Raw genomic sequence first — 72,089 nt, forward strand, 5'->3', positions numbered from 1 at the left:
TTTATTATTAGTAAAGATTGTTCTTTTTTTATCGTACAGACACTTTTTCTTCACTGATGTTAAGTTCTGTTGTGAAAAAATACAAAAAAGTTTCTCTGTACTGTATATGGAGGTCTCTATATGGAGGATACTGTATATGGTATTCACTGTTTGAAAAAAAAGTATTATGCATTAATGCAGTTTAAGTTTTTGAGGAAGGACAATTTTTACCTTATTTGACCCTCATTTTAGCCTTTTTGCGGTTTATTCGCGATTGTTATTATCCGCAGCACTTGTGCCATCCAATTCAGCAGATATCTGGGAGTTTACTATATTAAACATCACATTTTATCCGAGGTGTATTTTTTTTAATTCATTATTTTTTTTTTTACACAAAGTACTGTAAACACAAGTTTTTTTTTTTTCTTCTCATTTCTACTAGGGCAATTCCATGTCAGATCAATCACCTTCTTGACCACACCATCTCCGATATTAACGACATTTGATGTGAGGGACAAATATGACAAGATAAGTAATCCTGCCAATTTTTAGAATTCTACTTCAAAAAATTTACGAAATACAGGACTGTTAAAAAAACTAAAAAAGTACGAAAAAACGAAAAGGTATGACATTTAAAAGACCGTAACTTATCTCCTAATTATAGTAGAATAAAAAATTAAAAACTATTGTAAAGCTAAGGAATAGAACTTTCTATTGATATAAAACATAACTTTCTTACGACAGATTTACGTTCCAACAGGTTACGTTTGACCTTGAATATTTCAAAACATGCCCCCTTAGAATTTCTTCAAAAAATATATTTTATAGCTGTAACACTATTCTTCCACTACACCAAAACTTAGACTGGGATGTCAATGGCAAACTACTGAAAGAAAATCAAGACTGTTCACATGTTTCACACTTTGGAATTCCGTATGTCAGGTCAGTCACCTTCTTGACCTCCTCATCATTTTCGATTTTACTGAAATTTCGTGTGAAGGACACATATGACAAGATAAGTAATCCTGCCAATTTTCAGAATTCTACTTCAAAAATTTTACGAAATACAGGGTTGTTAAATACTTAAAAAGTGTGAAATAAAAGGAAAGTTGTTACTTGCAAATGACTGTATCTACTCTCCTCATTACAGTAGAATAAAATTTTAAAACCATTGAAAAGTTAAACAATATAACTTTTTATTGGTTTAAAGCATGACTTTCTCATGACAGGTTCAAGTTTTAAGGTCATTCACCGTGACTTTTGACCATGAATATCTCAAAACATGACCCTTTTAGTTTTCCCCCCAAAAAAAATTTATAGCTTCAAGACTGTTCTTCTATTGCACAAAACTTGGGCTAGGATCGCAATGGCAAGGAATGCAAAAAAATCAGGAACGTTTATATATTTTTGTTACATGTTTTATATTAACTCTGTCCTAATATTGTTGTTTTAGTTTTTATTCGTATTCTTCAAAAGTATTTATATTTTGACAAATCGACAGGTTTCTTAAATAAGAGCTAGAATATGACATAATATTTATTTAATAACAATATTTTTTATCCGTAATTAACAACAAATTTTGGAAGTAAAAAACAGCAAGTTATAGCCTATGACACAGCTTCCACATAATGTCAGAGTTTTGTTTAACAACCAATGTTAGAAATTCTATCCCAAAATTAATAAAAATATTTCTTTGTGTCCTAATAGCTTCGAGTTACGGGAAGTTGTATGTAAACAATCTTTAGGTTTTTTTTTTTTTTTTTTTTTTTTTTTTTGCATTGTGGTCCCAGCCTAAGTTTTAGAAGACAATTTTTAGAGCTATAATATATATATATATATATATATATATATATATATTAGCAAAAATACCCGGCGTTGCCTGGGTTAGCAATAATTGTGAGAAACAATCGTTACTTGCATTTGTGTTTTCTGTTTTAAGTGAAAGAACTTAAAACACACCTTTTTGACGTGATTTAAAATCTAACTTCTTCCTTACTCATTACACTAAAGTAGCAGTAAGTAAAAAGAGCAAAAGAGTATTCATTTAGAAATGAAAACACGAAATTTAAGCGTTTACAAATTTGAAGAATTTCCGAAATATGAAATTAAACTTCACATGTTTAAATAGATTTATCAGTTAATACTTATTTTTTTTTACATGGAGTCTTATCTTCTCTGTATGTCTATTGAAGAACGAACTGTTTAAAAAAATGTAGCCGCGCGCCCGTGATCCCCTTTAACTTGCTTTAGTTATTTTGGAAAATTTCAATTATTGTGGGTTGTTGGTGCGATTTAAAATGTTACCGAATTTGAGGGAAACGTTTTGGGATACCTTGGATAATGCTTCCCCTCCTTACTTTGTAAAACAATATGATACTAATTTTTGCTGAGGTACTTTTGGTCACCATAAAATGGCGCTAAGCAATTTCATCCGAAATGTTTCCAAAATGAGTAATGAAATTTGGCGATGGTTTGAATTTATTTGTGCACAAAGTCACATTAATGGAAGTTTTTGTGCTGTTTATGGATTTGCCTATTTTAGTTGCTGGATTATTTTACAGCAAAAAAAAGTTTTTTTAAAGATTCTTTGATTGACGATATTTTGTTTACATGGTGAAAGCTGACAAACATTAATACGTAGTCTTTGACTTCAAAAACCGCGACAGTTGAAAAAAACTGCCAAATGCATCCGCTACTGAAATCTTTCTGCATAAATTTTGGCGAGGTTTCTGCTGTTAGATTGGATAATGATTAAAAAATCTAATCAGCATAAATAATTTTAAAAAACCATTAATTACACTAAAGTTTCGTTTAAATGAAAAATAATCAATCAAATCTAGTTATTATTAGCCAATCTTGCGGAAAAAACGTTACTTTAAGATTTGACTTGAGAAAAGCCTCAAACAGTCAAACGAAACACAAAAACGTTCAACAATTCTAACTATGAACTGGGAGTTGAGATGATACACTAAATAATGAATTGGGTTGAGGAAAGCCTTCGAACATGGAACAAAAAAAACTCATAACTCGTTTTTCATACAACTTAGAACTTTCTAACAGATGCCATCTTCAGCAGAAAAATAAGCGCTTTCGATGGACACATAATTTTAATATGTGCACGTATTTTTTCACCGTCATATTGGGGCATTTATGCGAAAATTTGGACAAATTAGAATAAAAGAGGAACTATCAATCGGATTTTTTTCGAACTGGTCTACAAACCTCCCCAGTACCAAAAAGAACAAACGGTGAAAGTTTCAGCCAAATCTGCCGGATAGTTTCTGAGATCTTAGGGAACAAATTTACCAACATCCACTTTTATATATATAAATAGATATATTTAAAGAAATTGTAATATGGCGTGTTTTGAAACATTCAAGGTCAAAATTCACGGTGAATTGAGCATGGTGAAAACTTGAAAACGTTTACACCGTTGACGCACGGTGAACCTTGAAACTTAAACCTGTCATGAGAAAGGTTTTAAACCCACCTCTACTCTTTAACTTTACAATGTTTTTTAAACTTTTATTCTACTGTAACTAGGATAGAAGTTAGGGTCATTTGCATGTCACAACTTTCCGTTTTTTTTTTTGTTTTTTTTTTGTACTTATAAAGTTTTTAAATGCCCTGTATTTCGTAAAATTTTGAAGTAGAATTACGAAAATTGGCAGGATTACTTATCTTGTCGTATATGTCCTTCACGCGAAATTTCATTAAAAATGGAAATGGTGAGGAGGTCAAGAAGGTGACTGAACTGACATATGGAGTTCCACAATGTAAAACATGTGAACATTCTTGATTTTTTTCATTACCTTGCCATTGCGATCCCAGTTTAAGTTTTAGTGTATTGAAAGAGCTATAAAACATATTTTTTGAAGAAATTCTAAGGGGGCATGTTTTCAGATATTCAAGGTCAAAAGTCACGGTGAATGACCTTGAAACTTAACCATGTCGTAAGAAAGTCATGTTTTATATCAATACAAAGCTCTGTTCTTTAGATTTACAATGTTTTTTCAGTTTTTATTCTATTATAATTAGGAGAGATACTGCAGTCACTTGAATGTCACAACTTTTCGTTTTTTTAGTACTTTTTTCAGTTTTTAAACAGTTCTGTATTTCGTAAAATTTTTAAAGTAGAACTCCAAAAATTGGGAAGATTATTTATTTTGTCATATGTGTCCCTCACACAAGTTGTCGTTAAAATCTGAAATGGTGAGGTCAAAAACTTATTATTATTATTTTTTTTTTTTATTGATTTGACGTGGAATTACCAACTAACTACTGCATTTAACAATAAGTTATTTTAATTAAATTTGCCGTGCAAATTTGTTTTTTTTTTTAAATAATCTCCAATTTAATTGAAAAAACTGTCAATGGTGTACCTACATTATTAGACGTATTGTCATAAGTCATTTGCACTACTACACTTGAGTCTGTAATTTGAGTGCTGGACTAAATAAGTATGTGAGTACGTGTGCAGTGAAAACTGTCAGAACCCGCAAAATATTCAGCTGTCAATTAGCCAAAAATCAGTATGAAAATATATCCACTAAGAATCCTTATATATATAATAGTGAATTCAATGATCGAGAAACACTCCTGACGTCACTAACAACGAAACTCGCGCAACATCGTGATAATTTGATAATATTTTTTGGTACTGTTTGACCTGCTGGGAAATACTTTATTTTGTCAAGGCTGAACTGGATCTGGTAACCCAATAGTTTTTACTGGTAAGACTAATTTAAATAGAATGAAGAAAGGAAAATGTGGTCAGCAAAGAACGCTGTTTACTGGAGTTGAGGGTTAATCCACTGAAGTTAGAGTTAAAATTTCAACTATCAAAATGTCACCAAATAGGCAACTGCTTCGTTCAAATATAGAATCGTGTTTTAAAAATCGTGATACCTTGATTTTCTAGTAATCTAATAAAAGAAGTAAAACTATACTCCTGCATTAGAAAATCAACGAACTCCACTGATAGTTTGTAGTATGAATTGAATAATTTTTCAGCTTGTATTAAAAAGTTCAAACTGACGGAGCATAGAAAGTAAGCACGTTTATTGTACATTTAATGAGCGCATTTGATTTAAATATTTATGAATTTAATATGGGCTCCTGTGTCAAAGATAACATTACAAAAAAAAGTTTTCTTTCCTCAGATAAAATCAACAATATAATCAACTAATAACAGCTTTAATCCAAATTATAAACAAACGAGTGTTAACTGTGCGGAAATTATGTTTATTTTCATCTCTAATAAATAGGAGGAAAATACTTTTTTTTCTTACAATAAAAAAAATCTATACGTTAAAATTTTTGTTCCATTTTCCACACTATATTTTGGTATCTATTTTACACATAAAAAATGAAATTTAAAAATTCTTTATTGAAAGGGTTTTATGTCGAAAATTCTACATTCTGGATAAAATATTTTAGAAAATTCCTCAAGTTTTACATTCAGTACATTCATTATTTATCAAATAATTTGCTTTAAATATATGTAAAGTTAATGTCGAAATGTCTGGCTTATATTTTTCGCTATGGTTATTTTCTAGCATAATGCTTTTCTCCTCAATTTCATTTTTAATGCGTTTTACTTATTTTCATCCTATTTGAGAGAATTTCGCTGATAAAAAAATATCAAATGAATTTAAGAGAAAATATCTCAAAGAAATTTTTTAACTTTATGACTGTAATATGATTTTTTTTTTTTTTTTTGAAGTTTTTAAAGGAGACAGTTGGTACAGTTTTCTTCGAAAGAAATATTTAAATCAAAAGTATATCTGCACTTTCTTTGTAGTTCACCAGGGGACTCATAAGACCTTTGTCGAAAAAAGTCTTACAAAAACTACCCTGGAGATTTGATAAATTGCACCCCCAAATTTGTTTGGAGGTGCAATTTATGGAGATAATTTATTTATTTATTTTTTTAATTTATTTTATTTTATTTATTTTTATTTTTTTTGTGCCGAAGTTAAATTTTCATATAAATTGTCTAGTAAGAATCAAGAAATTATTTAATTCTGCAAAATTTTCCCGCGCTTGAAATTTATTACGCAAAACTAGAACGAGATATAGTGCTACTTATCGCATACACGATTTCGAGGTCTTTCCTTCAATTTATCTGGTGATCTATTTTAGTGAAGTAAGATGTGAAATGTTTTCTATTCACAGTGTTAAAATAGCGTAAAACGTACTCTTAAGAACAATATTCAAAGAAACATTAAAATCGACCAAAAATGCACGAATACAAAATTTCACATTGAGAGGACTATAAATTAAATAGGGTTTTAGTACAATACATTTTCCTCGAGAGCTTTAAAAAAGCAACTATGTTTCAGAGACAGATAGTATTTACAGGAAATACACCGCCAGCTCAGTCATTTCCAGCCGAGGACTGCAGTTTCGTGCTTATTAGCACTCATCAGCCCGGCATAGGAAAGTGACTGAGCTGGAGATGGAAAACCTCTTAAGGAAGCCAAGAATGCCAAACAAAATGGTAGCTAATATAGAATTAGCACAGACCAGATGAGTGACCGAAACAATGGTTCGGTTCAATTCGAAGATTGAAGACAAGGCATGGTATATTCAGTAAATTACCGCCCATTAGCCAGGGCTAAAGCAGAAATACATGAAATACACCGCCAGCTCAGTCATTTCCAGCCGAGGACTGCAGTTTCGTGCTTATTAGCACTCATCAGCCCGGCATAGGAAAGTGACTGAGCTGGAGATGGAAAACCTCTTAAGGAAGCCAAGAGTGCCAAACAAACTGAATATACCATGCCTTGCCTTCAATCTTCGAGTTGAACCGAACCATTGTTTCGGTCACTCGTCTGGTCTGTGCTAATTCTATATTAGTTACCAGTTTGTTTGGCACTCTTGGCTTCCTTAACAGGTTTTCCATCTTCAGCTCAGTCACTTTCCTATGCCGGGCTGATGAATGCTAATAAGCACGAAACTGCAGTCCTCGGCTGGAAATGACTGAGCTGGCGGTGTATTTTATGTATTTCTGCTTTAGCCCTGGCTAATTGGGCGGTAATTTACTGAATACAGATAGTATTGTTTTGCCTTTTAATCGTTTTCAATTCTTGGCAATATTTTTATCAAAAGTAAGATTTTTTTTATAGAGAATATTCTTGAATATTCTTCCATTTACTTAAATCTTTAAAACATGTTACTTTACATAAATCGATTATTCCTTAATTCTCTAACATGCATGGCATGTTTTTTTATCACATATGCTTTTCACATTTCGTTGTTAGCGTTTGGACTTTTGTGCTATGTTTTTTCTTTTTCTTTTTGATTTCTTAATACAAACGGAATAAATATAGCTGAGTGCTCTAAAAGTATTTCCTTTACAAAAAAAAAAAGAAAGAAAACAATATTCTGAAACAATTTTTCTCATGGATATTAAATCCATATTCAAACGACTCTATTCCAAATTAAACATTTAAAGCCGTAATGTATGATTTTTTACTTACATTTTCTTAGAAAATGAGCGCAAAATATGAATATTAATCACATTTTCTTTTACCATAAAATGCATTAAAGACCTATTTTTCATTAATTAAAATCAATGACTTCAGTCCATGCTTATTCATCTTATGCAAGAGATATCATTCCACCCTTTTCATTACTGGAAGAGACGGAAATATATTAATAGATTCATAAAACTTTCACGTGTGGTATCGTATTTCCATTAATTTAAGATCCGGATTTTTAAAGACGTACGGAAATCGATATTCACTTTCTTTGTAAGTGATAAAAATAATGTCGCCGCATGGATTTTCAATAAAGGTTGTGTACTTCACAGTTCGTAGTGATGATAGAATTGTTACTGTGAAATAGAGAATAAATGTTACTTTCCTTTTTACTAAGACAATAAAATCCTGCTGGGAATAAATATTGGGAAGGTGGAGATAGGTAGAATCAGTAAACTTAATTCATTTTTCCACTGTTAATAGTATTTTCTCAGAAAACTTGAACTTTTTTGTTGCAGACAACCTAAAATTGTTTATGGAATGTGGTTTTGGCGAAAATTCCGTCCAGTCATACCCTAAACTTCTCACTCAATTTTTTATATATTTTTATAACTCAATTTACATAATTTCAACTAGTGTCATTTTAGTTTCCAGTTCAGAATGTAGTTAAATTATTCTTAAATGTGCAAGCTAAGATTTCCAGCGTGATCGAGTGGATGCGTTTAAAGCGACTGTGGAGAAGTACTTTCGGGTCATTTCATGTCAAGTCATCCAGGCTTTTCCGAAAATGCCACCCACCATCTCCGATTTCATTGAAATTTGGTGCACTTGCAGTCTTTTTGATGCTGCTTAAGAAAATATAAATTATATTCGGATTAATGAAGAGAAGGAAAAGTGGTGAGCCTTTAAATAAATGCCAAAATGATATTTCTGCTGCCATTTTAAATGACACAAAGACGGGTATAAATGGCTGCACTGTTAAAAATTCAGGAAAATTTTCTGGTAATTGTTACTGCAAAATGGCGGACTTAACACATCGCTGATTTTTACGGTAATTTATACCCGAAAAATAAGCGATCCCAGCTCCAATTGGTTGCTGTGGCCTACCGAGGAAACCGTAAAATTTTACAGTAACATTTGATTTTTACGGTATAGTTACTGGCAACATGGATGCCAGTAACAATTACCGTAAATTTTCCGGAAAATTTTTAACAGTGTGTAACTCATTAACAAATTGTCACAGAGCTTTAAATTTTCTTTTATTTTTTTCAGTATCGTTTAAGCTTGAATTTAAAATTGGTTCAACTTCTGTACCTCTTTTACATTTTTTTTCCTGCGAGGGTTTGCTTCTATCTTTTTAACGCGAAAACGGACTAACTTTGACAAAAGTTTACTCACAATATGCCCCCTTCGATTTTAACCATATTTTTTGCACAAGTACCTGCAAGTATGTTTAATCATCTGGTAAAAAAATCTTGGTGAGTCATTCACAGGCAATCATTAAAAATGCACTTTTTTTATTTTCAGTCAAAAAATGACACTACTTTTAAAACTGATGTTTATTATAAAGTGTTTCCCACAAAATGAAAACTAACACATATAAAAGGGGCCACAGCGTCAGAGTTAAAATGTCTTGCAAAATAAATCCAAACACGAGTGTAAGTAGTTATGATTATCGATCGGCAAAGATATTTATAATGCATTTTTTCCTGCAAGTGGCTTACTTGGTTTAACGGAAGTTTCCTCACAATGCCCACTCTTCAACTGCAACAACTATATGTGGACAGGTGCCTAAGAGTGCATTTCAACATATAGTGATTAAGTTTTGATGGTCGATTCTACATTTTTTTTAATCGAGAATTTTTAATTTTTGAAAAAAAAATTTTTTTTACTTATTAGTAATGTGTAAGGCAATTTAAACGATAACAAATACCTTTAGACAGATACTTTTTTACATACAATTATTTTGAGATTATTCGATAGAAAACCTAGACCAACTGATGGCAGAGTGTTGTGCAGTTATAATTAAATTATTTGCTAGAAGACTAATATCTGCCCAGTCACATTCATTCCTCAATTTGACAGATAATATAACTTTATGTATTGCGAATAAAGGTAGATTTTACTTTCAGTTTAGCACAAAAAGTCCTTGTGAGTGACGAATGTTAGACCTCTACTAAAGAGGAAGAATAGTATTACAGAAATCTACATCGAGATAGTGATGGAACAACTTATCTGCATCTTCCATTACCTTCTTACTTTGGAACAGAATATGACAGCTTTCACTTACGCCTTATACAGCTGATATCAATAAAACAGCACGAAACATATAGTGACTGAAGTATGTGTAGATATATTGAATATATTTGATATAGTGACTTGGTGATAAGTCTGAAGTTTTAGTGCCCGCTGTGGGGATAAAATATGCTTTCAAAAGTGGAAAATTCTAATTTTGGAAACTAGTATATGTATGAGGAACAGTAGCGTAACTAGGGGTTGGCAAAAGTGGCTCACGCCAGGGGCGCTGCAGCCAAGGGGCGGCACTTCGACTGATTTAAAAAAAATGTTTTAAATAGCTTTTTTTTTTTGTCATAGAATTTTGAAAAAAATGTTTCAAACTAATTTGAAAAAAACTCGCAAGAAAAAGAGCTAGAGGGGGTGTACATATATATATATATATATATATATATATATATATATATATATATATATATATATATATATATATATATATATATATATATATATATATATTATTGTGGCAATTAATTGGGGAATGTTATTTTTTTCACTTTATCACACGTAAGCGAACGAATAAGCACTCAAATTCAGCTCAGAGTTCAAATAGCTGTTATTTTCAAACTAGTAGTTGTTTTGTACGTCTCAGGTAAGTAGCAGGCATATAAATTCTGCCGCCAAGTGACTAGAAGTGGGCAGTGGTAGTTGCTCGCTTATTGTGGGAGTAGTTAAAGTCATGGATATCAGCCCTGAAACACGTGCTAAAGTGATTGCACTTAGAGAACACACTTCTAAAACGTTAGAAGAAATTAGGCAAAATATGTGAAGTGAGTAAATCAAGTGTCGCGAGGATATGGCAGCGGTTTAAGACAACAGGAAATGCTGGTACCAACCGTATTAGAAAATACGGCAGAAAAAAATCAACTTCGGCTCGTGATGATAAAAGTTTATATCGAATGAGTGTTATGAATCCTCGGTTAACTATTTTTTATCTGTCCAAGTCCATGGTGGCAGCTGGTGTTGACATTGCACCTTCAACAGTGAGATACAGGCTTTTAGAACGTGGGCGGAAAGCACGCCGACGGTACAAAAAGTAGCTTCTCACGCCTCGTATGAAGAAAAAAAAAAGTTAGAAAGGGCACGGAAATATAAAACATGGACTGAAGAGGACTGGGAAAAGGTTTTATTTTGTGTGGTTCAGGGATATAGATCCAAGTTCGTGAGAAGGGGCAAAGGAGAACCTTTTCGTCCGCACCACATTAATCAAGCACCCAAGTATCCATCCAAAATGATGTTTTGGGGCTGTTTCTGCGTTTCAGGGACATAATCCCTTGTTCTCGTAGAAAGAATGATGATCTGTGCCAGCTAAGAATCGATATTGACCAAAAATGTGCTCTCAACCATGTCTAAACTTGGGCCGAACGGAGATTACGTTTTTCAACATGACGGCGTGATGTCACACATCTGAGCAAATTTTTAATTACTGCTCTAAAAACAAACTTACTGAACTGGATGGGCCCGGAAACTCACCGGACTTAAATCCGATTGAAAATTTGTGGGCTATCGTTAAAAAACGTCTTTATAAGTATGACAGTACAACGATGGAAAAGCTAATTTCGTCTGTTATTGACATATGGTATAATGACGTTGAAATTAAACCTGTATGTGCCAGTCTAGTACATTCCATGCCAAAACGTGTCTGTGTTGTTATTAAGACTCGAGGAGGTTATATTAATTATTAGTTTAAAATGTATTCATGAAAAACTTGAATAAAACTAATTTTTTGAAAAAAAAAAGCATTTCCCAAATAATTGCCACAATCCTGTAAATACACACATACATAACATTTACTGAGAATTAACATTGAGCATCATTGAAGGCAATTCTAAAAAAGAAAATAAGAAAAAAAATCACAATGCTGCCTCCTATTTGTCGAAATCAAAATGTTTCAAAAAAAAAAAATTTTTGTTCGGGGGGGGGGGGCGCTAGACCCCATAATTACGCTACTGATGAGGAACAAAAAAGTTATCAATTACTGTTGATTTTTATACAATAGATATAATCTGCGATCACTATTTTAAAATTTTGTAGCAATAAAATAACTCGAAAAAATACTGATCCCTTGATAAAATGCAGTGCAAGAAAATAATATTTGCGATTGTTATTATACTTAACACGAAACAGAATTTATGCAACACTCATCGATGTTTACTCTTATCTCACTGCAAATACACTAGCAGAGGTAAGTGCAATTACATAAAACATATATTTCATGTTATTAATCATTTGAAGCATATTTATTAAAATGATTATTCATGTATATTGTATAACATGATAGTTTTTGAGTCAAATTATATTTTTTTGTTTTGTTCTGTGTGTCGAAGTAGTGAATACCTTCACTGTTTTATAATTCTAACTACTTATTATGATGTTTGTATTTATTTTGTAGCAAACCTAAATTATCACGCTGTGTGTTCTTTTACATTTGTTGGCTTTCGTTTTGGGGGAAACACAGATTGATAAACATTATGTTGGAAAGGAGTTTCGATTTTTTGACTGAAAATAAAAAGTTGTGTTTTAACGATTGCCTGTGAATGGCCCACCGAGATTTCTTTACTAGATGTTTTAACATACTTGGAAGTACCAATGAAAAATATTTGGTCAAAATCGAAGGGGGCATATTGTGAGTAATTTTTTCTCAAAGTTAGTCCTTTTGGCGTCAAAAAATTAGAAGCAAAGCCTCGTAGGAAAAAATGTAAAAGAGTTATACAAGTTAAACTAAGTTTATTATTAAGCTCACATCACACTGAATAAATAAAAAAAATAAAGCTCCGTGGAAATTTGTTAATGAGTTGCAGCCATTTTGTCATTCAAAATGGCGAAAGAAAATTTATCTTGGCATTTGTTTAAGGCTCGTTAACTTTTCAACCCCTACAACAATCCCACTACAACTTATATTTTCATAATCAGTACCAAAAAGTCTATAAGTGTACCAAATTTGAAATAAATCCTTGACGGTGGAAGGCATGGCCTAGATGATTTGACATGGATTGATCCTTTCGCAAAAATTTAGCAGTTAAAATGAATACAATTGATAGTGAATTTTGAGGATTACTCGAAATTCTATAAAATTTATTAGTTTTTTTAGCAACAACGAGCACGGGTAAAAAATTCAAAACTTGCTATTTGCTGAAGTATGGCTCTTAAAATTTGACTCTTGACTCCGCCTTATTTCAGAAACGTCCATCCTAATTAAGATGAGATACGCAGAGGAAATTTCAAGAACGGAATTCACAAAGTGTTATTGGTTCTAGATCTTGAAATGTCATTTTTTAATTAAAAAAAAGCAGTCAAAGAGGTACAACATTTTAATTTTGTACGGTCAAGGCAGGTGTCTCATTGGACAGGTCATATTCTCAAGTAAGTGGGTGGGTCTTGGTTTTACTTCTTTCACCAGCCATTGGTCAGAGACAACAACACCTCTTATTATTAATTTGAATTGAAAATTGGCGAGAATAGGGTTCAAATAAAGAATACAAAACTTGCCATTTTTACTTTTTCGCTAATTCAGTGCAGTTTATTGTTGTAACTTAAACATTTCAGGTGTAAGTATTCACGTAACGAAAATATACTAGGAGTATTTTTTTTTTTTTTTTTCATATCGCCGAAATATCGCTAAACTCAAAAATATGGCGCGATCGTTCTTTTTTACTTCTCCCCCAATTTTCAGGAACGGACTCGTTTTCTCAAATGATTGACAAGTTGCATTTTTTCGTGGTCGGACTCTAGTTATTCTTTGCAAAACGCTTTCAGCTAAAACTTGTTTTGCTCTCTAAAAACGTCTTATATAAATATTAGCGTGTCAAGGTACATTCGTGAAAAATTTAGAGTCAAGTATGCAATTAGATTTGTATGAAACAAATACACATACTGTGTATATGCTTTATTTTTATAGGTTAACTACAATGATTCCAATTTAAGTGATAACAGGGCATATCTTGTAAAAGTGTTAGGATTTTTGAGCCCGTATAGTTTTTGTTTAATGACTATATGTTATCATAAACTGCATAAAGATAAAAAGTTCATTTTTCTGGATACAAGAACTTACCAATTGGATAAGCCTTAACTGTATCTAGATAAAAATGTTCATAATCCCATAGTAATTAAGTAAATGTAATCAAGGTAATGCTTTTTACTATTTCAGCCGGCTTCTTTTGCAAGGTGCTTAGCTTTCTTAGGTTAGGTTTTCAAATATTATATCATAACGGTTTTGATGATGATGGAAGAATTTAAATCACTTTGTTTTTCCTTCCTCTTACAAAAAAGGAAGTATTGAATTCGCGAAAAAATTTTCACTCAAAAATCGACCTTAGTTTTAATTTACTCGGCCCCGAATGAATGATGAGATTTTTTCGACTCGACCACACGTGGATAAGTGCCTAAGAACGTATAGACACGCGAAATATCCGTTTTGACGATTCCCGAGTTAATTACAACGAGTTTTCTCATGACGTCTGTATTTACGTATGTATGTGCGGATGTGTGTATGTGCGTATGTATGTCGCATAACTCAAGAACGGTATGTTCTAGAAAGTTGAAATTTGGTACGTAGACTCCTAGTGGGGTCTAGTTGTGCACCTTCTCTTTTTGGTTGCATTCGGGTGTTTCTAAGGGGGTCTTTTGCCTCTTTTTGGGGGAAATCATTGTTAATTTCGATGTAAACTCAAGAGGTGTTATAATTTGGCGGACACTTGGCGGTATATCACCAGTCATTTGGTCGCCAAGTTTTGTCGCCAACTTGGTGACAAATTTGGCGGATTTTTTATTTTTTTAAATCTGTTTTTAATTTAGCCACTGTTGGTGATATTTAGAGAGTAAACTATTGAATCACATCAAAATTGCCAGTAATGGGGAGATGACATTAAATTGGGGTAAAAGGAAGTCATGTGATGCACACATCAGCTCGTTTATTTTAATAAACGTCTTTACTTAAAACGTCCATGTTTCGAATGCAGTTTTTAAATTATGTAATGTCTTGAAACAAACTGTAATCTAAAAGATAGTTTACGTAATTTGAAGAAACAACTGTTTTTTCAGTAATTATTGGGGGACACATAATCTGGTCTCATTATTATTAAAAATTATTTTCTTGTTTCTGAATGTAAAGCAAAATTATTTTTGGCGAATAAATTTCTCCGAATTCTTTGAATTTAATTGGAATGAAGAGATTAACAGATTGTTTTTCTGTTTAAAAGTTGGAAGGACATAATCCTATTTTTACGTGATGATTCCTTTAGTGAACTGAAAAACAAGAATGAAACACGATTTGCTAAAAATATTTTTGTTTCACCTTTTTTCACATTTTATATTTATTATGTAAACTTTCTTGGTTAATAAAGATTTTGTTATTTAACGAGCAGCACTGATTGATATGAATATGACATAACTGATTGATATGAATATGACCAAGTATTCTTCTTGACTTGATCCTTACTTGAAAAATATTCAGAGTTCACGTAAGAAAATGTTCTGATGCATTGAATTCCGTTCTTTTGAAAAAAAATGGCGATGATGGGGTGGTAATAATCTACCAGCTATAAGTACCAGACAAGGTCCACGAGTTCAAAGATGTTCCATGTGCAAGAACAAGAGTAGGTTCTCAGAAACGTCCTCAAAGGAAAGGCTCAGGCATAGAATCAAGTGTTGGAGTGACATTTCACCTATAGCACATTGGGACATATAAAAATCTTTTGTACCATGTATATAGCAGGGTCCTCTGAAGTGTCCAGTTCTCGCAAAGTGATCTGCCTTTGCCTGTTCCCAAAGAATTAGAGGGCATTGCCAGGGTTTCTCTAAAGTACCCAGGGCTAGGGAGAGGTACTTTCCAGAAATGGTTAGCACTGTTTTGAGCATGGTAAAGATGTCTGTGGCGGTCAAGTACTTTGATAAGATGGCATCATTATTAATGGCACAGGCTGCTTTGGCAAGTTGGTCAGCCACCTTCTTACTACACCGAAATGGGAAATGATCCATCGCAAGTGTATGTTATGTGTGAGGGACATGGCCTGCAGAAAAGGTCTAAAGTATTTAGACCAGAGCTGTCGCCTATGTTCAGCCAGTTCGTAAGATATTGAAAAAATAGGATGTTATGCTGTTGAAGTGAAGAAAACACGAACAACTTACTCTTTCATCCTTAGAATTTTTTCGAACTTTTTTTTTTTTGTCAGTGCATTATTCGGATTTTTTGTAAATAAATGTAAAAAGATGTAAATTAAGATGAAATAAATGAATAGATAGTTAAACAACAAACGAATGAATAAATAAATAAATTATTTAACGTATGAGAAAATAAATAAATGAAAGAAATAGTGAATGAAAAAAAAAAAAACAAGTGAGTAATTAAATAATAAGTCATTAAATGAGGGGATGTAAAGGAACTGATTCATAAAAGAATACTTAAAAGATTTAGTAAATAATGTAACGGACTTGAGTTAATTGATGTAAATTAACTTAAAAAAGTAAACGAAATAAACTATTCCACTCTGCCAAAACATTTAAAATTTAAAAAAAAAAAGCTTACATTAAACAAATAAATACTGCACCGAATATAAGTTGGCCTAAATTAATATTTAACATGTTAATAACAAGAATTAATTCATTTTATAAGAGAAAAAATAAGTTCTTTACCACCACAAAATATTAAAATATGAGCACCAATTTTTGAAATTGCTTTTATTTTCATATGTTTGGATCTTCAAAGGTAACTTTTTTCTGATGGGAATTAACTTTATAGGTTACTACATAGTTTAATAGCTGGAGCTAACCACAGAATAATTATTTAACCAATTCACTTTGTCCCGCTAAACGAATTCCGAATTATTTTATTGACTTTCTTTTTTTTTTTTTTTTTTTTTTGATAGCTTACCTTACGTATTTTATTGTAAAAACATTTTACAGTAGTAACTTATGCTAAAGACTAAATAGTTTATAGTATTACATTTTTTCATTTATTTTTGAAGCGTGTATATCTGCACCGATTCAGTGGTGGATCCAGACGATCCTTTTGGGAGGGGCGAATGACTAATGCAATATACAGGGAGGGGTATATATATATATATATATATATATATATATATATATATATATATATATATATATATATATATATATATATATATATATATATATATATATATATATATATATATATATATACACCCCTCCCATATATATATATATATATATATATATATATATATATATAGATATTCAGTGGCGTCGCTACGGGAGAGGGACTGAGGGGCGGTGCACTCCGGGTGCCACCTGTCAGGGGGTAACACCCAAAGTGGAATTGCAAGTTTTTGAATAATTAAATATTCTCCTCTATTACCTCTTATTCAATAATTACCTCTATTCAGAAAATTTCCCTCAATATTTTTTAATTATATTTACTTTATCAAACTCATTTGCATCACCATAGGGAAGGGAGGGGGTGATACCAATTTGTATTTAAGAGTTTAAAAATATTTCTAATTTAGTTCAGAAATTTTTCTCCCAACATTTTAAATTAGTTTTAGTCTATCAAACAGAGTAGCATCACTATGGGAGGGGGATGCGTTGGCAGACATCCTCCTGGGGAGTGACACCATAGGGAGGTCAAACCATTAGATTCATTGTCAATACTTAGACCTTGCAATGACTTCTTGTTAAACCAAAAAACCGAACCCCATTATCATTCCCTGTATTTAAGATAAGTTTAAAATAATAAAGGGGCCATCAATTTAATAGACCCCGTTATTTTGTGACCTTGCGTCTGGTTTGCGCATATAAGTCTATGGCAAGTTATATAAAAAGCGTTCATGGTTTTATTTGTCTATTGTGCATTAGCCCACTTAAAATGTCGTTTGAAAATATTAAGAATTTCATTTTCTTATGTTTACACAGAACGTTATTTATTTTTTTTTAATTTTTATTTATCTTTTATTTATTTATTTATTTGCCTTTGTAAGAGGTGGGGGGTTACACCACAAATTACCGCCCCGGGTGTCACTTATGCTAGGTAAGCCACGGATATATTATTGAAGAGGTTTTCACATCAAAGAAGATATTAAACGAAAACAAAATTATTCTACACGGAAAAAAAATCCTCAGATGATTGTTATACTTGACTTTAGTTACATTGTACTGTAATCTTTAAATCAGGGTTTGCTACTTGATTTTTCCGTGGAAATTAAGAAATATTTCCTTTGATTTTTTTTCCTGATTCACTGAAAAACAACGATGCGATTAATGTGACATTAAAAAAGTCCAAAGCTAATTTAATTTAAATTAACGCGTGAATTTACAGCAGATCATTGATTCTTCCTGTATGGAAAAATTTTGAATATTAAAACAAATGTATAGAAACTTATAAAAACTTATTTAAGAATAAAAATTACGCTTATTTTTTAACTTGGTATATCTCCTCATTAAGTACCTTCAATTTCAGGCATTTCCTCCAAATCTTGATTACTTTTAATGACATTAACGATTATCACTTTAATACTATGTGAAAAACTGAAAGCAATTGCAAACATTTCTATTGTATCCCAAATTACAACACACAGAGTCAAACAGAGCCGAGTCTCCAAATAGGCAGAAAGGCTGCTGCCTAGAAAGGCAAATTTTTAGGGGCGGCAAAATTTTAATGAAATAACATTTTTTTCTTTTACTATTCATAAAAATAAAAATCCGTATTTTTTTTTTTTTTTCAAATAAAAAACATTTAACACTTTTTCAAGTTAAGAGTTGAGTACAGTAGTAGGTACTCCTTTAATTGTTTTACCTGCTCCAGTGAATGTTTAAAGGATGTTTTAAAATCTTCTTACGCATTTATCTTCTTAAAAAACTTTCATTTAAATTTGCTCTAATAAATTTTTATTAACCTAGAAGCATAAATAATTTGTATAAATACTTTAAATTTTCCTGTTATCTTATTTATGCTAATTTCATTCATTTCAACTGAAATATGAACAGTTCTAAAAACTTCCAAAATTAATCAAGAAGAAAAAATGTACACAATTTTTATGCATAGCAATTAAGAAATTCCGATATATTTTGGTACTATTTCTTCCAACAAAATGCAATGTCTCGCATGGTTTAACATTGGGTATGCAATCTAGTCGACTTCCTAAAATTTGAATTTCATTACTTTTACTGATAGATGTTTTAATTAATTAAAGAGCTGCTTTACTCAAAAACAACTTTAGCAAATCAACTTTTACGCAAATAGGTTCTTTCGAACTCCATTTTCCGAGAAGAAAATGTTTTATTGCTAATTAAACAAATGGCGTTCGCTCTTAAATATTTGGCACGAGAAGACTCAATATATTTTTTAAATCTTCATTAGAGACAGAATTATTCTGAATTTGCATTTTAAACGATAAGAGTAAAGTACTAAAGATTCTAGATTAATTGAAAAAGCTAAATTTGTTATTATTAAATTCATAAGAACTTTGAAATAATATTTATATTATTATTTTTCTGATTTTGATTTATTTTTCCTTTAAAATTGCAGAAATAAGGAATTTTTTCGCGTGTATGAGCTTAATGTTTTGAGAATATTTCGGAATATTTCGGGAAAAAGTAGGGGAACAGACAAATTTTCAATTACATGTCAGAAAATATAGCGTGAATCACTTAAGATGATTAAATGTAGTCAATCGAAAATTGTCACTTAACTGTAAATAAATGAAAATGTATAAAAATTTATGCAGATGGATAGTAACCTACCTCGATGATTACAGCTTTTGAAATCGAAAATTCGTCCGACAAATTGATAATTTTAATCAATTTTTGGGATTCAGATAAGATAATTGACTATAATTGTATCGAGCTTTTTCAGCCGTCAAAAGAAATTACATGAATGTTTCAGATAATCCTGGAGAGTTAGCAGGAAATAAGAATATTAAACCGAAACTACTACCTAAACTTCTCCCCTTCCTCCCCCTTCTTCAAGATAAAAGTAATAATGCATAATAATACACAAAATTTGCACAGTTTGCGTAGTTTTGCTAAAATTGCAGAAATCTCCAAAGCACTCATTTCGTTTCTGACTGACATCTTTTGAATCAACTTCCTACACCGGTTTAAAAAAAACAATTGCTGACAGTTGGAAGAAAAAATGCCTGTTTTGTACTGGACAATCACATAATATAAATAAAGATTCTAAATTGAAACAAAATGGGTCATCTTAACCATCCAGACGACCAATAGTTCCACACGAACATTGGGTTGCATTCCACGATGAGAGGCAGAAAAGAAATAGAATATTAGAACTCCAACCTGAACTTACAAGCGATACTAACGATACCAAAAGTTGTAAATATATTGTTTAGTGGAAAATGCAGAACAAGTACTCGAAATTCTGACCACTCGTGTCGTTCCATTGGTCACAGTGGCGAAGGAACGACTGCCCAACCCTCTCAAAGACTCCTGGTGTCGTGTAAATAACAGTAGCAAAATGCTGCTTTTTCTAATGGGAAATTTGCATGTGAAAAAAATCTTGATAGTCTTAGGACATATGCTACGTGGGCAGGTACAACATGACGTTAGAGGCGATTACTTGTATTGTTTCAACTTACAGGATTCGTTTTAACTTTCCTCTTTGTAATTATTGACCGTCTGGATGGGTATCATAACCCCTCCTAATTAGTAAAAGCAATAGTGTCACTATAGATAGTTGTGTTAAACAGCGATAAGCGAAGAAGCTACTCTTAGATCCTTATTAATTCTTAGAGATCTTGAAAATTAAAAACCAGTTTTCAAAAATTCGATTTACAGTTTTCATGTTAATTTCAGCTGTGACAATTACTATTATCATCTAAGAACTTAAAATCAATGAATTTTCAAAGGTAATATTCCTTTAAATTTGATTGCAGTAAACTTTTGATTAACCGTAGAACTGGGTGGCACAAGTACCGCGAATAATAAAAATCACGTATAAACCGCAAAAAGGCTAAAATGAGGGACAAATAAGGTAAAAATTGCCCTACCTCAAAAACTTAGCTGTATTGATGCATAATACTTTCTTCAAACAGTGAAAATATATACAGCTCAGTCAACATATTTTGCCTAAGTGTGTGTACGACGAAGAAAGCACAAAAAATAAATAAAACAAAAACAACTGAGTTTAAATTTACACTTTGTAGACAACAAACAGCCATTGATATTTGCTTTTCACTGCGAAAATACTTGTTTCAGATTGTTGATTGACTCGCGGATAATCATTAGTTTACTATACTAATTACAAATCGTTTTCAGAAACACTTTCTCACTACACAAATCAGTCAAAAAAAATAGATTTTACTTTTTTGAAATAAAAAAATCGCTCGAATATTCATTAAACTTTATAATAAGAAACAAAAGGTTTTAGTTTATTTCTTAAAGTGTTTCGCATCTAATCTCAAAGGAATGACTTTTGTGGGAACGAATAGAATGAACGAAATTAATCAGTTCTGATAAGAAAACCTTTGACAATGTTTTTTTTTTCTTTTCTTTTTTTTTTAAGCGAAAAAGAAAGTCATTTTTACTGAGTACAATTAATCTCAAAGAATTGCTTAAGATTTTAATAAAATGAAAGTAAAATCCCCTTAACATTGTTTAAAATATATGATGGAATGATTGCCTGAGAAAAATTGTATGTTGTAACAATAGCTCTCTTATAGCTCCATTATGCTTTCAACTGCCCAGTTTTTTGTTTTCAATTTCGAAATTCTGTCTCTGAACTCATGGTCTAAATTTTAATGAATGTGTTTAGAAAATAAGAAAAAATGATTTTTTTTCAATCAGCTATTGTTCAATCAGCAAGTAAGTTTGGAGTTCGGATCAATAAAGATTTTTAAAAAAATGCTTTTGAATTACAGAAAGTGTTTTAGATTTGCTTCCATGAATATCGATACGGTACGGCATCATCTAGCAAGGGAATTTTCATATCGGTATAAAAATGTTACCGAAATGTTTCAACAGCAGATGCTCCTGTGCTCAAAGAACTTTTTTTGTGACAAGTCGTCACCAGAGCCTGTTAAAATCTTGTTAGAAAAGTTCCGGGAATCGACATTTGGTAGAACGAATGAACTTGCCAGTTAAAGCGACTACTTCACCCCGTGCAACGAACACATCACGACCGTAACGTTGCTTTTAATTTTCAAACAGTCTGAATTTTCATCGTGTTCAAATAATAGGCCATTTTAAGCACAATGTTGGTATTACATTTTCAAACCATTTTCTTCATGCCATTTGTAGAACGTTGCAATACACCATTTCGATGACATGGGCCAAGTATAAGCCATTCTCTTAACATTTACCTTTGCTGTTGCTTCTAACGTGGCTGTACCGCCTTAGCCACTCACATTTTGAAGATCTAGTGCCTTTCTTAGTGACAACTCTTCCATGTGGCAACGATATCAATGGATGGCACGAGGATTTTGCATCCCAATTTCCCACTAGATGGAATCTTTTTTGCTTTCATGATCCGAATTTCAAGAGAAACTTAATTTAAGGGGGTCCGGGACACATTTTGAAATTTTTTGCACTGATTCACTTTTTATTTAATAAGAAATATCATAACATAAATATGAAAAAAGAAATTATTGAAATTTAATTAGTTTTTTTTAAAATGGGGTTGCTTTAAATTGCTGTAACTCAAATTATTCTTGATCAATTTTCAATTTTTTTTAAATAAATTGCGCACAAATATCTAAGCTTTAATTTTTATTCGGCGATTTTAAAAATTTTGATTCAAAAAAAAATAAATAAATAAATAAAAAATATTTGAAGAAAAATTTCGAAAAATTCGAAGATATTTTTTTTTAAATCATAATTTTTGCAGTAAACGATTTTTTTTTTTTTTTTCAAATTCGCCGAATAAAACTTAAAGTAAACAGTTTGAAAAAGTTTCATTACTTTATCTTTATCGGTTCCTGACTTATAAGAGTTTGAATGCAAGATATCGGGAAAAATTGCATCATGGAGAAAAACGCGTTTAAAGTTTTAATGTTAAGTACACATTAGTTAGGTGTGTGCAACAAAAATAATTATATCTTTCGTTCTATTTAAGATAGAAACAAGATTCAAACGCCCTTTTAAGCAGAAAAAAACGGAGTAATTTTTTTACATGATAAAAAAAATTGCAAAATTTGTCGATTTTTGTGTTCCGGACCTCCTTAATCATGATGATATGAGCTAAACAGATTCTTAGGTGATCTAGGACATGCAACCTAATTATTTGTTATTAAGCTGAGAATTTTCTGCATCTTGAAGATCAACTGACTTTGGCCTGACTGAGACCACAAGCATGACTAAAAGAGGCCTTTAGAACTCTTCAATTACACCTTTACACCTATGTAATGGGGCTCAGCATTTAATTATTCCCCACTAATACTTGTCATTTAAGACCTAAGAATGCTACACACAATTGCTTTTTTCTGTGCATTTTAGTCATCCAACCTATGAATTCAGGGGCAAGCAACAAGATAAATCACCCGTATTTTGTATAAGAATCTGTAGAAACGTAAACACACAAACAGTGCGATCATGCATGAAATTCGACAACCGTGTCATAAGTTTAATCATTACACATTCACTCATTGAAATGCTAGTCCTTTAATTATGATCATCAATCAAAGTCACTGATAACCATTTAGATGTAATGTACAGGTTAATTTAGAAATTAGGTCCATGTAGCAAATTATATTGCTGAATAATTCAATTTGTAAAGCAGCATGCATGATGTCAGAAACAAAATACCTATAACATTCAGAATTGTAACGTATAGGGGAGAGGCGGCGCCATATTTCGTGGCCCCCCCTTTGAATTTTTGCCTTTAAGTAACATCGATCAGTTAATCAAATATATATATATATATATATATATATATATATATATATATATATATATATATATATATATATATATATATATATATATATATATATATAACATCACCAAGCTTACACTTGGATTTAAGCTTAAATATGTGAAACACAATTTGGTTTCCGTTAAAAAAGAAAGTTTAAAAAAGATGCACTTATACCATAATTGTTCTCCCTCCAATGCACATGTTAAAAGAGCTAATAATGGATTAAAAATCAAGTATTAATAATAAATGCAGATTAAGAAATGCATTAAAGATAAATATAGGTTTGAATTATTTTACAAAATGTATAATACACAAATGTCTGGTTGACTTTTCATGCTTCCAAACAAGCGTCAGAAATGTTTTTTTTTCTCCCCGGAGCACTGGCAGCGACTCCGTGGGATTTGGGAGGATAACCCCCCTCGAGAATAATTTGTGTTTGTGAGTGTCATTTTTTAGAGGAAGATGCGACTGCTTTTGCTAGAGGAGTGCTTTATCTGAAGACAAATTTCTTTTCGCTTAACGAGTGTCTTTGAGAACTGTGACATTTGAGAAATTTGTAGGTCTTTGTGAAAGCTTTGTGGTGAATGGAGAGTTTGGAGGACTTCAAAAGTTGGTTTTAAATTTATAGCTTCAAGCAAGCAATGTATGTCCACTGAATGACTCTTGGGAAGTAGCGAGGTAGTAGCATCAGGGAGCAATGCCCTGCCCTTCAAATTCCGAGGGAAAGTCTCCAAAGCCCCATTCCTGTAACTTCAACAATGATACTCTAAAATTAAGTTTTAAGAACTTAAGTTTCTAAAAATATTGAGAGCAGAGTACCGGGTCATCAAACCTAAAGTCATCAAAGGTGGCCAAAAATTACATTTTTAAGACTTCCAATTTCAAATAAGTTCCTTAATAGGGTCCAAACCCCACCCCTTCCCTTAACGTGATGAAATAGAGTAGGATTTTGATTTTGAAACATTTTCAGGCGAAAACCTTTGAACCTCACCATTCTCCAACATTTATCAAAGACGGTCTAAAGTTGCATTTTAGAACGCATTTTCCCCCCACTGCCCACTGGTAAAAGAAACTTTTTTCGACCAAAATGCTAGCAGTGGAGTCGTCGGAGAAGCATGTCTATAAAACACTAAACTAGTCAAAATAAAAACATTATTTGCTAATAGCACTACTTAGAAATAATACCTACTTACACGACTTCAGTCCTCAACAGTCTTTTTTTTTTTTTTTTTTGAGCAGTCACGATTGCTTATTGTTCTCATTTGACCGTCCTTGGCGTTTGGTTCCTTTTTCAGCTTGGACCAGGGGCCTCTGAAGCACCACCGCCCACCGGCCTCTGATTCTGAGCACTGTCCCCCGGAATCCGCTGCTCCTGGTCGATGGTGTCCATGTCCTACACACATGCACGCTCATACACATGCACACTCACACACATACAAAATCACACACACGCTTACGTGCATACACACAGGTCTACGCATACACAAAAGCATACACATGCACGCACGCGCACCTACACACACCACTATACACTTATAACCGCCCAGGAGGAGGGGCAGGTTTGGGGGGACAGGAGCCGTTTCTAGAAACAACACCTCCAATGAGTAGGGTCATGTCGCAACTTGTGATTGCGAAAAACATAATTTGAATTCAAAATTTCAGAATTCAAATTAATGTTTTATTTTATTTATTTATTTATTTATTTATCTTTTTACTCTTCGACCAATCGCCTGCGGACAGTCCTGGTGAAGAGAAACTTCAATACCCTGTTCATTAATAAGTAAGACGGGCTACACCACTTTAACGATTTTTGAGGGAAATATCACCATCTGTGACCGATACGAGCATTGATGATGTGTTTTCTGTCACATTATCCTAAATGATCCACTTTCAGTGGCATGTTTTGGGCAACTTAAATTTTGATATATCCAACTATTGATCTAAAAACACCTGTTATACTTGCAATAACTCTCTGGGTATGTTTTGAGGGAACCAGCAATGCTTGTATATCCCTGCACTTCTTTGGAGACATGTTGGAAGCCTTGTCGCCATTCTTAAAAAAACAGTTTTGACAATATCAAGTAACAAAATAAATCAAATATTTAAATTTATACGCAAACTGTAGTAACATTGCTTTATTAATAAGTGTTAATTACGTGTTAACTGTAGCAGGCACCAAAATTTTCGAAGAAATAACTCTAGAATACTTAATATAACCTCACGACAACACACACACACACAGCAGATTTTTCTCATTGGAGACTAAAACTGGAATAACCTCAAATACTTGTAAAATGACGCTGACAGGTAGTGTTGCCATTTCTAAAAAACAATAATAAATATACCAGCAGCAGTTCAGAATTAAAGAAAAATGGTTGTGATTCGTGGTTTATTTCTGCAAAAAGTGAGCCTAAACTTGAAAATAAGAGAATTTGAAGAGTGTCCCTAATAATTTGGCCACCCACTGTATTTAAAATCTTGCATATGTAGGATAACGACAAGAACTATTTTTTTTTAACAATGATGTAATTTAAGGTGGTTTAAAGCAAACTGGTGATAATTTAGTAGTGCGGCTATCTTTCTTAAATAATAAGATTATTTCTTAAGAAGTAAAATAAATGTATCAACATTTTTAGCCTACTTTCCCAGAAAAAGAAGAAAAAAGCATGAAAAAAGGCATAATGGATCTTAAAAATATCGCGAAAAACAAAAAAAAGTCTAAAATAAATAAAATAATTAAATAAATATTGAAAAATTAAAAATTGGAAAGTAGGGTATTGAGATGGGGGAAAATGTCTGTCGGTCTGTCTGCCTCCCCCCCCCCCCAATAACTTTTGAATGAATAGTCCGATTCGAAAAACCTTCTTTTTGTTCGAAAGATCTCGGCGAACGCACCTCATTCCCATGTTTCACTTTTTGATTTGAACTATTTTTTGTTCAATTTTGAACAGTTCAAAAAAACTTAACATTAGCGCCTACAGAGAAATTCAAGGCAATTCCGAATTGTGAGGCGAATTTGCTTCAAACAAACTTTGTAGGAAAAAGCTTTTGATGAAAAACTTGTATATAAAATGTCTTTTTGATTTGAACAATTTTCCGTTCAATTTTGAACAGTTCAATTCCCTTAACATTAGCGCCTACGGGGAAACTGAAAGTCAATGTAGATTCCGTACTTGAAGACGGATTTACTTCAAACACATTTTGTTGGAAATAGCTCTTGACGCCAAACTCCAGACTTTGACTCAGAGAATTTAGGGGCACTTGACTCCGACTCCTGTGCCCGACAATTAATCGGACTCCGACTCCCCGACTTCGACTCTGACTTAGTAGCTTTGCCAAAAATTTATACAAGGAGGACAAATGACTGACTCCGATTCTTAGATATTCGACTCCGACTCCTTTACCCCAAAATGAGATTGACTCCGACTCCGCAGCTATGGTTTTGACTGTGAAATAATTATTGTTGATCTGACTTGTTTTTTTATTTTTACGCTAAAGTGTTAATTTAGGATTCAGTTTTCGGCGAATAAACTCGAAGTCATTTATGTTTCTACATAAAGATATGCGCAGACGATTTTTTTTTTTTTTTTTTTTTTTTTTGACAGTAAAAATTATTTTTTTAAGTTGATATTTTATTGTCTTTATTTATTTTGGTACGTGCATTAATTCATTTAAAAAACTGTTTTTGGCAACAGGGGAAAAAGAAACGATTTTTTTTTTTTTTTTTTGATATGATGTATTTATTTTAATGAGCTTATTAATTTTAATTATTATTTTTTCGTTTTGAAAGCTGTTAAAGATTTTTTTAATGGAAAAAAAGTGTATTAGCTGCTTTGTTTAAAAGTTGCTGCTTTTTTTTTTTTTGGATGAGTGAGGAATATTTTATTCCTAGAAATCAGCTTAAAATATTTTTAAAAATATGTTTGCAAATATTTGCGATTTGATCAGGTACTAGAAAGTAGTATGGGTATACGGGAAAGTAAGCTCGTCTAGTTCTAGACAGAACTTCTTGTTTAACATCATTATTAACTGTTTAAATATTCTTATAGTTCTCCACCATTTTCTAAGAAACAAATATTCACGTATTAAATCCCCAGTAAAAGACAATTTATACATTTAAAGCTATTGAGTGCTCTTAAACCAATTTCTAATGTGCCTTCTTTGTACTTTTGCAAATTTTCCACAAATGTTGCGCACAAGTTGAAAAGATGAAATATCAAACATTTAAACCATAAAATATAATAAATTATTTAAAAGTGCAGCGAACTGAAATTAAAGTTTTGTACTACTTTATCTTTTTATTCTGTCTTCACACACCGTATTGCCCACGCAAAATGTTACATTATTTTCACTTTTCCCTAGAATTATGGCTTCATCTTATACATTATTGAAAACAAAACTATTAAATAAATCGTGAAAAGAACTAAAATAAGTTTTTCTTTAAATGTTTGCATTGTAAAATGTAGCATAAGCATTAATGAAGCAGATACATATTTAAAGAATAAAAGGATCTAATTCGAAACATAATTCTGTTTCATATTTCCGGTGTTTTTTTTTTTTTTTTTTACTAATACAGAGCAAATGCACTTTTGCATAAAATAATAGTTCTTATACTTTGCACTAATTCTACGTCCCACATCATTTTTTAATATATAAAATTTTTTGTTAATTATTGCAATATTTTAATTGAATAAAACAAAAAAGCTGACATAATAAATTTCTCAGTTTTTCCTTTTAAGCTTCTTTAAAAAATATGTTTAAATTAAGATGTACTTAGAAATTAAAATCAAACTCATATTTATTTCATTGTGTTTACACGATCACTAATTCAGTCCCCACAAATGACCTTATAAAAACGTCTTACTGAACTGAATGCACGTATACATTGTTATGCAGCTACCATGGCATACGGTGCAAGCAAGTGATGATATAGGACTTAGGAATCATAATGTCCTCTGCTAATCCTTATTTCGAGACGAGAAACTAGTGGAAGCCATAAAGCGGGGATCATTCCCTTCATAATGAAAGCAATAAGGATTGACCTCTTTTCCCCAAGACTCATTTAGGCTTAGGGGTAGAGAGAAAAATGGTTGATTTTTCCTAACTTTTGTTCTTGAGCACCCAACGTGTGGTGTTTTGCTTGACTGCTTGAGAAGGAGTTAGTTCTCATTTCTTTTTCCTTCTTCGTGACATAGGCTTTTTCTATAAATTATTACATAATGGCATTTTAGTATAAATTAATAAGCTTAATAAATCAAATTAATTCCATTTTTTAAAGGCGCTATAATTTAAAAAAATCTTTCCAATTTTCAAATATTTTTGAAGTTTTTGCTCAAATGCATAAATAATTTAAATTCAAACTAAAGTGTGGTGAATAGCCTTAATTATTCACCACACTTAATTTTGAATCAAAATCGTTTCTTTAGAATATATTAAAGCAAATGTAATGCAGAATTCATAACATTTGTGACAAAATAAAGTTAATTGTTAACAGATTGTTGATTTTTCTTCATGAGCCTTTTTTTTACTGGAGGTTAAAAAAAAGAATTAACGTTTTATTATTGCAAATTTCTTTTTCAGTGGTTTATTTAGTACCTATTTTGAGTGGTTTACATCTATTAAAACTAGCTCTATGTACGTTCAAACGCAATAACGTTTACTATAACCACCCTGTCTGTACAAATATGTCTCGTTTGCATGTGATTCATTAGCTTAACTTCACAAAACTCGAACGTATATTGTATCTATTGGTAATATCAATGTAATTTAACAAAGGCAAATATCATTTTCAGTAATGAAATGAATTTGTTTGTGCTACTTCAAGAGTTATTCCTCTAACTGGAATTCATATTCAAACATAAAGTTTTGATATGAACCAAATTACTTCTTTCCAGTGCTTGAATTTTGTCAATATTAGCTTTAAAGGTACGTACTCAATTCTGGATATTTCCCTAAATTGTGGTTTGTTGCAACACTGGTCACGATTATTCCTCAAGCCATAATTAAAGTTTAGTAGGAAATTCAATTTAACGTTACGGTAAATCCAAAGGAAGGATTTCTAATTGTTTCGGACTGAAGGGTTACGTTGCTGTTAGTGTCCACGGAACCGTAGATATAGAAATGCTTTCTCAGAGAAAGCTTTTAATGATGCTTCGTTGTTCCGCTACTAAGTTTCTGTGATAAATATGATAAGGGCGTGTGGTCCAAAGCGGGGAGGTTTTCGAAGAAAGGTCGAAAATTGTAGTTTTTGGACTATCGCACCAGTTTCGGTTTCATTTCCTTGCAGGGTTCTTGAACATCAAAATAAAAAGTGATTTTTGTATTATTTCAAACCCAATTTTTATTTATTATCAAACATTACACATTTAAAATGCCCGCTTTGCCCTACCAGGGAGCCAAAAACGGGTAAGTTTAACTAATTGTGATTTGGTACATTTGCCAATCAAATATGAAGTTATAAGTGATTAAAAAAGTTGAGTATAACTACCTGCCATTATAAAAAATATATCTAAACCAGTTGTATTTATCCAATTTAAAGTCAACACATTTGTTTATAAAGCATAAAGAAAAAACTGATTGAATTAATAGACTAATTAATTGCCATCCTAAAAATAACTTTTTAAAGTTATACTTATCCTATTGAAATAGAAAATCTAAGTGAGCAAACGAATCAAAAAATTATAAATAAATGTATGATTAAATCCTATACCTACTTTGCCCGACCCGCTTTGCCCGAAGGCACGTTATTTATATTTCAGTAATTATAACCTTAAATTTAAAAAGAAAACAAACGAAATGACCACCGTAGTTTGTAGGTGGATGGATGGTGTCAGAATAACGTAATATTATTGACAATCAAAAAATAAGCTGGTCATCGACTTATCACAAGTTACACAAAACTCCTTTGAAAATTAAAACTCGTTACCTCTATTGTTACATTTTATCACAATTTAACACTCTTGAAGTTCAAAGCTTTTAAAAGTATTTCATTAAATGACATACCCACGGTATGGACTGCTCAATGTCTGTTTTTTTCAAGTTGGTTCAAAAATGTATGATATTGTTTATACGTATGCACTTTAAAACATTATATTGGAGCAGTGGTTACCGAGGTTTTCTATCTAAACGCTCAAGGGTCTACTCAGGACAGGAACGTTTGCAATTCAACGATGAGACGAATGAGATACATGTAGTGTATATGAATATGAATCTTTTTTTGAACAAATTACTATTTATACATAGGTATTTAATATGTGCTATAGTGCACTAAACAGTATTTTTACTTAAGAAAAATCAGCTGGAGTGAAAGTGAACACTAAAAAATATCCGAAACTTCACTGATTATTTCCGTGAAGCGCATCAGAAATTCACAGGTTTGCTCCTATTTTCCTTTAAAATTAAGTATATTTGCAAAAAGGTTTCCTGAATTGCTACAAGTTTCACAAACGCAGAATTTCACTGTTGTGAAAAATATTTTTAGCTACCAGTTTAAAGATTGACTGAGCGTGTTCAATACGTGTATCGACTTTTGTTCGCTTACGGCCTGTTCAGTCTGACTAAGTTTCCAATGAGAGCAAATAAGACTTTAGATAGATGTAGCCAGGCAAGATAAGTGACCTGAAATTCTGTCTTAGCTTTGACCATTGTAGCATTAACGCTTCTGGAGCTTTATGGTAAATCAGAAAGATTCCAATTAATTACATTAAACCTACCTATTTTTTCTTGAAGGTTCCCGTGACATGACTGGCCTGTCAAGATTTCCGAAGTTTTCAGAAAGTTTAGCGGATAACTTCAGAAAGTTTACTGACATTCAGCGGAAAACGCTCCTGTTTTTTTTTTTTTTCTTTTATTATTATTATTATTATTATTATTATTATTATTATTATTATTATTTCAACATGTACTAGCAGAAATTGGGCACATCAGCTGCCGATTATTTTCCAGGAACGTTTCTAAATTGTTTTTCAAGTGAGAATGGGGTAAGTGAAAAAAAACTCAATTACGGCTATTGTGGTAATTAAAAAATAAATAAATAAATAAACTGCTGATCAGTGTAAACTAGGTAACATATAGAAGTTATTGTGGGAGTTCCGCATGCTTGTGCTGGCGTCATAATTGTTTCAAGATGACAATTGTCAAAAAAGTTGATTTTTAAAGTTAAGTGATCTTACATTTTCTCTTGAAGCTGGTCTACAAATAAGAATTGGCTGGTTTCAACTAATTTTGTATCAGTAATGTACGGTTACTAAAAGCTGTAGGTCGTGAGTTTCACCTTGATGTTTCCATTTACCGCATACATAATGTACTCTGTTTTACATTCTTCACATTTTATGAGGACAAAATTTTTATGTAATTAGCACTTTTATAAATATTTTACTTATATTCAACGCATAGTTTAATTTTCTGAGAGATTTTTCTTTCAAAATGATTTCAAATTACATTTGAGGCAGTGAGAAGCAAATGGATGTAAGTGGACATTTTCAAGTTTTCAGTAAAACGCGTTTAAAGATAACATCATAGGTAGGCTTTTATTGATTTTTTTTCTAACTCACGCTGTATAGCAGTAACTACCAGGGCTACTAGTACCATCTCCTGCCCCAAAACAGAGGAGAGGGTCACCTACCACGTGTACTGGTTATCTCCAAATTTTAAATTTTGACACTTGCATCCCTTTGCTTCTCACTGCCTCATTTGGAGGTTTCAGAAGGTTGTATGTAAAATAAGGGTCACAGATTTAGTATTGTTCTGATGGAACTTTTCAATCTTTTAAACTTTTGCGTGTAATGTGATTGTCTACCTACATCAAACTCGTGAGGAAATAAGTGGGGTGTTTTCTTTTATCCCCTAGTTGCTAGAAGAAAAGGCCAACAAGGAATCATAATGGAAACTTTTCATACCCACACTGTTAAAAATTCAGGAAGATTTTCTGGTAATTGTTACTGTAAAATGGCGGACTTAACGCATCACTGATTTCTACGGTAATTTCTACCGGAGAAATAAGCGATCCCAGCGCCAACTGGTTGATGTGGGCTACCGAGGAAACCGTAAAATTTTACAGTAACATTTGATTTTTACGGTAATAGTTACTGGCAACATGGATGCCAGTAACAATTACCGTAAATTTTCCGGAAAATTTTTAACAGTGCAGTTATTATCAGAGAGTATAAGTCTTGAATACATCGTAAAATATTGTATATCTCTATTCATACAAAAGAATGGGAAGGATCTAAAGTTGAAGCATTGAAATTCTATTTATTTTACCCTAGTTACAGCACTTGCATAATATCTTTTTAGGTAGTAAGAATCGACAGAAAAACGAATGATAAAATTTTCTATTAAAATTGAGGAAAATAGAGCTGTTTTTTTTTTTTTTTTTACTTCTTCTTTTTCTCTCTTTTTGCTTTTGTTATCTTCTGTATTCAAATTCATTGGTGACATCATATAAAATTTCGCTACAAAATCTCTGCAATGACATCCGATAATCACGTTACTAAAGCAAAGTAACTTTTTTTCTCTCCTTATTTGATTGCCTCTAACTTTCAAACACAGGGAAAAAGCTTCGCCGCACTGCATCAATTATTTAAAAAGTTATGAGTGGTTTTTGGTTTTGCTCGCCAAGGTACCTAAAACAAAATCAAAAATATAAAAGGTTTTATCAGTTCTCATTATGTTGTGTTTTCATAGTCTTTATTAAGATTTTTGTATTAAAAAAAAACAACATTAAAGTAATACTTTTTACAGTTCGCGGAATTTATTTAACAAAACTGTGCGTTAGATAAGAATAATTTTTAGAGCAGGTTAAACACAATAATTTGGAAAAAAAACATCTTTTTTCAAGGTAGTTGACCGTATTTTTGCTTATAAGTCTATCAAAAATGCAAGCAAATGAATTCACACATTTGTAGAGACGATTATTGCAGTCATTTTCAAAAATTTATTTTGAAAATTTGTGGAAAATTAAAAAAAAAAAAAGTTAGGGTATTTTTAAAAACTTAAGTAAAGCTTTCCTAATTAAAAAAGGGGAAATAGTATTAATCTTTGAAAATAATAATTATTGATTGGTTTCGAAAAATTAGTTATTTTAAACATTTTTTTTTATCTACACAGAGAAATATGAATCTCTTGAAGCCTGATAAATTACAAGAAAAATACGAGTACTATAAATGATTCAAATGTCAAAGAATCAAATTCAACCTTTCTATTAATGACATTAGTTTTTGTGTTCTTATTTTATGTAATATTTTTGCCTTTTTTGCCGTTCTAATTAATTAAGTTATTTAGAAAACTACTGTTGTTGTTTTTTCTTTTGTTTTAAACTTCGCAGAAAATCCTATCAAACTGGAACTTTGCCTGTAATCAAAAATGTGTCTGAAGTAATTGATTGCTCTAGGATTTAGTATTAAGTGTACATTCTAAAATCCTTAGTATAAGCTTTCACTTTGGAAATTTTCTAATTTGTCCCGGTATATTTACATACACTCTCCATCAGGGGCGTGCACATAAATTTTGGGGCCCGTCACAAATGACTTTTCCGGGCCTTTCTCCATATTGTTTACCCCTTTATTTCACCCCTAAGCCCTCTGCGCACGCCTCTGCTTTGCATCCAGCTAATTATTTTAGAACGCATTGGTAATAAATTATACCTTCTAATATTCTCTCTGTTTTGAAAAGCTCGAATTGATACACTGTATAATTAGTTTTGGTACTAATTATAGCAAGAAGGTCCATGGAAAAAAAATGGCAAGGACTCCACTGAAAAAAAAAAGGTACAAAGTCACTGTATTGGAGGGTTTTTTTCTCGTAGTTTATCTTTACGTTTTGTTTTTCTCATGTTTACACGCATATATTGAATTCATCTATTTTAAAGTAAAATACTAGTTATTTTTTATAATTATAATATTATTTCATTCAAATAATAAAAAACAGAACATATTATTAGAGGCGTGATCTTTTTTTGAACAAATAAGTCAAATTGCTTTTATTCTGAGATTTTTGGCAAAGTTGAATGAAAATACATATAAATCCTTACCATTGCTATATAAAGTATATTTAAAATGCCAATAAAAACATGAAATTATTTCGAAATTTTATGCTGTCAGTAAATTAAATTAATTACTCCTTTTGACAGTTTACTTTCGATTGAAACACAAAAAGGTAAGTTTTTTTTACATAAAAATTGTTTTTGATGCATTTTTAAAAAACAAATATTCAGTTCGATCATTGTAATCAGTACGATATATTAAATTCTACAAAAATGTATGGAAACGATAAAGAAGGAATACATGTACATTACTTTCCGTAGACAACTTCTTTGTGCATTTCAAATTTCATCCTGGAAAATGTGCTTCAATTTTAGTGGAATTTTATAAAACATTTCCCTTGCACTAAACAAACTATTCTTGATACAAATTTCATGCATTTATTCAATTCTTTTCCTTCGACAGATTCGACCCTTTTATTGAAACATTCAAGTACGCTGAACATATTTACATTTTTATGGAAGTAATACAGGCGGAAATATTCTATTCTAGTCATTTTTACGAAATATATTTTTACTAGAATCTATTCCAAGAATCGTTCTTTTGTTGTAAAGATCTCATTCTCTATTATTTTACCACAATCACTTTGAAAATGTCTCATATTTCCGTTAATGAAAATCTTCCGCTAATGTGCCTTTTATAGATTTGTCTTCTCAGTTTCTTAAGAAAGTTTCGAAGAAGCTATTTCGATGTTAAAAATATCAATTTTCTCCGAAACATCGTTCGAAACTCCGAGATTAATCGTGATTGCATCTAAAAAAAAAACTTAAAAAAAATGTGCAGAAGGATATCGATAGAAAATACAGTCAAACCTTTCTTTTTCTACAGTCAAACCCTGTTTTTATCGGTCTTTTTTTTTTTTTTTTTTTTTTCTGTGTGTGTGCGGTAAATGAAAATTTCAATCAGATTGGGACTCAATTGATGAAATTATTCATAAAACGAGTGCAAAGTAGAGTTTTCAAGTGACGACAGGGAAACCCCGATGGAAGGTCACTGTGACCTCCCGAAAATTTCCTTTCTCAGGAAATTTTGTCTGACTTTTTGGAAAAATTATCATTACTTGGTTTATTTTGATTTCGTTTAGCAATTCTTAGTTATTTCGAAAGTTTTTGGGTTTTTTTCTACGTGAGACTTTTTTTATGCGGTCCCTACCTCCTTTTTAAACTGTATTGCGAAAACAACTCTTTTTATAGCTACTCGTGAAATTTTGAACGATTTTTTTTTTTTTTTTTTTTTTTTTTTTTTTTTTTTGCGGTCCGTATTCACCGAATAAAAACAGGTTTGGGTGTACAACTCTGTGTACTGACGGTAATTAACTGAAAGGGGGAAACAATATATCATATTTTAAAACTTTGTTAAATATCAATCATTTCCTTCATGCGCAAAAATAATATTTGAAAAAGATTAAAAAATAAAACGCTAGCAGATTTTTTTTTTTTTTTTTTTGTGGAAATTTTACAACACATTACACAGTAATTTTTATTAAAATAAAAATTTATTTTTCGTTTTATAATATAAACCTCATTCACCAGTTAACTTAAGCCCTGATTGCCTATCAAGAAGCATTTAACTTGAATTTAAAACAGGTTACGAAAGTTTTGAAACTTTTAATTAATTTTCTATGTAATTTGGCAAATATTTCAATCTGTTCTGAAATTTCAGTTAATTTCTCCCATATTGTTTGATTTTAATTTTCCGAAATAAACCTGTGTAAAGACAGAGATAGCGAGTGTAAATATTTTTCACCCACTTTTAGGTAGTGTGCGTATTACCGTAGATAATTCAATCATTCGTGGCAAGAAAAATAGTTTCAAATTTTCTAACTATGGTAGATTTTAGAAGATGTTCAATTAAAATCATAACAAGATCTTTCAGAAATCTTAGAGTTATTAATTTCAGATTGTTTTTAATTTCACATTTTATTTTTTTTTTAACTTCTTTAAAGAAATACTTTAAAATTTGCTTTGGGAAAAAATTTTATCCTTTTTTTTCACCTCTTTTATTTGTTTTTGTACACAAAAAAAAAAGCAATCAAAATGTTAAAAATTAATAGAAGGTGGAGGAAAAGCGATTGCTTACTATGAATATTATAAAATAGTATTGTACTGTTTTATGCTTGGAGGGAAAAGAATGTATGTTAAGTAGATTTCTGAAGTCAATAAAATACTTTTCTTTTTTTTTGGCAGTTAAATTTCATTTGAAAAGAAAAATGTTACTATTCTCTAATATCTGGGCTTATAATCGAGATTTCACTCGGGCATCGGAAGTATAAAATGTTTCCTTAATTTCTTTTCAAATCCTTATAGAAAATTTTAAGAAAAATTTTGTCTACTTCTTAACCTTATATAATTTAATATTTTATTCCGAGAATAAAATATAACGTTGAAGAATTTTAGATTCAATACAGACTCAAAGATCTTACTATTCTTCTTGTTTTTCCTAGAAAAATAAAACATTTTCCAATTCCATATCGAAACATTAGTTATTTAAAATATTTAAAGAACGGAGCTTTTCGTGGGATATTATTTATTTTTATACTGTTTAAAGAATCCTTAGAACATTTTGAAATTATTAAAAAATATATAGTCGAATGTATCTAGTTTTTTTTTTTTTTTTTTTTTTTTTTTTTTTTTTTCAAAGTTTTATTTCTAACCAAATTTGTAGTAAGAAAACTAGTTGTTAGCGCTGTTAAAACTTGCAAATTTTAATAAACACCGCTAAACTGACCCTTAACCGACCACGTTGTCTAGTGGGCAGAGAATTCTGACTGCGCTGGGGCTCGGGCATCAAACCCTGGCTCAGGCATGAATGTACTTTCTCTCTACTGTCCTTGTCCTTTCTCCGTCTTATTGTGCTGCAAATAGTTGCCTACCCTACAGACGGGTCTTAATGGCATGTGTTTACTGTGGAAATCGGACTTTACACCAAATTATGGTGCAGTTAGAAAAGTGAAGCAGCGCACGACCAAATTGTCAGCCTAACTGACACACGACAACAACAACAGTCACTAAACTGAAAAATAATGTTTTCTTAACCGAAGACAAGGTATGATTTCTCCCTTCTGAGAAATATTTCTGTGTATGATTTTGGGGTAATTTTGACATAAGGCATGTAGAAGCAAAAGAAGTGCCTGATAGGATTATTTTCCAATGCATTTTACTAAAGATTTTATCCCATCTTTACACAATTACTTGTACCTGAACAGACTGACCACGATATCAGTTTAACTTATGCGTTACGATTTCTTTTTTGTTTGGGAATGGTACTCAAAAATTAATACTCGAGAACATGTTCAGCCCATAGACGTTTCAAACACACAGAAGTGCATCTTTATCCGTAAGTCATTTATTGGATGTGAAAATGAGGATATAGTAGTGGTCAAATAAGAACAGTCGCAATATCTGTATGTCGCCTAGATTTCGCCACATCATGGCGAAGTTAAAATACCTATTTTACGAAGTTAGCATGCTTTGCTAAAAATAAGACCGTGCCATCGCGAAACGGCAGTGGTCAAAATTGCTCTCGTTCACATAGTTCTACTGTTACTTCATAGTTTTTTGCTATTGTGGTTCTGCTTACAAGGCAACTTTTTCCCAATTATGATTTAACTTCATTGTTTTTTTGTTTGTATTTTGCTTTTCTTGTTAATACGTTAAACACGTTGAAAAGAATACAGATCTTTCTTTGTCGTTATTGGTTGTAATTTTCTAAGACAAATGGTCTTTCTTTAAAACGAATTATTTTTTAATAGTTTTGAAACTTCTAAAATCATAGAAGTTTTTTTCTTGAGCAATCACGATTGCTTATTGTTCTCATTTGACAGTCCTTGAGGTTGTGGTTCCTTTTTCAGCTTGGACCAGCAGCACCACCGCCTAACGGCGCGGCGGCGGCACGGCTGCTCCGGTCCTGAGCATTGTCCCTCGGAATCCACTTCTGCTGGGTGGTGGCGACCATGTCCTACACACGCATGCTCATACATCCTCGCCTAGACGCGCGCGCCTTTACACACATACACAGGCCTACGTGCACACACTTAAGCCTGCACACACACAACTATATACACACATAGCCACCCAGGAGGAGGGACATGCTTGGGAGGGGGGGAGCCATTTCTAGAAACAATAATTCTAATGAGTAGGGTCTTGTCGCAACTCGTGATTGCGAAAAACATAATTTGAATTCAAAGTTTCAGAATTCAAATTAGAGTTGATTGGAGGAAGAGGGCCACAGGTTTTTTTAAATCTTTTCTCATAGCTTGCATGGAAAAAAAAAGATAACCATTTATAAATGTTTGCTCATAATTTCAAATTCTTTTATTTGCTGCTTAAATTAATAGCTAGTATATAGTTCAATAGCTCATACATTTGTTATGGTAAAATTACTAACAAAATTTACAGTGTCTTTATTCATAAAAAGCATAAATAAGTAGAACACCGACCCTTCCCATTTTTCCAAGTATCGGAATGTTTTTTTTTTTTTAATATTATGTAGGAGAGTCTGTAAACGTTTTTCTCCATACTGTACTTTTTACTCGAGTTTCTTTCGTAAAGAAACATTTTCTCAAACTGAAATGGAAAATAACTACCTACAGAACTTTTTCGAACCAGTCTCTAAAGCTTTCTTGTACCAAAAGCAACTTACTGTGGAATTGTCGACTAAGTCTGCTACGTAGTTCCAGAACTTTGCGCTTGCTAATTTGCGTGACCTTTATGTAGACTTTATTTTATACTATGATAGATGTCTTTTCTGATGTCAGACAACACATGGGAAAAAGCTGGCGAAGAAATCACCCATACATTCCAAAACGAAGTACGACAAATAAAAACCTTATTCTTTTTTACTTAAATAGTTAGTGTTCTATTTGCTATAACAAACATCTTTTCATTATTTTTTTTTATTTTATTTATTTATTTATTTAATTTTATTTTTGGCTTATTCGCAAAAATTTTTAAAAAATTTACGTTTTACTTACATTACTATTGTTTTCCATTTTTTACATTTACTTACTTTTCAATTTAAAAGAAAAACCAACTAATTTTCTCCTGCAGTCAAAATATATGAACTATCTAACGGTTATCATAGTTCAGAAGACGGGCCACCTGTTTCGGATGCATAGAAAAACGAAAGTACCGAGGCAGAGGTCTTCAGAGACATCTTCGGAGATTTTGTAGTAAGCTACCGCCCTAAGGTCAGGGCTACGGCAGAAATACTTAAAATACACCGCCAGCTCAGTTATTAGGGCGGGTACTTACTACAAAATACCTAAACTTTGCCATCAATCTTTGAGTTGAACAGCACCATTGCTGCGGTCGCTCATCTGGTTTGCTAATTCTGCTTTAGCTACCAGTTTGTTTGGCTCTCTTGGCTCCCTTGAGGTTTTTCGCCTCCAGCTCATGTGATTCCCATTCCGGGCTGATGAGTGCTAAAAAGCACGAAACTGCAGTCCTCGGATGGAATAACTGAGCTGGCGGTGTATTTTAAGTATCTTTGGAGAGTTTAAATTGATGACGTTTTCAGAAACAAAGAGACAAAATGACAAGAAAAATTGTAGAAAACAGGCTTTTCACTTTTAAGAAATTTCAACGATCGATCACTAGACAAACTGGTCCAAATATGACACTTATTACATCTCTTCTCTTACGTAGAATGACAACTATCGGCGAATCAGAACCTGAATCTACCGTTAGTGCTCAAGGCTTATTCGTTGCGCTTTGTATACATATCCATGTCTACACTGATTTCCAAATAGATAATACTATTTGTTGAAAAGTCCATTTAAAATCCATTTAAAATGTTTTTTTTTTTTTTTTTTTTGAGGGGGGTGATCTTGCCGCATCTGGCAAAAATTCCACTTTATTGGTGAATGATTTGTCGAGCATGCCCTCTTTCCCTACTGTTCGGAAATCTTCCCTATAAAAAATTTTCCTAGATACAGTTGTCCTTGCTGTTTCTGCTGACGTACCGTTTCCGGTTTCGGTCACTTTCAGTCTCATCCCTGTTTTATTTTTTCTGTTCGTTGTCGGACTTTGTGTTACATCGTTCTTTTTATGCACTGAAGAATCTGTTTGATGTTATAACCCCGAAACAGCTGTTTGCAGAGTTTTTAAGTTCTTTTTAAATGCTTGTATTTGTACATTAATAAGCATTGACATATTTTTCCTCATTTCATTGCACAAAGCTTTCGACTGCTTCTTCGAAAATATTTACACCGGAATAAAATTAATTTTATGCACATAAACACATTTCAGATTTACGCAATACATACGTACATTATATTTCATTTTTGAAACTTGATTCATTTTAGAATGCAATTTGGAATGCATTTTAGAATGCATTGCAAATTCATTAGCATAGAAAATCTGATCAATAAGCTGTAAGCAACTTTACTGTACCCTGCATAGTCATGCATCATTTAAACTATAAGTATCAAAATATAATCAGCAGCTATTGATAATTTAAAATAGCAACTATTAATCATACTAAATTGCTCAAGAGTATTTCTTTTTTTCTTTGATAACGGATACAAAAAATACTATTGATTGATAGTTTTTATTTCCGTTAAGATTTCTTTAAAGCGTTTTTCAATACATTCGATAATTCCTTTTTGCGAAAGGATCAATATTAAGGTTTTAAAAGATTACTTTATCTACATTTTTCGACTGGTGCGAAATAGTTTAAGGCAAGCAGTTGACTTTGAAATAAATCTTTCTGATGGATTTATTATATAGTAGAAAATTTTATTGTTTCTAAGATGGTGCATTAGTTTCAGTAAAATATGTTTGTATGACAGGAACGCTTTTGCTTTTTTTTATCACTTATAAAAATATATGAATGTTAAAACTAAAAAATCTAACTACGATGATATTTTATTGTGTCACATAATTTTTATTATACGATGTAAAAACATTAAAACGTATTAGCATTTTTAAAGTAAACAGTTTAAAATATTGCAGTACGTATTGCTTAGAGGTATTGTATAATCTTTTAACGCTGCTGATTTTTTTTTTTTTTTTTTTCAAAAATTTCTTATAATTACGGCTTATTTCATCTATGAGCGGGAATGGTTAAACAATAAATTCAGATTTTAACTTGAAACTTAAAAAAAAAAAACATGTGTTTGCAGTTTTATTTATCTATTTATTTCTGAAGCTTTTAAACCATTAATACATTTTAAAATTCCTAAGTTCAACACATTTGGGGCTATCTTTGAATTACTGCGTACACCTGATTACGCAGCAAAGTCGTCTTTAAAAACTAAACAGTTGAAAGCACATGTTTTTAATTTTGCAATTGAAACAGTGAACTAAAAGTAATTTCTTTATTTTCTTGAACAATATTTTAATTTTTCGTGAACAGTCTTCCCTTAAGACCTCGCAATTGAAATTTATTTTCGGAATATTTCTTTAGGCATTATGTATACTTTTTAATATGGAACGGAAGCGGATACGTTGTGAAATTAAAAATGAGGTCTTTTTTTAGCTATCAATTATCAAATTCGAGATGAACATTAGAAATCTGATTTGAAAAACAACTTTTCAGCAAGCGTATATTGAAAGTTGTCCCGCACTTACAACTTTTTAAAAGTTCAACTACTTTAAGTTGCAGCTAGCTGCTAGCTTGTCCACAGGGAAATTGATAAGCTTTAGTAATACTTATATGATTGTTTTTTTCAAAATTAGCAAGTATGTAAACTATTAAACATTTTTGATTATCATGAATTGATATATTAAACATATGTTTTTAAAAGCAACTATTAAATTATATGCAGTTTTAAGAATGTTTGTATGTGTAATAATATATATTTTACAAGAATTTTGCGTTTCTAAATTTTTGTGAAATTCGCTTATTGCAATAAAAATATTATGATTTACACCATGTCATATTACATATGCATTTAAAAATACTTTTAAATCATTTTTTACGAGCGAGACAATTAGAAAGTTACGAATTCAGTTCTATTAGTTAGGGAAATTAAAAATACTATTGCTTATAATATCGTCTAATTTTGCCCTTTCTATTCTTATAACAAACTTGAGCAGCAATTATTGGTTAAATATTAATGTGTTGCTACATTATAAGGCACATTTATAATAATTTAAATAAAAGTAAGTAATATGGCCTTTAAGCCGTACTAAGCACAAGTAATTTTAGTACTCACATCTTATTAGTGTTTTACTGCTTTTTACGCTATAATATCAAAATGCGATTTAATCTTTAACAAATGGACTTCTAATTTGGAAAACTGAGAGCTTTTGACGCTTCAAATTGAAAACATATCTTTTGACATCAGAATTGCTGCAATTTTTACAACACCTTGCACATTTTTAGTAAAACTTACTTTTGTTAAAACATTGTCTCATAACTCTGCAGCTTTTGTAGTTGTATAAAACTATTTTCTATAGTATACTGATCGCCAATTTTACTTCTTACAAGGAAACCTCACGCTAGTGTAGTGACGAAAAAGAATTTAATAAGTGGCAATTGAAAGCATCGTGACACATGCTTTTTTAAGAAAAAATCATATGACCTCGTCCACCGGTATCAAAATATAAAGTCCTAAAAATGACAACATTTGAAAAAAACTCACCAAATTTAACAAGAAATAAAAGCGTTAGCACTTGATGTAGCTTCATTAGCATAAAAAATAAATCGGTAATCTGATCGCCACTTCCAGAAATGTCGCCTGGCATTAAAACCTTACATTTTGATAAAAGAGGGGTTAGGAACGAGGAAAAATGACTTATGGGGCAAAACACATGCGCGTCTCTAAGATTTTTAACTTGCTTATTAACCTCTTCGTGTTGCTCTTTGGTTTTCAGCAAAAAAAAAATGCATTTATACATTTATTTTGCTTCAAAAGAATAATTTCTGACACTGGTTTTGATATTTTTTGAAATTTGAATAAGAATCATAGAGAAAACCACGTTGCTGTCACTAATATTTTTGCAATATTTTATAGCAAAATAAAGGTTTTATTATATTGGCTCCCATATGTACTTAAAGTGGCATACTCAGTTGCTTGCGATATATATAAAGTTCATGGAGGTATTTTACAATAAATATTTTCTTTTATTATATCTCTCTCACATTTCACTTTATTTCAAAAGTCGCAAACAATAGTTGAATCAAAAGAATAGATACAATAGAAGATCAATATGAAATGATCGGATAGTATGGTATAAATGGTTTAAATATTAAAAAACTTCAAACGCTCTGTTTCTGTTGCCTTTTTAGAGCTTTTAAGGTATTTCTATTTTTCCTTTACTCTCGTTTGATCCTGTAACTTTTAATTCAAGAACTTTGAAATTCTGATGCGCGCAACTTTTTTTGTGACAAAAGTGACGTAGTTGTTTTTTGCGCATTGAAATTTTGCGCATGGGCATTTCACTGAGTACAGCTCTTGGCTACCAAAAAAGCGTCCATTGAAACACGCGTGTGTAACCAACGCATTCCGCGTATTGTTTAGTGTACTCGTTGTTCATAATCTTCATTGTAATCTGCATTTTGTAAAAATATTGCCTAAGTCAGGAACAAAGAGAACAAGCGCGAGAGTTTGCATTTCTTATTTTAGTGATGAACTGATAACGCAACGAGGCAAAAAGAAAAAATATGTACCTTCAAAATGTTTCTGACATAATTTAGCTGATCCTTACGTAAAATGACCTCCTGATCCCAAATATGACCACCGTATTCCTCCTTCACGTCCCACTTTTTAAAAATAGGGTTATATATATATATATATATATATATATATATATATATATATATATATATAGTTTTTACTTGTTACAAAGCTTTTGTTTTTATCTGGAGGAAAAATGAAGCATTATATAAGCCATTAAAACTCTTATAAGAGGTGAGAAGTGCAAAGTTAAAAAGCATGAACATTCGAAACAGGTTGGGAGGCTCATGGGGATATTCTCCTCTAAAATATTTTTAAAATATCAAAACTGATTTTTATTAGAGGGCTTGTCTTGTAATTTTTTATTTTTAGGCTTTTTATTTATTTATTTATTTATTTATTTATTTATTTATTTATTTATTTGCATTAAGCGAGAGTATAGGATTCTTCATGTCGAGACAATATGAAAAATGTTCATATCGTTTAATTGAATTTTTTTCTCAACATTTAAAGCGTCGCATTTTGCATAGTCACAATCGCATCTCATATCTTCAGAAAGAACCTTCTCGTGTTATTCAACATACATTTCCAGATGTAATTGTGATTAAAAATGAAGTTGGGTATGCTTATAAAGTAACATTAATGTACCTGATATGTTTATAGTTCTGGCAATGCACCAGCTTCCTTTGTTATTCCTTGTTGATATTTTGAAAACCTATGGTGACAATGCATCGACAGAAACATAAATATTCATTAATGCTATAAAGTTGAAGAGCATCTAGTATGCATAAATAACAAACGTGACGTTTTATCAGAATATCCAAGTTGAGGAAAAATTCTTTCATCTCTGGTATTTTTTATGTAAACCAATGGGTCAGTAACTGTGCTTTTTCTTAATGAACAAGAAAGAACTATTTATTATGCAATGAAAGAACATTTTGATCATGTAAACCACTGTTGCCCAATGTCACATTTGTATTGCAATGTTTAGTTTAAATAAAGAGCTGTTTTGGGTCAGTATGATGGCTAAGACAAGGTTTTTCGAGCTTTCCCATTCAGGCATGAATGTGCTTTTATAGATATTTCAAGGAACAGTTTGAAAAAAAAAGACCATTTTTTGATATAGCAACTTATGTGAAAAACGCAGCATGCTTTTATGTTTAGAGTCGTTTATACAGGGTGTTCCATTTTAACCTGCAAGACCTTCATTTTCGCTACCGTTCGTCCTAGATGTATACTTCCAATTGAAAAAATGTTCAAAATCAGATGCTGAGTTAAGATATCAAAAGTTTGAAATGGAAATAAGTTAAAAAATACAAAATTTAACTTTTTATACGGGCCCCAGGTCCCCTAACTTATATTTAGGGAAAGAATCTTCATTGAAAAATAATTCCAACACTAAAAGTTTATATTGGTACGACCAATATTCACCGAGATATGAAACGTAGCGTTCAGTGACTTACACCACTTTTCACTCGCCGTCAACAACACCTTTTGGGGGGAAATATAGCGGTTTACAAGGGTTTAAAATTATATGTGTGCATAGAGTGTGGTTTTTCAAATTGTTCGAGATTTTGTAGTGTGTTTTTGGGTATCATGGCATAACTTTTGCATTTATTTTTGAATAGCAATGAAAAATATAAATACTTGGTTTTTTAACTTCGACTGCCAGTCAATCTTCTGAAAGGGCGATAAGTTCCAATCTCATCTTCTCTATGGCCCCTAGAAACTTTAAACTCGAATACCTCCTTGAGTTTTGGTCGCACAAATGCCAAGTTTTTTGTGTCATTAATAGTTTTCAATGGAGATTATTTCTCTAAATATTAGTTAGGAGACCTAGGGCCCGTATAAAAAGTTAAATTTTGTATTTTTTGACTCATTTTTATTTTCACTTCAAACTTTCAATATCTTAACTCAGCACCTGATTTTGAACATTTTTGCCATTGGAAGTACTCATCTTGGACTAACTGTTGCGAAAACAAGGTTTTGCAGGTTAAAACGGAACACCCTGTATCCATAGATATACCTTGTAATTCAGAGTTATTTCAATAAAAATTGCTTCCTTAAAGATAATTCTAAGAATTGAATTAGTAATCTATTCAACATAATAAAATTATTAAAGCTTTTCATTCAGAAAAAAAAAGGTGAACCCTTATTATTTTTTATCAATAAGAAAGAAAAGAAGCGTGTAAATAACAGACTCGTACAATGATAAAAAATGAACAAGTCACAAACATCTTGAATTAAGAAAAGTTGCTTACCTCTACCAAGATTTTTTTTTTTTCAAAAAAAGCAATTCTAAGAAATGTTTCTGAAGTATCTCCAGGTACTTTTACAAATGAGGTTCTTAAAATTTAGCATAGTTTTTCAGGACGAATGTCATTATTTTATGACAAATATAACGGAATGTAAAAAGAAGCGCAAAATGAATGAAAAGAAAAACGAATAAAGTAACTACGGCAAGCTCAAGCAGACAAAATCTAAGTGGAGTAGAAAAGAAAAAGATGGTTCTTTTATAGGGCATCCAAACAAATCATTGCCATTGATTTTTCGATGTTTCATCAAATAAGTATTGTAACGTTGAACAAATATGCGTTATTTATGCTTCATTAGCTTTTTCTTAAATATCTTTGAATAAATGGATTTGTCAACTATTATTTCATGCTAAAAATGTGTCTAAAAAAGTAATATGGTTTTCAAATCTTACGCCATATTTAGTCTCTTCTGCGATACCACAGCGATAATAATATTTTATTATGATTGTGATTATTATCAAGATAATAATTTCCATTACAATAATTATATATTGTTACAGTAACCAACATGCTGCGGGGATGAGGTCCACCAAGCCTTTATAGCAGAATTGATACTTCGCATTTAATCGGCTCAGTCGCGACCTAAATCGAACTCATAAAGCAAAGGTTCTCAAATTACCTTAGCTTGATTGCTGATTTTTAATTTGAACACTTCACATACTTCTCATCAGAACTCAATGATATTGTCAGAAAAACAATTAGCGAAAATTAAAATCAATGTATGACTCGTACCAATAAATTGTGACTTATGATTAGCGTTTAGATTAAAACAGTTAAATAGACAAGCATTTCAAAGTGTGTTCCAATTAAAAGAAAAAAAACATGTTTTTTTAAACCAACAATATTTTCTTACAATGCAAAATGTTTATTTTAAAGCATGCATTTATTATACGTGGTTAATTGTACAATAAAACTTTTCAAGCCTGGAAAGAAAAATATCAGACTTATTGCAAGCATGTTAAAGAAACAAACACCCTCTGCCCACGTTCAGCAAAAAAAAAAAAAAAAAGCAAGTAGCCAGCTATGATCTTTCTCAATGAGTCTTGTATGGGGAAAATAAAAAGATCGAGAGGAATTGATGCGTGTGTTTCGTTCACTTTGATGTAACATCCTGCAAACTCGAAAAACTGATTTTCCTGCCAAAAAAAAAAAAAAAAAATTTGAAAAAAAAATAGAACCGACTTCAAAATTGCTCTAAAAAGTGAAAAAAAATTTTATTCTTTAAACACCATCGATAATGCTTTTAAACATAATTTTTGAAGTTGGCGCAAAAACAAAACTTAAAATCCAGTGTAACCATGCTTCGTTCATATTTTTTTCAGAAAAAGCATCCTAAGTTACGAAGAAACATTTATATCGCTATTCAAATATGCTGTCATCAATGCATAATGCATGTGATAGTGAAGAAACTGGTCCTGGTTAAATTTATAGTTGTATTTGAGTTATGACTGTGAATGATTTTATATATCGTTTTTGCGCCAACTTCAAAAATTATGTTTAAAAGCATTATCGATGGTGTTTAAAGAATAAAAATTTTTTTCACTTTTTAGAGCAATTTTGAAGTCGGTTCTATTTTTTTTTCAAAATTTTTTTTATTTCATTCTTTTTAGTGTAAATGTAAGTATTTCAGAAATAATAAGAAGTTACCATCACGAAGCTTCACATTTTTTTTCTTAAAAATGCTAAATACTAAAAAAAAAAAACTATTGACACGCGTTAAATTTTAAGCGATTGGCACTAAAAACTTATATTTGTTCCTCTCTGGAAATCATGCGTAGTTAATTTAATTATAAACATTTAAGTATTACGTTTTTCCTAACTAATTTACATTCCACAGCATCTAAGTTGCTCATGATGCAATCCTGTATTTTCTTACTTAGCCCCGATCATCTGTTATCGGCATAGATGATAACGATAAAAATACTACAGAGTAGTTGAGTCAAACCTAATGGTAGCATTGTGAAGGCTAAGCAGATCCTAATCACTGCATCACCTCGCTTCCAGGTTAGATTTACCCCTACTATGGAGCAATAGCACTGAAGAAAGGAAGATTTTGATAATTCACATAGGGTTACTATAAATCAGCAGGGTTACTAAAATAAAATTATTTACGCCTAAAATGAGACGACAGCGCCAGATTCCCCATTATCGAAATATCCCTTGAAGAAATTTGATGCTTGCTTCAGAGAAGCCTTCATTAAAAACTATCATTACAATTACTATTAATGTTACTGTTATAGGGCACCAAAGTTTTATAACAATGAGTTTCATATTGTCGCGTAGATGAAGATAGCGAAGACAATGTGACAGCCAAATGAAGCGAATGCTCGTTAGTCTCAACTCGAGATCTTTATTCAGAACCACGAATGAACGTTACATGTACTTATATACAACTTGAGAATGTGCTGGAACTTTCCAGACTTGGAAAGATACAGAAATTAATAGAAGATTCGAGAAAATACGGGAAACAGTAGAAACGAAATTTTAGTAAAATTCACTTTGTCCTAGTCAGGATTTGAACTCGGGTCGCTCGTGTGGGAGGCGAGAATTCTACCACTGAGCCACCGTTATCCACGGATGAAAAGTGCGAACTTCGCTACAAAATCATTTAATAGGGAAATTGCCTAAAATTTACTGTTTTTTGCTCATAACTTTTTTTCTAAAGAACAAATATGGTCAAACAAAGTAATGGGACCTAAGTTGAGCCATCCCCTATCCATTAAAGAAAGAATCATCAAAATCGGTTCACTAGGTGAGACGCTATGAGTGGACAAACAAAAAAAAAAAAACATACATACGGTATGAATTGATAACCGCCTCCTTTTTGAAGTCGGTTAAAAAAGAAGAAGACGCGTTGGCCCCCTCTCACAAACTGAATCTTTGCCTTTCTGTTTCATCGGTAATTAATCTGTAACTTCATTATCTTAAAAAATGATACCCAGTTCCATACAAAAGAATTCCTTTATTTCTACTATGTTATTAATTGACGCAGCGAGAACCAAACATGTGTAAATGAAAAACGAAGTATTTTGTCCTGACACACAAATATACGTATCATGTAAAATCTTTTACTTCGTCGTAGTGAAAAATCATTCTGGATAAAGGCATCTGTCAGAGCCACCATCAAGCTATCATTGCCTCGAAAGAGATTGATGTTTCCTCTATTACTTGCACCAGTTATCTAGAATTTTCATTTTTCTCTCTTACACCGCATTGCGTTCTGGGTGCGTATCATTTGTGAAATCCCCTTGCTTACAACAAGGAAATTAATGTCATAATAGACAGCTGAAAATAGCCATTTATTGACAGGTTTTTTTCCTAAAAGAGGAGCAAACTTTCAAGTTGTCATGTAAGCTGATAAACGAATTTTCCAAGTTCGGTTCCTTGAGTAGGTACTTGAGTTTTCTTAAAATTTAAAGATACAGTTTGAAGCTTAAACACACTCTCTTGTCAATATCGACGTAGAATTTTTTATCACTGCCAACATCACAGCTTTGGTTTTCTGACGACTCGAAGTATTCAGCACTAATTTTGTTTTCACACTATATCCAAAATTATAAATATGCTTGTTATTCTTCCTTTTATTTGATTATTCTAGAAATTTGACTTTCAATATTCAAAGACGGATTAAGTTATCTTCAAGCCAAAAATGCATTTTCAAATGTTTAGTGCAGTATTTATTAAAAGTTAGACAACTTTTCTTGTAAGTGTGTAAGTAATAAAAATAACAATAATCTCACTATAAGAGATCTTTAATTTCCCGCAAAAAAAAGAGAAATATTTTTTAAAAAAAAGGGAAAAAATCAGCAAATAATTAATGCCCTCCCAATTCGACGAAATTTTCACGTTATTTTCATTGTATCATTACACATTAATGTTTACAATATCCTAATTAATATAATATGTCTTCTGAAAATTATGTTCAGAAAAAAATTTCTGCTAACGGTCCAAATGCAACCATATTTGGTATGTAGAGCACTTTAATAAGTGACAAATTGCACTTTAAAAAAAATAGACGGATTAGAATCGTAAGGGAGACGGGCTAGTTGTGACAGGAGTTGGTTGTAACAGCGGCAATTCTGCTAAACAAATATCGCTATAGTAAAATTGAAAATTTTAGACAAAAACTCATGCCACCCACGGCCATCACTTATCACGATCACGTACACCAGCACTTTGTGAGAGAAGTTAAAGGAAGGGGCTGTAAAAACAGCATGGTGGAGGGGGGCATGTTTACGGGGAAATTTTCATTTTTTAGTAATATTGAGCTACACTCTACAACTTGCTTTTATGAAATCAAAGCTGTGTGTTGGCGTGAAGTTTTTGCCCTTTCCCTTTCTTTATGTAATAAGTTTGTGTTTGTCCATTGTTCATGGTTGCTGTTGTTGTTTTTTTAATTATTATGCCTTAAAGTTCGACTTTGGCGATGGAGCTCTGTGCAGATTGTAACATCTCTCTACCTGTAACGTACTGCTTCTTGTTGACAGCCATAACTTGATTCTCTCAAAACGCTGGCTCTCCCTGACTATAAAAGCTTAACTTACACTGTAACAGTTTCTGACCCTGGCATATGTCTTATTCCCAATGAGTAATTCTTTCGAGATTATGCTTCCTTATCCAACAGCATCTGCGATATCAATAAGATCACATGTAGGCCTCAAAAATGATGCTCTTTAACTGATACACCAACGAAAAATGCATCATCAATCGAAAAAGGAACTGAGGAAGAAACTGGAAAATGTAATTATATACCGAAAAGAAACTAAGGAAGAAAAGATTTCTAAAGTAGAGAAAGAAAATGAGTCAAGAAAGAACAAACAAGGAAGGTAAACCGGCATGGAAAACAGGAGACAGCCTTAAAAAGGAAAGTAATACATGAATCTGATTGAGTAACCTTGGATGACATGATAATTATTTTTATCTGATATATTGTCAACCGTTTTCAGAATGATTAGGAATGGACAAGATGTGTTGGTTTCGAGAAATATTCTCCCGTGAACAGTTCATTGTTTACGTGAAATGTACGAAAGGAATTAAATCTTGAGTATGCTGGAATTGTGAAAGTGTTCTTCAGATTATGATGACTAAAAGAATGTATTTAGTTGTACGTGATTGCTAAATTTCTGCCTCAAGAGTTAGATGCATTTTATATTTTACTCGTGAAGCATAATTCATGTTTTATTGTTTTTGTTTTCTTTTAATTATTGTCAAAGAATTAACATTACTATGATCATTTTCGTGTTTAGAAATTATATTTTTTATGGTTTTATGAAGAATACGACAGAATGAAATAAGATACGAATTTTTTTGTTTGATATAACTTCATAATTTTTGTTTAGATCAAAAGGTAACAACTTTTTGTTTCATTGACAAAAGTTTTGTAAAATGAATAAACATTTTTTAAAAAAACTATTTTTAAATTCGGTTCAATAGAAGAAACTGAATGTTCTTAATGAAAAGTCATAAATTCAGCTTGTTATTTACAGTCACAACTTGCCCCCGATGTTGTAACAACTATTCCCTGGCACGCGACTAAAAGTTACACAACTCGCAGAGCTCATTTGATCATGCGTTCTGTAATAATCTGATATCTAGTATTCAAATATAAAACTGGGCCACTTACTTAATACAAACCTAATTTACGTAAAACAAACATGCAAACGGTTGTGGCTATTAGTTTAACATTGTCGTAACCATTCCCAGCCTACTTTGCTCTTTAAGGAGGGTGTTGATTTTCATCAAAATATGGCCCTTTATGATGAGTTAAATAGTTTTGTTTATTTAAGAAGATATTCTTGTGAGATTATTTTGTTTTTAAAAAATGAATCTTTCTCTTTGTGCTTTGTAATTAACTTTTTTTGCAAATTCAAAGTTTTACAGAAGTTAAATTTCAACTCTAATAGTAGATTTTTTTTCGTTTTATTTGCAAATAAGGCTTATATAAAGCAAGACATAAAAAAACAGCAAGCAAACTTGGTGATTAATAAATCGAACATTTATAGGATTCTTCCTTCGAAGTTAAAAGAGTATTTTTCCTTAGATTTAGCAAATCGAACATTTAGAAATAGAATCGAACATTTAGAAAATTCAAAAATAAAATGGCACAACTTTTTGAAAAATGTTTGACATAAAATGTGTTTTTGTTAAAATCAAAACAAATGTGATTTTTGCAATTAGCATTCGTGCTCAAATGGGTTGAACTTTACGCAAATTAATTTAAATATTGAAAAGAAGTGCTAAGATTTTTTCTTTCAGATGACTGATTGAAGTCAATGGGGTTAAGCATCAAAGAAAATTAAACGGGTATATTTGTTTCTAATTGTCGAAGCACGGCTGAGAAAGATTTAGCAAACTTGACGTTAACGGCAAAATATGCTATCTTAAAAGAAACACTTCAAAGGCGTTACATCAGCTAATTTGAGTGCTAACGGTTTTTCAACACTTGACGATGAATTTGTAAAAACTAAAATTCGAATCCATGAATGAAAATTTTATTGAATGGATGAATTCAACTGTAACATAGACGAAACAGATGAAAAGAATGATGCAGAATAAATGCATTTTATGGTTTCACATCAAATAATTTTATTTTAGGTTTGAACATAACGCTTTTTTTTCAACTCAATGCAAATTTTTGCGCATTACATACGTTTCAAATACCCTTTCCAAAAAGTACCGCACGCTAAACTAATCTAAGTCATGATAGAGGCTGGGAAGCGCCACGATAGAATAATAGAACACAGAGATATAAAAATAGTTTTCGCTGTGTGTAGGGATTATTTTAATTATTATTTTATTTTAAAGTAGATGATAGTGGACACCGAAATTTAACGTATCTAAGGCTTTTTCCTCTTAAGCATTTCCAAAACCGGCTTGAGTTTTTTTCAAAATTATTTGTTTCAAAATCTTTTAACTTATTCTGAACCTACGATCTGATTGTTTTAAATATGATTAAAATTAGAATCAATACCCAAATATTATTTCAGCAGTTGTAAATGTGTTTTACTCTAAAAAGTATTGATATTAAGCAATAAGCTACCTCTCCTAAGCACTGGCAAAGGCAGATATACATGCAGTTCAGAGACTGCAGTTTCGTTTTTGTTTGGAATAACCGAACTGGAGACAGATTTTATCTCATTTAAGCTTAGAGAGCCAACAAACTGGTAGATAAAGTAAATTTATCTCACCAGCGAGAGTCCGCAGACACGGTGCAGTTCAACTCGCAAATTGAAGGCAAAGCTTGGGTATTATATGATAAGTTACCGCCCCTAAGCCAGGACTAAATCAAAACTACAAGCAATATAACTGGGCTGTCGGTAGATTATAACGAGTAAAATTGATAGTAAAAATGTCTTAAGACATAGACAATAAACGCCAATAACTTCTGACAACTCGTAATTTAAACCAAGGGATTGCGCAAGTGATTCGCAACTCAAATAAGCTGTAGAAGACCCCGCAGTCTCCGCCTAATGGCGGCAGAAAGAAGTAAAACCAGGCCTTTCCATCTTAGATAAAAAGTAGGACTATATTGAGAAAAACTCTCCAATTCCACCCGTTTTTAATTAGACATTTAGCCTTTTTTTTTTTTTGAGACATATATTGAGATAACAAAATTTTGTTTTAGTTCTTTAAAACTGACGACAAGCTAAATGATAGAAAAACAGTTGTTTATGATCATTCCTTATGGAAAGTAATTTTATGCTGTTGATAAACATCTTTTTGTAGTCGTTATTAACAGGCGCGAGCTGTAATTTTTAGCTCAGCGTGAAACTGGATTATTCGGAGAATAGATCTTTATAGAAAAATAAGAATAAATTGACGATTCTATTTATTATGAGGCGTTATCGGGAGTGGGCTGGATTGGGACTACGATTAGGCTTAGCAAAGTATTGAATTACGCTTATTCTTTTTGCGCTTATTCTTGTTATTGTTTGTCAAAGATTAATGCTCTAAACTTAGGAATAAAATGACAAAACAGAAAGTTTTTCTCATTTCTTATTACCTTATGAAATAATTTTGCTCTAAAAAGTCAATTTCCTTTACAATTATATTCTCTAAATGTAGTTTAGAATGAAAAGCGAAAAAAAAGGATGGTTCATAAACTTCAAAACTTTTATTTCTTAAAACCTTTTTACGGTATGAAGTGCACATTGATAGAAGCTGAACTCGATGTATCTGGAAACCAACAAAGTTTATAACACTTTGTTGCGTTTTTCTTCAACAGATGGCGTACACTATATTACGAAAAAGTATTTTCAAATTAATTAAGTTTATATCACATGCTGCTTTAGGGTGTCTACGACGTAAAAAGAATGTGGGATTCGGTGCCGTGAAAATGTTTGTCTCTGTTATGTGATGTTAATAAAGTTATAAATAATTCGTTTTCATGTAAAATATACTTGTTCTTAATCCCAAAAAGAAGTTTATGCGTTTATTTAAAACAAAGAAAAATATGAAGATAATGAATTTTGATTCTTCGGTGCAGTAAAAATTCGTAAGTTTAGAATGTTATACATTTTACTGATTCCAAGCAAATAACATATTAATAGAAGCGTTGAACCGCTTCTAAAATATTTTAATTAAAGTTTATTTATATGAAAAGTAGTCAGTCCGGCTGTAATTTAGTAGTATGAGTTTTAAAGAATTGAAATAATATTAGTAAATGAAATTTACTAATATTATTTCAATTCTTTTATAAGCATTAAAGACTTCCTTATTTATTCGGCAGAACTTTTCTTTACACTTTGTTCACAGTTACTGAAAATATAAAAAGCAACATTGTTGAGTTTCGGTTAAAGCAAAACGCAATTTATTTGCAATGATATTAAATGTTGTTCCCAATACAATATTTTTAATTAAATTTTCATTTAATATTTCTAGTATTTTTGTACCTATAGTATTATTGTTTATTTTCGAACGTTCAATAAATTTATTTTATTTTTAGATATACAGTATATACGTAAAAAGAAATAGTGTTCTTAAAACTTCTCGAATGACAGTACTTTCCTCTAAAAATGATTTCCAGAACTAAATAGAACAACAAGTTCTTACATAGTTTCCGTCCAACGACATAGTTTCAAAAATATATCGGGAAAAAACCTCGCTTTTGCATATGAAAGGATGTATAAAATCCACCAATCTATATTTTTACGATTATAAGTTTCCAACTTAGGTGCTTTACTATCATTTTCATTTTATATTTGGACAAGTTCGGCTCAAGCAGCTAGTTATATGCGTCATTTACTATCGCTTTGGTTTTTGTGTTTATAGCTTTTTTACGCAGGAGGCTTTTGCGGAACAATTTATTTCCGTGAAGTCGGTAATGTTGACATAAAAACCTCAAACCTTTTCCTGGGATAGTATCTTTTATGTAAGTATTCGTTTTCTACTTCCATCATGAAAATAATTTTTTTCACCGTCTCACTATTAGTCATTATTGTTCCTATGCATTTATTTTATGGGGACATTCTGGGAATTCACTAACCACTGATTCTGAGACTTTATTAATAGCTAAGAGGTATTGTAATTTAAGTTTTATCTGTTTGGACTTCTTCAGCCAAACGCGCGCGCCTTTTTCGTTCTCTATCCTATTCAAAATATCCAATTAGCAAATGAACACGCCAAGGCAAATATAACCGGATTTTCCTTCTTTGTTTGATATTGACTAGTGAGACTAGATATTGGTTTTTATCATAGGGGCTGTCTATAAATGATATCACATTTTTTTATACATTTTTGACCCCCTTCCCTCCTTTGTCAAAATGTGTCATACCTAATCTTACCCCCTCACCCTCCTTTGTTAAATGACTTGCTTTTTTTCATAAACTGATTTTCACTAAAACTTGTGTTATGCCACACTTCTTTTTACCCCCACCGCTTCCACAATGTGTCACATGTTCACGAACCTTTTCCATAAACTCGCCTATTTTTCATTGAAAAAGAGTGCCTTGTCGCAACTCGTGTATGCAGCAATCAGCAATTTTTGTGCAATTAAACGTTGGCATTTTTTTCTGCACTCCTCAAAGCGTGACATCATTTATTGGCGGCGCACAGCTATCTTAACACAAGGCCTCGCGCTCATTCAACATATTTTTACATCTCGTAATAGCTCTACCGTGAATAAAAATTTAGATTTTTTTATAATCCATTAAAAAAGAAGTTGGTTTTTATATGAAATACTCCAATACATCTCTCAATTAAAAATTTTTATCGTTCGAGTTTTAATATCAACACAAATAGTTCTTAAATAGCAAACTAAATTAAAATTCATGCATGACACATTAAATGTTATATTCGCAATAAATATAGATAAAGAATAAAAATGAAAATTTATTTTAATGTGTAAAAAGAAAATACACTTCAACTTTAAATTCTAATGCAAAAGAAAGTACAAAATAAATTTTGTTTACTGTAAATTGCAAAATGATTTAAGATAAACGGGAAGTGTATGTTTCTTATTCATAAACTAATAAATATTTTGCATTTTTCACACGAATGATTTACAGTAGTATTGATTTCCTTTGATAAAAATGCAAACAAATTTTAAAAAATATAAGATTGAAAAAAAAAGCAATATTTAGCCGTATTTCTAACTGTTACAAACAAACGAAACAGCATACATTTTTGAGAAAAAAATCACTACATTACCCAATAATAATTACAAAACATCTAAACAATTGAAACAAACTAAACAATTGGTATAAAAGGCCAATACTGATGCATATATTTCAGAGTAAAAAATATAATTAGATTTATCATGAGTTATCTATTTACTGTGAGTTTTTTTTTTTTTTTTTTTTGGAGAAGTTATTCAACAGTATTTTATAAATCGTTTGCATTATATTTCTCAAAATCAAGAAAATGTTGTGAGAGCTAAGCTTGTAATGGTTATGTACCACATTTCTAATGCATGGCTCGCTAATAGTTGTTAAATGCTTTAATTCATTCTCATTTGATATGAATTCCTCGTAAAAAAATTCCACAACATTTTGAAAAACATTTATACTAATAGAAGCTGGGTTTAAAAGAAAAACAGTTGGTGTTTTTCAAAAGTCGGGATTTAATGTATCTATTAAACTACGCCGAGAATTCATGTTAAAAAGCTCCTTGAGATTTTAGTTACGAAAAATAATCATTTACCAAAGTGAGGGCAAAAAGCTTCGTCATTAAAATCGAAAGTAATAAATGTGTATTACATGAAAACACTATTCATTGGAAAGGGGGTGCCATTGCCTCCGAAGAGGTTTGACTTCTGCCTGTTTGGACCGCGGGAGGTATTTTATTTCCCTCCTACCACCCACAGGGTGATCCTGTGGAGGTACTCCCCTATCCGCCACCTGGGGACGCGCTCAGTGTGGGTGACAGGCTCCCGTACTCAAAATCAGCACTTGAAGCTATACGTAACGGTATGACAAGACTGACACAAGAAATTAATTTCTTTCTCCACTCACTCAAGACAACCTGCAGTCTCCAGTGGATCCCAGCTCATGTCGGAATCGAGGGAAATGAGTGTGCAGATGCCCTTGCAAAGGAGGCACGTGACCAAGACCAACCACTAACAGCCACCTTCAAAGACGTTAATGCTGTAGCCAGGCGAAGGATCTATAATCAGCTTTTCAGCAAGGCAACAATCCCTGACCTCTACTGCCCAAGAAACCTCTCTTCTACAATAGCTAGGCTACGTACTGGACGTTTCAAGGGCATGAAGATTCTACCAAATAATATTAAATCCTATCCCATCTGCATGCACTGTCCCTATTCACAACTAACCCCGGACCATGTCTTTAATTGCCAGGCCATTATTCGCTCCCTCCTCCAACTTGGAGCACCACCACATGAAATCCTTTACAGTCATCGGGCTCCAGAATTAGCGGATCTTGTCTTTAAGACTTTTGGAGCCATTTAAAGCGTTCGCACTCTGCACTTCTTTGGACACGACAACAACAACAGCAACAACATGAAAACACCATAAATAAAAATGTTTACCTTTCAATAATAGAGTACAGTACCTTACAGTAATAGAAACTGCTTTAAAAGTTAAAACAGTTTGTCTTTTCAATGAATCGCGATCTAATGTATATATTAAACAACACTCTTCAGCCAATCAATGTTAAAAAGTTCCTAGAATCAATAGTTACAAAAAATTATCATTACACAAAGTGAGGGCAAAAAATCTTCCTCATTAAAATCGAAAGTGATAAAAATATGTAGCATGAAAAAAAACATGCATAAAAATGCGTCCTTTACAGATAAAAATCTTTAAAACAGTATTTAACAAGTACAGTAAAACACCTCTAATACGTACACTAACAGGACATTTTTTTTAATCAGCAATAGAGGGGTGTTCGCGGGAGAGAGGTTTAATAATTTTATTTACCTTAGAATCGGAAGGATCCCAACGGCTTATAATGTAAACTCGTGATATAAAGATTTAGCACAGTGAAATACAAAGAACGAAAAAGAAAACATCATGTCAAGTCTCCATCAAGACAGTTGATAAAGTATTCAAGCATTTGGAATAAATATTACTTTGCTATTTGATGCTAGAGTTGTGAGATGAAATACAATATTGCATCCGCAACGAGCAGCTAGTTCAAGTCCACAACACTGTTTGAACTAACGGTATTTTCCCGCTCATCGCCCGCTTGAGGTTACGTGACATCGATTGCGCAATACAGCGCGTAGGCCTGATATATTGAAGGCTGTAGGCGGCGTCATAAGAAATTATATTGTCATTTAAAAATTCCGGAACAATTCAATTTCCAATTTGAAGTTCGTCTCTGAAGCAAATTCAGATCATAGGAAATAAATACGAGAAGTTTTTATTTAATTTGAAGTATATAACACACAACTGATTAAAAGATGGTTTTTTAAAACATATTAATGTAAAAAAAATCAGTTGTAAAATTTGTTTTTCAAGTTATTTTCCTTCCTTTTTCCTTTTTTAATAACGGTAAAAGATAGTTAATTTCCGAATGAAAGTATTCATTTTTGTACCTTTATACAGGTCTCGCGAACTGTTTTACAGTTCCTTTTTTCAAAAACTAAATGCATAATAATCCTTCTGGGGTTTGAGGAGGAGAGGTTAAATTTAATTTTAGAATGCATGATTTCTTTCAATGCGTAACATTTTATTAAAAAGGAACTACATTTTCAATTAAACACAACGTTAAGTTTTTAATTCGTTCAATATCATTTTCAAAGTGATCTTATGATTTAATACAGGTAATTTTATTTCCTGCGAAAAATAATCTATCTAAAATTCCTTAAATTAGCATTTTCTCATTAAAAACATGCATTAACTGTATTTTTTAATTTGCATATGCAATTTTTAAAGTCTTGAAGCTTTGGTTTATGATGCGTATTCTGCAAGCTTATTTCTATCTCTTTAATCCCGTTTCCTTTCATTGTACTGTTTTTTCCACATTGATTGTCTTACTCCATGCAAATTGCTACAGTATTCTGACTCACTACACTGTAAAAAAAATTCGGAAACGTTTCTGAGTATATCGTGCAGCTGCGGTTCATGAAATTTTCAAAAACGTTTCTGAGTATTTCGGAATTCTCTTTCTGTAATGTCCGGAAACGTGTCTGAGTATTTCGGAATCCTCTTTCTGTAATGTCCAGAAACGTGTCTGAGTATTTCGGAATCCTCTTTCCGTAATTTTCAGAAACGTTTCTGAGTATTTCGGAATCATCTTTCCGTAATTTCCAGAAATGTTTCTGAGTATTCTGTGCAGCTGTGGTTCATGAAAGTTTCGAAAACGTTTCCGAGTATTTCGGAAATCTTCAAACAATTTTCAAAAACGTTTCCGAGAATTTCAGAATCCTTTTTCCGTGATTTTTTCTAAAATATAATTCTTTATTATAGTATTGCATACCATATCAGTTTCAATTCTTTCATACCTAAGAGCAATAATACAAGCAATTTTAGAATCATTCGTGGATTTTTTTTTTTTTTTTGGAATTTCTAATGACAAATAGCATGGTTAACAGCATAACATATGCACAGTTATAAATTTTTGAAAAATTATGAAATAATCTACTAGTTTCACTCCTAATCACAAAATCGTCGGGGAATTGGAGTGGGGGGTACCTTCTGAAAAGTGGGGATTGTTTGTTAAACAATCTTAAACTTCAGTTTTTCTCTCAATATTTTCAAGACAAAACTATCAACATATTGTATTTTTAATGCAGAACTTAAAAACATATCTTGTATCAAACTTGATAGCTTTTATCTTCGGATAAAATTTGACAGGACTTACCTACCCTTCGCGTTCCGGAATTCGTTCACCTCAAATCAATTTCTCTGACGAACAAAGTGTACCGAAAAGTACCAACAAAGAAATTGATGAATTTAAATATGACACCAAGTCCCCCTGCTGGAACCATTCGGGTTGATTCTTCTGTTCTTGCCCTTTCCAGCTCATCACAAATATAAATACTTATTCAAAATAGGTTACTGATTTTATTTTTATAGTGTGCGCAAAATGCAATATATATTTTATTTATTAAAACATTGAACTCTATTACATGATTATTCCATTTCATATATACGAGAATACCCCCCCCCCCCACCATAAGAGTGATGGTGCACCCATAAAATGCTATGAAGCACCCCCCCCCCCTCGAAAAAGCAACATCATATACATTATAAATCAAAGTATCATATACATTATAAATCAAAGTATCATATGAATTATAAGTCAAATACTTTAATATGGTGTAAAAATACAAAATTATTTTATTAAGTCTTTTTTTTTTGCTTTTGGTAAAATTGAGGCTCGTAAAACGAAAAAAAATGAAGACACTTTTAAATTCATACATGTATTTATTTGTTAAATAAATTAATACACATTTAACTAATTTAAAGCGTTTCGCTAATGCAAATATTTAAAGAGATATCGTCATTTAGATAATACTGAAGCACTATGTTCCTAATTACAAGAGATAGTTTTTTTTTTTACTTCATACAATCTAGCTACACTGTTTACAAGAGAATGAAAACATGCAACCTTAAAGACGAACTATCAAACCTGACAATTTGCATATTATAACATTTAATTCATAATGCTTGATACATAAATGTTCAGCCAAATATTAACTGAGATTGACACATAAAAACAAAGTACACAATAACACTTATTTAAATTTTTTTATATGAACTAAATCTCTTTAAAGTAATAGAGTTGCAAAGCGACTTACCTATTCGTCGGTGGTGGTCTTTTGCAGGCTTTGGTCACCAAAAAGGTGATTTTTATGACAGAATAAAATTCTGCCAACAAAAATTACCCATTTGGTAGAAAGAAGAAAAGTATCCAAGAAAAAAGTAAATTACCTACACAAGTTATGCGACGCAATGAATTTACATGGCGTCCTCTAGGCAGTTATTTGGTTTTTAATTTCAGTTTGTATTCCTTCCGCGAGCATGCGTCGAGAATTTGCACTTCGTACTTAAAAATAAGTGACATAGCTTCAAATTCAATCTCATGACGATACATAAGCAAGAAAATATAAGACTTTAAAATTATCTTCAGTGAATTCATGCGAGGAACAAAACTTCTACTAATCCCCTTGATGAGTGTTACTTCGCATACATGAGTCAGCACTTGTTTTCATTGCGTGCTTTCGAAAGTTTCAGTTTAGATTTGCTGCTGGACTATAAAATTGCCGTGTAATCTGCGCATGCGTCGACTCTTACTTTCTTGCTAAACGGGAAACGTTTCTGATTATAGCAGAAAACTGCGGAGGGCGTACGAATCTGTGTATTACGGAAAACGTTTTTGTATATTCAGAGAGTTTTCCGAGATTTTTTACAGTGTAGGTAGGCTCATCGACCGCCGCACCCAGCCGTGCGGGGGGCCCGCTACGCGGACCCCCCGGGCGGTGGAACCTAAGGCCTACGGCTAAGAGGTGGGGTGCGTGCGGAGAAAAGTGTAGGTAGGCTTACAAGGAGGATGACGACTGTGCAATCCTAATTTTTCTTAGCAAGAATTTGACCACTTCTGAAATTTTAGTTGCAATAATTCCGTTATTCTGAGTTATTAATGTTATTAATTCAAAATAAAAATTTTAATTGCAACTTTCTTTACTAAGAATGTTCCTTTTCTTGCTGCATTTTAAATGGAAAGAGAAGTTATTATCTTCAGTACAGGGAAGGGGTTTGAGAGAGAATATAGATTAATACATAACATTTCACCAAACAAATCAATAACAAAAACTTGATCAAAATAATATGATTTCGTCATTATGCATTAAAATAAAAAGCAATTGGGCAATTATTTTTTGGTTTAAAGCACAAAACATCTTTTTCAGTAATCGGACACATAATATTCTGATCCCCTTTATTTAATTAATTTAGAGTGTGATAAATGCTTCTGAAAAGAATAAGTAAGAACAGTTAAGGCAATCATAACGGAAAATAATAAATTTGGTGTGAATTTAAAACTTTTTAGTCACATAAAAACATTGTAATCAACATTCAATTGGCTGGGTATAAAACAGTTGAAGCAATCATAAATGGATCAAGCAATTAAACTGGCGTTAGTCTGACACTTTTGTAGTCACATAAACATATTTCAATCAGTATTCCGTTGGCTGGGTATAAAATAGTTACGGCACTCATAAGGGTATATAATTAAGCTAATTTTAATTTTACACTTGTCATATAAAAATATTGTAATCAAGATTTCGTTAACTGGTTATAAAACATTTAAAGCAATAATAAGGATAAATATTTAGACAGGCGTTAATTTAATACTTAGTAGTCACATAAAAAATGTTGTAGTCAAGATTCCATTGGCTGTGTGTAAAAATAACCCCTTCACACACACTCATGTATTTATCAAGCGAAACTAGCCAACAATAATTTATTTGTTCTGATATACTGCAATTTTACGTACTTACAAGAAAATAACACGCTCACGTATTTATCATTTTAATAAGCAAAACCAGCCAACAATAATTGAGTTGTGTTGATATACTGCAATTTTACGTACTTACAAGAAATTGAGAAGTTTTAAAAATAACCCCAATGTGGCAGAAAAAAATTTTAATTAATTATTTTACCTCACGAAAAAGGCTCTACTTATTTTTCCGGGCATGGAAGGAAGTTGTGCTTAAGAAGATAAATTACTGCAAACTTTTTATCGCAAGTTTTTGATGAGGGTATACTTGGAGAAGAAAAACAATTTTTTACAATACCTAAGACCCCCTTCTAAGTAATTATTTAAGTCACAAGTTTGCGTAAAAATTAATGATTTTTTTTTAAGACATCTGAAACCTTTTTTCAATGTATTGAGCCAGACTAAGTTTTTTTTTTTTTTTTTTTTTTTTGGTACTTTTATCGAAATGTACTAAAGAATGAGCAGCTTAAAGTTTTGAATTACCTGGTAAACCATTTATTTCCGAATTGCGTCTCAAATAAGCTTCTTTGTGACGCACACAATTAAATTGGATACAGTTTTAGTCATATATTTTGTGGTATATTTAAACCAAAAACATTCTTAGACAGGTCAATCTCTTCAGTAATACTATTTAATTTTTTTAACAATTTTTCCTCCGTTATGACCATAAACAGCGTCTAAAAACAATTGTTTTGTGATTATGTGTTTCCCTTGAAAAATTGTAAAGTAATAATAAACTCACAGGGGTATTTAAAAGGAAATACTATGAGTAATTTTAAATACATTTTCAAGACAAAAGTATAATTTCTTTTGAACGTACTTTGAATAGTTTTTAAAATATTTTTTTTTGGGAGAAATATAAAAATATCACTTTGAATATGACTGAAATTTAAAACGTCACATACGAACGTTATGCAATTTTTTGAACAGCATCTGTTGAATGCTAGCAGTAGATCTACTACACTCCCCCTACATATATTTAATCGTAATCTCAAGTGTGTTAAAAGAAATACAATTAAAACTGAAAAATCGGAAGTAATGTTCTGGAGTAATTATCTTTCGCTTTTTATCTTACACATCAAGGTCTTGTATCTGGAAGCTCTAGGCATCTAGGTCTTGTATCTGGAAGCTCTAGACATCAAGATCTATAACTAGGCTGCTGTAAGGATATTAGCATCACCCACAGAAAACAGCCGCACCATACGTAGATGTAAAATTTCTTAACATTAACAATCTTCTTAAAAGAGAAGCAGTAGACATCAAATGTCTCAAATTAGTATACAAAAGAGAGCTAATGTTTTATCATAACCTCCCGTCAGAATAAAATTATTGAAATTTAATAAGCAGTAAGCAATTTGATTTCACTGTTAATGTATTTTTTTTTTAATTTTTTAACAGATACATTCTTAAAGGAAAAAAGGAAACTATTGGAAAATTAAATGTACAAATACTTTATAGCTTTTGAATACTTTTGGCAGAATTAGATATCTACTGCATCTAACAGAGTTCAGGCATCCCCATCTGGCAGGGAAACTAGGCGTAAGAAAATCTGGTAATGGTTATCTGCCGGTTAAGGTGACTCTTAGAAGATCAATGTATTGCGAACTAGGAATGAAAATGATTAGAAATTAAGTGTGCAACTTCATTTAAAAACAACAATCAAGCAACAGTTTGTTTTAACTTTTGTGCAACATTTAATTTAAAAAAAAAATGTTTTTAAAAAGGGAAATGGGACCTATGAGGGTATTGATTTTTGAAAATATGGTATAACACGGTATGGTCTAGGAACTCCTGTCTAGTTGTCAGAAAAGTTGTAAGTATAAACTTTAATTAGCATTTGCATTAAAGAGCTCGTTCTGTGTAAGTTCTTAGCCGAAGAAAAAGGTTATTGATTTAATACTATTGAGCGATCATTATAACGATCTAACATTAATAACCTGGATGCAGTAGTTGTCCGATATCATTCAGACTAGCTAATGCAAGTATGTAGTTGCACGTAAGTGCGTTTCTGTTAGTAATGCAACGAATGAATTTTTTGTAGTCCATGAACTGGAAACGATTTTACTTTTAGTTGTGTAAACATTCACACTAAGTAGGAATGCTTTTACATTTTAGGTTGAAAACGATTTTAATTTTGATTGTGTAAGCTTTTTTAGTTAGTTTAGTACGTTTATATAGGTGTTCGGGTATTTTTAGAATGTTTAGAAATGGTCACATTGGGAAAGTTTAAACAAATCTCTATGCGAAATAATTACTTTTCTTCTATAACATTCCTACAAATTTGAATAAAATATAGAATTTTATGCCAACATTTTTTTTATTGAGTATTCTTTAAAGGTATTGCTGGTTATTTATGCACAGACTAAATTCAGTTGCATTATTATTTCAGTTATGATCTGCGTGAAAGAGCTCGGAAATAAAACAAATGGAGATGGCGGACGACCTAACACTACTGGTAAAGAACTAATTCTAATCTTAGTGAGGGACCTTTTGAAACGAGCTGAGAAACAAAATGTTTATTACTTAAAAATGAATTTTATGTTGGTCCAGCATACTTCTAATTAGGAAAACATGACGGATGAAGTGTAAACACGATAAGCGTAGACGTTTTGAGAAAGTTATTAACATGAAGTAAGGTCATTACGACAGATTTATTAAGAAAACAAAGCTTATTTGCTTAATAAGAGGGAACATAATTGTCAATTTATTTTGGAAATTCAAAAGGTTTTCATCGATTGAAACTTAATGTTTAGCGACGAAATTATTCTATTTTGCACTGAATAAAGTAGCGAAAGTAGAAATTGTAATCTTTTCCATAGATGTTTATGGTAGTTTTTAGCAAAAAATAGATCAAGAAGAATGTCTTGAAGCTGCCTTATTTTCCATTTTAATTAAATATTTACTTTCAAGTCATGTATGATATCGTTTTCGGTGCCAATAGAATGATCACTTTAGTTGTAAATATGAGCAAGTATTTCGGAATTCAAAAATAGTTTGCTGGTTTACATGTTAACTGTAGTAAATTCCCGATTATTGGCGTTCGGATTATCCGCGGGTCTTTTCACATTTTTGTCAAAAACCACTTTTTCATGTAGTCAATCCAAAGTGCAGTGCTACCGATTTTCCTTTTATATTTGGGTCTTAATTAGTGTCAGTTAAACTGTTAGACCATGACTATCTCGCCTTGCATGTAAATTGTTTGCAGTAATGAGCTTTAGCTCTGACATATATTTTTTACATTAAATGTTATCGTTTTTAGGTGTAATTTAGATGTATGTGTGAGTGTTATTCATATTTTTTAGCTATTGTGTACTCTAGTATCGTTTTTCACCTATTATTCCGATTATCCGCGGTTTTCGCTTATCCGCGGTTAGTGTGCCAACATATTCCATGGATAATCAGGAGTTTACTGTACATTATTTCTAGTAAGTGAGTGGTTTGCCACGTCACTTTACTATTTTTCGGTAACTGATACATTTGAGACAGGGTAATAGCTGAAGGGGAAATACATCACTATGTGTAGGACACGATTGCTACAATTTGCAATTTGTCCCTCCCCCAAGTAAGTTAACATAAAGTCATTCATTAAACTATTTTGAAACTATTTACATAGCAGTTCAAAAAATAAAAGAAACAATTAAAAACAAATTTTGATCTGTTTTTATTAACTATACCAGTTGCATACATTAAAAAATACAGTGCGGCTGGCAAATATGCAGGGATAAAATTAATATAAACGAAAAAATGCTTCATATATTTTAAGTTCAAAATACTGAAAAATACTACAAATGCAGTTGGTAAGATTTGAAACAATCGGCAATGTATAATGTTACACTTTGAAGGAATCTGAAAGTTAAAAAATTTTCTCGCAGAAGGATAAAAGAAATCCAATTCATTGATGCAATCACTTACTGTCTAGAGTTTCGCAAAAATTGAAAATGATTTTCAGTAATTTCATTTAACATGATTGTTTCAAGCTCTCAAGCTCAGAAGATTCGAGTTCCTTCAAATTTACAGTAATAAAACTCTCAATAAGCCGTTGCCTTTTGCACGAACCTTTTAAACAGTTTTCCCTAGTGTCGCATTTCTATTTACTCAGAGTACATAAATTTTATAATATTAAATCCCAACACGCCGATTTCCTTTGAGCTATTACTGCAATGAATCAGTCAGTTTAAAGTGTCTGAAGACCTTACTTAAGTTTTGCCCACGAAACTTTTAAGTATTCGCTTGCAAGTTGTCGAGAGGAATTCTTTCATTCATATAAAGCTCCTAAAAATTGTTTGAAATTTAAAGCTAGTAGTTAACATTCAGCTACTACTTTTATTTTAATCAGTACTCAAACCAGCTTTTGAGCTATCACCGCTAGGCGGAAGTGAGGTTATTTTGAAAATTGAAATGAAATAAATTTATATTTTAATGCAACGTTTGCTTAATTCATAATTTTTAAAACCAATGAAATTCAATATGCTAAGGTTACATAATTTTGGAATTTCGTTTAAGTATACACTCACAAATTTCACTGATGCACATCTACGTTTGTTTCTGAATTAATATGTTTAAGAATATCTCATATATTTGTTGATTTTTCTCCCCAGTGCAAGTTAAAGGATATAATACCATACTCTTGTGTGGTAGAAGAGAATAAATATAATCCCCCCTCTCAACCACTTTATTTTTAACATATTTATCCGGATATAAAAGGCAGAAAAAGGGGGGGAAGCCCAAAGTACCGTCAAAATGTCGGGAAAAATAAGTCAAATTTAATTTGCACGGGATTATTGAAATCTCACATATTATGTTAGGAAATTTGTTTACTTCTTTTAAAAGAATCTTTAAGATCACTTTCATTAACCTACTTCATAAACCCTGACCTTTTTATTTATTTATTTATTTACTTATTTATTTTTAGTTAAAGATAGCGCTGTTCTGTAAAGCATCTTTCGTCAAGTTATTCTACTGTACTGGTCAGGATTCATTAAATTCTAATCAGAACTTGAAATATTATGTTCCCTTTATTGCATGCCTCTTGTAAAAGTTTTATTTCAATGCGTTTCAAAACTTTTTTTTTCTATTGTTACCTAACTTTCTGTCTTAGCCCATGGTGAATGTATAGTTGCAATGATCCATGTTCCTAAACTATCAAACTTTTGGTGTTAAATGCAAATACCGTTTTAAAGTGCAGTAAGTTTTGAACAATTTAAGCTCAAGTGGCATTATGTACGACCAATAGTTCAACAGATATCGTGCTTCAAAAATTGGCCATTTTTAGCAAAAAATAAAAAACTTATGCTTTGATCACATTCCATGCCAAATATGGACGTCAATTCCAACTCTAATTGAAAAACACTGGATATAATGTTACAGTACATTTAATTGGGTTTCATTTAAGCTAAAAACGAAGTTTTAAAGTTCAATAGTTCTTTTACAATCGCAAAAAAAAAAAAAAAAAAAAAAAAAAACATTCGGAAAATTCGATTTTTCAAGAAATGAGACAAAACACTTTTCAATACAATATGGAAGATCCTACTCTTTAAAAAAGGGGAAAAGAATGATATAATAAGACTCTAATGCAGGTTTATATAAGTCATGCGTGCTGGCAAAACAGGGTGGTTATAAAAAAATTAAATAGGCCAATAGTTGACAGTCCTATCCAGGTAAAGCAAACATTCCTTCCCCTACTTATCTATGCCTTTCACGTTGATGAAGTTTCGGCCGTATTTCGTTTTTAGACTGGAGAGTTATCTACCGAGTTTGATTTTGAATAGATAATATATTTGAACAAAATATTTTCAATACAAAACACTTCACTTTAGAATAAAAGAAATATGGATTAAAGAAAACAAAAAACAGAAAAAGAGTGAAACTATTTACATGTTAGCTTTATCATTAAAACGTATATTAAAAATTAACTACACTTAATGTATTGATTGTATGGTGTCTTTGATGGATGTAATCGTACTCCAGAACTAAAAAAAAAGAATAGATCTTTTTTTTTTTTTTTTTTTTTTTTTTTTTGTCCATTAGAATGGCAAAGATGTTGTGGGCAATCTTTTCAAATGACAGATTGCCCAAATCTGAGCAACTAAGTTCAGTTATGCAACAACAGCATACTCCCATATATCCCTTCTTGCTCTAAAATGAGAAAAATCTGAAAAGGACGGGTGAGGATGAATCGATTAATATAGTGATTGGTGAAGAACCAATCTAAAATTTAAGTTGGTCTTCGACCAACTCCACTCTGAGTCATCCTTCTCCTCTGCCAACCATTTCTTTACTTATCCGTATCTGCAATACGCATGGAATAAAGCTACTCTTTTGGTTGAAGACTAACAAAGACGGTTCACAGATGCATTACATCTGCTTTGAGGAATAGGTGGAACTGAATACTCTGTCGTAGAATATCGGGGATACCTCATTTCCTTATAGAGCAACCAGATCGATCTCTACAGCTTTCTATAACTCCAGTGGATTAACCCTGAACTCCAGTAGATAGCATTCATTGTTGACTACTTTTTCGTTTCATTCTTCCCCTGAATGAATTTTGCCAGTAAAACAGTTAGGTTATCAGATTCAGTTCAGCCTTGTCATAATTAAGCATTTCCCGACATGTCAAAGATAACCAAAAACTATTATCAAATTATCATGGCATGGAGCGAGTTTCATTGTTGATGACGTCAGGAGTGTTACTCGATCATTCGCTATTATATATATATATATATATATATATATATATATATATATATATATATATATATATATATATGAGGATAGTTTTGGGACATCAGTTGACGTCTGTTATCTCCATAGGTCTCAATTACTGAATTGTATTTTTTTACGTCACTCTTTCGGTTAAGATACCAGAAAAACAAATAGTAATAAATTATTTTTCGTCAAATTAGTGTTTTCATTAATACGTCTACTAAAATCACAGCTGCTCACTTGAAACTTAATGCCAGTGTTCATAGCCTCTTTTTGTCTAAAAAAAACTCAGTAAAGTAGTTCGTTTGACACTTCAAAAAAACATACCTTTATATAAATTTTCCTGATTTTTTGAAAATTTTAATTCTTATAAGGTCTCTTGATCTTTCATTTTCTAAGGTAAATCTAATCCAAAAAAAGAGTAAGTGTAAATCAATTAGTACCAATACGTCTTTTGCATTTGGGACCGTAATGAAAAACAATTTTGAAAAACAAATACCAACATCTTTCATGTTAATGCGAAATAAACCAAAGCTCTATCGCTAAAAAAAAATTTAAAAAAAAGTAGCTAGCCATTAGCATTTTATACCACAATATTTTTCACGGCAAATCTGTAAGAACAAAAAATGCTATTTGGTTTTATTTTAGCTGAAATAACTTTTTACACACGAAGCAAGAACTAAAAAGGCTTGGAAAAAGTCTTAACAATATTTTAAGGAAGGTTTGTTTCATTCAATGCAAATGCATTATGTCAGTAGTGGTTTTAACTGAGTTAGAACCATTAGAGAAGGCTTCAAACTCAGTGAAAGAATAATTATGATAAATTGAAAAACTAAAATATGCACAAACGAATTAACCGTATTTCATTTATGTGACACTATATGTCAAAAATTATGCTCTCAAATTTTAGTTTTTATAAGGTAATTGAAACCAGTAGCTTAGCTTTTCTATTAAATTTAGTTTTTGTGTTCAATGTGTATTCATCTGTTTTTTCTCATTTACAGAGACTATAAGAACGTAAGTTTCCGCTTTTTTTTCGAATCGACATTTGTCTTGAAAGCAATTGGGACGAAAGAAAGCAATTTAATCCAATAAAATAAATGCATTCAGTGTTTTCTTACTTATCCATTTTGAACGGTAAAATAACAGAATTATCATATTAGCAGAGAAAACATTTTGAAAGAAGTTCGTTCTATTGATTTTGCTTGAAAGGAAAAATATTCATACACAACAGTTGGTCAAAGTTATATTTTCCGCTATACTTCTGGATGCCAAAAACTTTTCGTGCGAAAACAGAGGCAAGGATAAATGATCGAATATCATTAAAACATTCCTTTTTAATACACGTTTGATTGTTGAAATTTCTATGAATTACAATAAATGGTTTTTAAAAATACTGGTGAAAACTGATATAATGAAATATAAATATGTTAAAATTACATTGCGTGCACATGTTTGCAATCCCAAGATATTTTTTTTTACAATGTGATGAATTAGAGCCAAATGAATGAGAACTAGAGCTTGTATCCTGTTAAAGTTGTTGAGTTTAATGTCAAGTTATTTGTTAGAAATTTCGATTTTTAAAAACTATCTCTTAAGTTACTTTCTCTATCCAAATGCCTGTCTTTGACATTAGGCTATTAACTAATACCGAAAACAATGAAAATTAATGGAAATTAAAAAGTTAGTTTTGTTAATAAAATCAACCATTTTATTTCAAGGCTGAACATAAATAAGTAAGGTAGATGCGGGTATTAAGGCCTGTCGGCTAATAAGGCCTAAACATCAAAAATACAATTGAAAATGTTTGTATCCACTCAAGGATGCACTCGTAGATGGCTACCACTCATAGATGGCACTTCATACTGGTCACGACATATTGCTCCCTTGTTGCGACCAGTGCGACGCG

Source organism: Uloborus diversus, chromosome 1, assembly GCF_026930045.1.
Source record: "Uloborus diversus isolate 005 chromosome 1, Udiv.v.3.1, whole genome shotgun sequence".
In the NCBI taxonomy this organism is placed as follows: Eukaryota; Metazoa; Arthropoda; class Arachnida; order Araneae; family Uloboridae; genus Uloborus; species Uloborus diversus.